The sequence below is a fragment of the Triticum urartu genome, chromosome 3A (genome assembly GCF_056163025.1).
Source record: "Triticum urartu cultivar PI428250 chromosome 3A, HENAU_Tu73, whole genome shotgun sequence".
In the NCBI taxonomy this organism is placed as follows: Eukaryota; Viridiplantae; Streptophyta; class Magnoliopsida; order Poales; family Poaceae; genus Triticum; species Triticum urartu.
The window spans coordinates 34343357-34415445 of NC_141875.1; the positions used below are offsets into that span (position 1 = coordinate 34343357).

The 72089-nt window shown below is 45.6% G+C and overlaps 1 protein-coding gene across 1 annotated transcript; it reads left to right on the plus strand.

The window, feature by feature from the left end:
* The first annotated feature begins 47769 nt into the window (after nucleotides 1-47769).
* LOC147978219 (uncharacterized) lies at nucleotides 47770-49255 on the plus strand. Its single transcript, XM_087514678.1, has 4 exons — nucleotides 47770-47844; nucleotides 47922-48089; nucleotides 48202-48204; nucleotides 48731-49255. The coding sequence occupies exons 1-4, from the start codon at nucleotides 47770-47772 to the stop codon at nucleotides 49253-49255; spliced, it is 771 nt and encodes a 256-aa protein (XP_087370804.1).
* The last annotated feature ends 22834 nt before the right edge of the window (nucleotides 49256-72089 follow it).

The window sequence follows — 72089 nt, forward strand, 5'->3', positions numbered from 1 at the left end:
TAGTATTGCTCTGTTTATTGCTCTGTTTCAATGTGTGTACTTTATTTTCCGTTCTTATATGTTCTGTTTCAATGTGTGTATATACGCGTTCCATTATGTATAGGTGGATGATAACAGTTAGATTCAAATTAGTATAAAAAACAGATAAAAATGGAATTCATAATATATATATATAAATATTAAGTGTTCATTAGTTCATTAGTTCATCATAGAATATATATATAATATCATCACATATACGTGATGATACTTAACTACTATGTACAATGCATAAAATTGAAAAAGAATAATATTAAAACTATTAATCCCTCTTGTGGCCAGTATTCCGGCAGCCCCTCGCCAGCAGCTCCCTGGTGCGCGGCGTCTTCCCAATGCGGAGGCAGTACTCCACCTCCTCCGCTTCGCAGTGCTTGACGTACCGATCTGCCTCTTGCTGGCGGAGGAGCACGAACGATCTTGCCATTTCTTTGGGCGCCCACCGGTGCTTCTCGTTGGTGGCACGCTAGAGCTTATCGGCCCACCCCCACGCATCGATGAGGTGCCCAGCGCCTTTGACCTTCCTCGCGAAGTACCCATCTTTGTACACCTCCTCCGCACGATGACGCGCCCGCCCCCAAAGCTCCGCAGCCTCCTTTTTCCAGGCGGCATCATGGGCTTCATAGGCCGCTTAATACCTGGCTTCCTCCTCCGCCATCTCCTTCTTGAACGCCACTTGCCTGACTTTCTCAGCCGGCGGCAGCGACTTCCACAGACAAAGATTATACTGGCCCCAAAACCAATCCAAAGTTGGGGGGTCCGGCGCAATCTAGTCCGGCGGCGCGTAGGGGTCCTCGCCACTGCTACTCGAGTGAGCATCCTTGGGGGGCGGCGACTCCTCGTTAGCGCGTAGGCAGACCGGCGGCGCCATGCCAGAAATTTGAGAGAGAGAGGGAGGGCAAGCGAGGGGGGGATGTAGATGAGAATGCAGGTGGGACGGCGTGAGCAAGGTAATATTTATTGGCGCCGGAATCTAGATCGATGGGAACAGTACACGCGCCGGTCGCCGGAATTTACGAGTACAGTAGTTTGAATTACACACAATTCCTGTAGCAAAATCTGTGTGTGAACATAATAGCTGACGATTTTCAATACAGAACCGTGTCTGATTATTGATCCCCGCCACTCACCTACCAAACCTCGAGCCGTGAGATAGAGTGTCAATCGTGTGGGGGCCGGTTGTCTTGCCAGATCTTTAAATTTTCTATTTTGAACACCAGATATTTACATCATCTGATGAATTTTTAACTCACACACAATTATACAAAAATATGATTTTTCAAACCGTTATGGTGACCCGTTGCATGTAGATATAGTTCGAATTTGAATTGCGGTCATTAAATGGCTAGAAAATCACTTAAATGTATTTAAAAGGTCAAATGACCCCTAGCATTTTCTAATTTTCACATTACAGTTGTAGTAGTGCACGTTAATCATAGAAAAAATTTGAAGGCCGTCGGAGGAAGCTATCTCCTATTCATGATCAAACATGCATTGTTTCCTCTCGGAACCACGAGCCTTCTAGTGAGTTGCTCCGATTTGTGAGAGGTGTGTGTCCAAACTTTCATCAAACATGCCAATTTTTTTACCACATCATTTTGGTGGTATAACATTACATCAAGCAAGGTTTCATGTTTTCTGATTATTTTTTAATTTTTCGGAATTTAAATGCCATGACACTCCATGCATACATATGCACGTGTCCATGTCATTTGACCAATATGTTTGAAAATTCCTTCTAATTTACACAACCACCCACCACCCCTGCATACCGGTGTGGGACGAAAACGACCTGGCGTGTTCACCAAAAACAGTTACAAAAACTTGCGTGATTAAGTCCAATTGTACGATATGGAAGCAATCTGCTACATTCTGAAATAGAGATTCCAAAGCCACATGGAGTAGAGTTTAAATTAAGCAACCCCTAAGGAAGACAAATTAATAAGACAACCATGAAACTAACCCCCCAAATGCGGAATCACGACCCAAGCCGCACAAATAAGTTGAACCGCGTGCAACACCCACAAACCCGGGCCCCAATCTGGGCACCTCAAGCACCAATTGGCCGACAAATGAAGCACGAGGGAAGCTCGTATCAGGGGGCAGTACCTCGTTCCCACGGCAGTGGCCACCACCAGCACAACCAAAGTCCATGGCAGCAATGAAGATGGAAGCACGATGAGAATCGACCCCCGGCAGCAGACACGGCCACCCCTCCGCCGCCACCCGAATCACTACTGTGCTCCATCTAAATGTAGGACGGAAACGACCTAGCCTGATTACCCATCATCCTCATTGCTTAAACCCTTAAAACCCTAGAAATGGGAGGGAGGAGAGATAGATCACAGACTCACAGGCGAGCCGAAACCCTTAAAACCCTTTCAATGAGGCATCGCTATTGTTGGCGATCACCGTGTGTATGCTTCAAGGTATCTCTATGGTTGTCAGCGATCACTGCCCATTGTTGTTGTGCTGCCATCAAGTGGATTTAGATTTGAGAATCACTAGATGAAGGTGGATGGTTTTCATGATATATTGAGCTCGGCCTAGAAAAACGCATATCACTTCGACAGATCCCTTTGTAATTCTGCCTGGTGCGTCTGACCATGACCAGGAAAGCACTGAGGGCCTAGCACTCCATCACATGTAGCAGTATCAAATCTGCAATGGGTGTCATCACTATGCTAATAGTACATAATTGATCTGGCATGGGACTCCAGGCAGTTATCTAATGACGAGCATTGCTTCCGCAATTTCCCGAAAGTTAGAAGCTTGCGTATTGGGGCACTGGGTTGTGCAATTTGGCACTATCCAGCGCGAGTGCAATGGATTAAAAAGGGTGAGGATTAAAGACGGCGCCTCCAGCATGAGATTCTTCCATACCAAGGCCGCTTCGCGCATATGATTTTCTTATATTCAAGAAATTGATCACGAGGGCTAGCTCTTCAGAGGACAAGAAAACAAACTGGAGCTAGTTTTGGATTTCTACCATAAACTCCTTGGCGAAATGACCTAGCAGACGTCTAGTCTCAACTTTGATGGCCTTGGATACAATAATCTATCTGACTTCCTGACTGGCCTTGAGAGGCCAATTAGCAAAGTGGAGGTTCTCGCTGCACTTAATGAGATGGATGATGATAAGGCACCAGGCTTCATGAATTTAAGGTGCTATTTTTTTGGTGCTGTTGGAACATAATCAAGCTTGAGGTTATGGTGGCAATCAAGAAGTTTGAAGCTCGAATATTTTTCTAACATCCATGCCTTAAACACTGCAACCTTAGTGCTCACCCCGAAGAGGGAAGGGGCCTCTGAACTGATGCTTTTTGACATATAAGCCTAATTCATGCCTTCGCGAAGCTGATTGCCAAGATCATGGCCAAGAGATTGCAACCCAAGATGGAGAAGCTGGTCTCGCCGTGTCAAAATGCCTTCATTAAGAAAAGATCCATCCTAGACGACTTTGCTTATGCGCAAGCATGGATGAAAACTCCCAAATCCCGCAAGTGCCCTGCAACCCTGATGTAGATGGATATTGCGAAAGCTTTCGATGACTTGTTGTTGGAATTCTTACTGCAATTGCTACGCTGGCGTGGCTTTGGCCGCCACTAGATGAACTGGGTGCCTGGCCTCCTCGGCTTAGCTACCACCAGGATCTTGGTGAATGACGACCTCTCCGACACCATCACACATTGCAGGGCCCTGAGGCATGGCGACCCTCTGTCGCCCCTCCTGCTTGGCATCGCTATGCACACTCTGGCAACCATCATTTACGGGGCTGTAGGCGAGGGGGTGTTCTTGCCCATTGGAAACCTTTGTATGCCTTTCCAGGTATCACTTTTCGCTATCGATGTCATCATCTTCATCAGCTCTAGCTTCTCTGAGCTCTACAACATAATGCTGCTTCTGAAGGTTTTTGAGAAGGTTGTGGGCTTGCACGTCACCTGGACGAAGAGTGCCACCACTCTAATTGGCTATACCGCCGAATATCTTGCTGCAAGCAACGCTGACATGACATGCCCCATTAGGCAATTTCCAGTCAGTTACCTTGGCATGCCTTTATCCGACATAGACTCTGGCGCAATGAATACCAGCATGCTTTTGACAAGCTGGAGAAGCATGTTACTACCTCTATAGTCAGGAGTAACATATGTGTGGTAACATGTAACAGTTCATTCATTAGGCTATAGACACATCTTGCCTTGATATGTGTGATGTTACTCATACTACTAGTAACTAGCTATGTTACTATTGTCCTCTTTTTCTTTATTTATTGCTTGCCACATCATCTACTTTATCTAGATATGTGTGATGTTACTATCTATGTTACTCCCATTGTGGGTAGTCTGATAGACCAAGGATATCGCCCTGCGGGGCGCATCGAATTGGTGTGGTCCGTCTTCTCAGCTATGATCTTGTTACAATTAATGGTGGTCCCTTCCCCGTCTGATTTTCCAAGAAGGTTGATAAAATTCGACAGGTGATTCCTTCGGGCAAAGAAGTCTAATGCCCCTGGCGGCAAGTGCCTTGTGCGGTGGAGAGAGCGTATCAGGTACTCCAATGGATGGAGTACTCCTGCTGCACCTTGCAGAGCACATCCGTTGGATGAAGTTTGTAGGTACATGATTAAAGTAGGATGCCTCATCCTTCCAATTTTGCAAAGAACACCCCATGTAATGATAGTATTAATTTAAAGTTTTCATCACCTAGCTTCAAAAAGATGTGCTGGCCCAGATTTGGAACAGAAAGAACACACACATCTTGTACCCCCGTACATGATTGTTTCATGCTGACGCTTTCAGCTTCATCAGTATTATATAAATTCGATATGAGCTAATATATGCTACAGGTAGCAGTATCATGGATTTTCCAAGATATAATATAGCTAGAAGAATGAACAAATATTCCCTTAGAGGTCCAGAACATGAACATTTAGTAACGTGATTTAACAAGGTAAAGCTACTTTAAAAGAAATGAAGAATAAACAAGTTCATGAACAATAATTTGAACTGGTGAATTTTGCACTAGAATTGTGAAGCCAACGTCAAGTGTAGTAGACACCTTTCTCAAATCAGAAGGGAACACATAAACCACTATCCATTGGCAATGCATTCCACCACTTTCAAATCTATCTTGGCATTTAAAAGCTAACAGTACAACAATATTATGCTCTTACACACCTTTTTATACAAAATATCATGAATGCTTTCTCAACAGCACTCATGACAATACACATAAAATCTACTATGAAGGGCATAACTAGAGTTGCAACTCAGATGTAATTTATAGCCCAAGGTAGCAGGTACACATATTGCACCAACATATTCAACTCTGTGTTTAAGTTGTAGCAGAAGTCTCCAGCATTGGATAGCACATGAACGAAAGGCATTTCTCATTCATGATTTAGCGCCAAATGTTAATATCCGCTCCCATGGGCTGGGTGTGCTGCAAAATATGAAACAAATTCTAATCAAATATTTGCAAAAACAATCAACATGCTTTATTCAAAAGGGAGCAAGATATAAAAAACCATTTAGCTGCCATGGCCAACCTGATTAATAGAACAATCTACAGATCTTGGACCTTTCTGGACACTGCTTCCTCTGCAAAGAAGGAAAAACCCTTAGCTGCAATCCCTGTTCAAGAATTCATTCGATTAACCAGTTTACTTGCCGATTAATCCCTACTCATAGGGTCACCGAGTAGCCAATAAACCGATAAATTGTCCGATTAGTTGATTAAATGGCTGATTAACTTGTCGATTAGCCTATTAATCCCCTACTTGCCAGCCAACCGAGCAGCTACCAGTTAACGATTTCCTCAACAATGGATGCAATCTACGAAAACCTAATAAAATATATATTACTTACAATCTAATTTACCTTTTCCTTTAATTTTGTTCATGACCTCCTCCAAACCCCTCTTCAATCTCTTACCACTGCCCTTTGTGTTTGCATCCTCCGGTGGATGAATTTTGATGATGCTCGGCAATGTCGTTCCAATGAAGGATTCAAACTCTTGAACTTTATTCTGCTCGTGAAGTGGCACCGTCTGCCTCAAGTGCGCAAGAGTATCAGAAATAATTTTGTGAAAGTATTACATCTTGTCCTCACAATGTTTAGCTGTATGCAATGCCGAGCTGAACATCGAGCATGTTTCTGAGTACAGTTTCTTGATGGTAGGTGAAAGAGATGTAGATGACCCCTCTAGCTCATGTCCATTAGCATCACAAGAAAGATGTCATGCAGCCATTTTAGACCACCTATGCAACACATATTGGCTAAGAATTTCATTACACCGATCATTTTTTAAAACAACAATGATGTGAGAGCACATGATGCCCAATGATTCAAACATTCGGCAAGTACATTGTGCAGCCTTCGTACTAGTGTTGTAGCAGACTACTCTTATCCTGCCGCTAAGGTTAGCAATGCTCATGGTTTGGACATCGCCAACCTGCTTAATAGTTTTTACATGACGACGATCCCTAGCAGCAACCACCTCACTTTGGAAAGAAACAAAAATGATGTGAGTGTACACATCTCTGCCATGAATGTCAATTCCCCAACAAGTTTCAAGTACTGGTAGGGTATGCATGCTAGAATTGTCCTCTTGCAGCTCTTTTTGCCGCTAGTCATTTGTTCTCATCGTAATTTCTTCTGTAATTCAGCTAGTCAGTTGTTTGGGTTCTTCACAGAGGATCAGACTAAGTTGTTCCAGGGGCAGCCTGATATAAGTAGTACTAAAAGTGAGATCCAGTTTGGGTCACTAACTTTTTTGGTGCCAAGTTTACAGAAAGTATCAAATGCTATTACCACTAGTAGAAAAAGGGCCATTTGTCCCGGTTCTAGAGGGCCTTTAGTCCCGGTTCCAAGGGTCGTTACTAAAGCCTCCCTCCTTTAGTCCCGGTTCTTACACGAACCGGGACTAATGGCCGTCCACGTGGCCGCTGTCTGGAGCTCCACCTTTAGTCCTGGTTGGTAACACCAACCGGGACTAAAGTTAAATTTACAAAAAATCTGTCATCGATTTTTTTTTTAAATTCAATTTTCAAATTTCTAAATTATTTTCCAATTTAATCTCTAATCACCCCTCATCACTGCTCAATTTAACCTCTAATCTCCCCTCATCATTCCAAATCATCTAACTTCCCAGCCGGTCACCCATCCTCTCACTACTCCAGCCTGAGCACGCTTAACTTCCAGGTTCTATTCCTCCTTGTTTCCAAGTCTGCATTTGTTGTTTTCCTAACAATTGTAAGATGTCAATCCTATTAACCCCCGGGAGTTTAGCTTGAGCATGAAGTCACACGTTCCACTGTTTGAGTTTGAAACTATTATCCAAAAATAATAATTATTTAGTAACACTAATATTTCTTAAATAAGTAGTTTGACCATTGTTTGACCATGGTTTGACCAGATTTGACCAAAATTCAAAAAATTGAAATAATTATTTAGTAACACTAATATTCTTGAATAATTATGTAGTAACACTAATATTTCTTGAATAAATAGTTTGACCAGATTTGACCAAAATTCTAAAAACTGTAATTATTATTTAGTAACACTAATATTCTTGAAAGATTATTTAGTAACACTAATACTTCTTGAACCATAGTTTGACCAGATTTAACCAAAATTAAAAAAAAACTGAAATTTGAGCATAACTTTTTTCCTTTTAGAATTTGAGGATTCTAAAAATTTGCAAATAGGCCATAGGCCGTCAAATTCGGATGCGGATTTTCGTACTCAACATTTTGATATATTATACGGTTTTCTTCAACATCGTATGCAAAAGTTATAGCTGTTTTACTTTTTATGACACTTTTTTGCAAAACATGTCCAAATTTAAGTTTTTTAGTTTTCCTAACTAGTAGATGTAGTAATATAACTACATATCGAAGGATTTTATTTTTTGAAGTTTTTATCACGAACTGGGACTAAAGGGCATTAATCTTTAGTCCTGGTTTGAGATACGAACCCGGTTCGTGTCTCAAATCGGGACTAAAGGGCTCATTTGAACCGGGACTAATGCCCTTAGCCGCGCGAACCGGGACCAATGCTCACATTAGTCCCGGTTCGTGACTGAACCGGGACTAATGGGCTTATTTGGCCCGAACGAAAGTCATGTTTTCTACTAGTGTACTAAAGGCTATGTTCATCATCCAAAACCAACATATGGCCATACAAAGGATCTTGCTTGCAGCAATAAAAAGGGAACTGTAACATGTAGCTTACCAAATGCCGAGCCAGTGTTGTTCAATAGATTTCCTGCTGTTATTCTCAGGAATACTAGTGTGAAGCTTCTGTTCCTTTAGCTGTGCTGTCAGCAATTTAGAGGAGACTAAAGAACCGGCTCCTTCAGTTGGCCCTGTGGAAAATGCAAACACTGAAGTGGCTACAGCCTACATCTCATGAAATCAACATAAAGGGGCCATGGATCAGGCAAGTATGAAAGCGAAGGTCCCCTTGATCATGGTCTTCAATCCTCAGAACCAGGCGTGGAAGCCTGTGAACAGTTTCAAGGATTTGTACAAGGATCAGTGGTACATTGCCGGGCTGCCACATCCAGGTACGTAAGATACCATGTAAACTCTTGATGCAAGGAAAGTTTTGTAGCTTTCAGCTTTTTGCATCTTGGCTGTGTAAAACTGTTTGATGAAAGGTAGTGTTTGTATGCACTTGCAATGCGAAATTATATTCACTTTTTCATTCTGAAAAAATACCAACGAAATGTAAGACACAGCCCAATATATGACTATGTGGTCGATTCTGTTGGATTAATTAGGACTAGTTGGCGCACCGTCAATAAAATAAGAACATGATAATGCTAATGTGATCAAACCTGATAAGCCAGTTAGTAAAAACTTCATTACTCTGTCTGGTGTTGTTAAAGGACTTCAGCAGTGTAAAGGAGCAGTGTAAAGGAAGGGATTGGTGCTTTATATATAAAGTGGGGCGAAAGCCTTTTTCGGTAATATGCAAACGGATGCACATGAAGTAATCGAACATTATTCTTCTATAGAAAATGATAATCATCCCTACATGATTTGTTAGTAGTATGGTGTACAAGCAAAATCTTAAAGTTGCGCAAAATATATACTGAAAATAATTTTTGAAAGTACAAAGGGCCCCGGATTCTGGTTTCGCCCCAGGCCCCTAAAATCTCAGGACCGGCCCTGCAACGAATGAACCAGGGTATTTATGTAAAACATTTATCCTTAAGATAGGGGAGAGCCCCCCACTCGCACTCCATTCTCCAGAAATTATATAATTATAGGAGGGGAGGTAAGGCAGGGGAGAGTAGCCTCACCCAAGACACAAACTCCAAGCAAAAAGTCTCAAAAACTATAAAACAAGAGGAAGAGATAGAAAAAGGTGTTAACTAATACTCCCTCCGTTCCTAAATATTTGTGTTTCTAGACATTTCAAATGACTACTACATATGGATGTATGTAGACATATTTTAGAGTGTAGATTCACTCATTTTGCTCCGTATGTAGTCGCTTGTTGAAATGCCTAGAAAGACAAGTATTTAGGAACGGAGGGAGTAGATTATAGAACTGACAGAATCAGAAATGAGATTGTGTAAACTATGTTTAATCCTGTGCCTAATGAAGGAGAAATCCTCTAGCCGCCGCCAGCCCCGCGACCGGTTCTCATGGCGTCCATGTGAGTTGTTCTCCACCTAGACGAAACAAGAGATATGCATGAACATAAGATCCGCCATGTGCATGTATCCATATGGTTTTTTCTGACAAATTTGAAACGTTCTTTTTGTGTGCGGTGTGAGGGATACAATGTGTCATCCTAGCTAGGTTCCTTCTAGGAGATTGCTCACATGTCTGAAATACAAACCACATGAAGGAAAAGGAGCTAATAGGTCAATGATGCCCAGCATGTAACCCATGAACTCACATGTAGAGATATACAACTAATGGGCATATGTTGTATGTTAGGTACCAGATGTCTCCCTCACGATCTATTGGATACAAGTTGTATTACAGGCAATCAAGCAGCAATGGAAGTACATGATTTGGGGAATCAGGAAGAACAGGAGGAAGAGGGCCAGAGGTAAGAGAAGGGAGCCGTCCGTGCCGTTTTGCCTGATCCTACGCAGATACCTCGTCCAGCGCTTGGATCCTGCTATTTGTAGTAGTTGGGGCTGTAGCTGCTCCGACGGCAAGGCAGCTGGGTCTAGCCCATAGCCGGCCAATGATAGCATGGATGCTGACATCCCCTCCTTCTTAACAACCGGCTTGCCCCCAAGCCGGTGCCGTTTCTCCGCTGATTTCATAGGAGTGTTTCCTTGTAAACACCAACCTGAGCATATGCATAGTGCAATAAGCAAGCCGAGAAATAGAGAAGGTACTTGCAAGCCTTGAACATTTGCAAAGTTCAATCCTCCTAGATCCCATTGCTCACAAGAAGAAAGTGCTGACAGAACTAACTTTACTGCACAATGTTCATTGCCTTGTACTCCCTCATATTTGAACGCCTTGGAGATGTTTTTTTTTTCGAAAAGGGGGGACTCCCCGGCCTCTGCATCAGAACGATGCATACGGCCACATTTATAAATAAATAAAGTAGTTCAACAATGTCTTGCAGTCTGCAACAAAATGAGAAGCTGGCTCACAAAGAGCAACAAAAGCAAAAAAGGCCGAAAAGCCACAACCGCTGGCATAAGATAGATAGGTAAACTAATCGCCTATCCTATTACATGACCGCCAGCCAAACCGGTTGAAGATATCCCGCGCTACCATCTCCCACGGAGAGATCCAGTAACCAAACGCTCCCTGGCTTCCGTCGGAGTGAGTAAGGACCACATACGGATTAGCGCAGTAGCCTGGAATAAAACCTGCAAAAAATGAATAGTTGTTGTTCTGTTAAAAGCCAAATCATTTCTGCAGTTCCAAATTGCCCATAACAACGCACACGCTCCTACGCGAATTTGTCTAGCTGTTTCAGACTCTATCCCAACAAGCCACGTTCCAAATAACGACCTGACCGAATTCGGAGGAGTAATGTTAAAGGCAATTTGCACCGAGCACCACAATACCCTCGCCAACGGGCAATCAAAGAAGAGGTGCTTGATAGTTTCATCCGAATCACAGAAACTACACCTAGTAGAGCCTGTCCAGTTGCGCTTAACCAAATTATCTTTCGTTAAGATGACTTGTTTATGTACAAACCACATAAACACTTTGATTTTCAGAGGAACCTTAACTTTCCAAACATGTTTGGAACTAGGAATAACACTAGAATTGATGACATCAATGTACATCGACTTGACTGTGAATTCCCCAGATCTAGTAAGCTTCCAACACAACTGATCGGGCTGATGAGTAAGCTGAACCTCCATCAGTCTACTCACCAGATGAAGCCAAGCTTCCCACCAGTCTCCAACAAGCACCCTCCTAAACTGAATATTAAGGGGAGTGGGCTGCAAACTCGTTGCAACCAGAGCATCGCGTCGCTGCACAATACGATATAGCAACGGATACTGAAGCGCCAACGGCGTTTCCCCCAGCCAAGAGTCCTCCCAGAAGCGAGTGTTATTGCCATCACCAACAATAAACTTTGTTCTATTAAAGAAAGTAGTTTTGACTCTCATTAGCCCTTTCCAGAACGGCGAATCAGTCGGTCTGACTATCACCTGCGACAAAGTCTTTGAGTGCAGATACTTGTTACGCAGAATCTGCGCCCAAGTTGCTTCAGTCTCAGCTGCTAACTTATATAGCCACTTACTGAGAAGGCATCTGTTCTTGACCTCAAGATTCTCAACACCAAGACCCCCTTGGTCTTTGGGTCAGCAGATGACATCCCATTTGGCTAAACGGTACTTCTCTTTAGTTCATCACTCTGCCAGAAGAAACGGGACCGATAGAAGTCCAGCCTTTTCCTAATTCCAACTGGTACTTCAAAAAAGGAAAAAAAGGAACATAGGCAGACTCGTGAGCACCGAATTAATGAGAATCAACCGGCCTCCATACGACATGAGTTTGCCCTTCCAGCAGCTCAGTTTCTTCTCAAACCAATCCTCGATACACTTCCATTTGCTGTTTGTCAACTTACGATGATGAATAGGGATACCTAGGTAAGTGAACGGAAGTGCTCCCAATTCGCAACCAAACAATTGCTTATATGCATCTTGTTCCTCTTTGGCTCTCCCAAAACAGAACAACTCACTTTTATGGAAGTTAATCTTCAGACCGGTCAATTGCTTGAAAAGGCACAACACTAGCTTCATATTTCTCGCATTTGCCAAGTCATGCTCCATAAAGATGATTGTATCATCAGCGTACTGCATGATGGACACCCCACCATCAACTAGATGAGGCACCAAGCCACCTACTTGGTCGGCCTCCTTTGCCCTACCTATCAAGATTGCCAACATGTCAACGACAATGTTGAACAGGATAGGAGACATTGGATCACCTTGTCTCAGGCCCTTGTGTGTCTGGAAATAATGACCTATATCGTCATTCACTTTAATTCCAACACTCCCTTTTTGCGTGAAGGATTCAACTTGTCGTCTCCAAGTGAAAGGATCGATATGGTTGACTAGAGGGGGGGGGGGTGAATAGGAAACTAACAATTTTTAGCTTTTCTTTAGCAATTTAAACTTTGCATCAAAATAGGTTGTCTAGATATGCAACTGGATGAGCAATCTATATGATGCAACACGAATAGGAACACAAGCAAGCAAGATATATGAAACAAATAAGCTACACAAGTAAAGGCACAAGATAACCAAAAGTGGAGACGGTGGAGACAAGGATGTGTTGCCGAAGTTCCTTCCCTTTGAGAGGAAGTACGTCTCCGTTGGAGCGGTGTGGAGTCACAATGCTCCTCAAGAAGCCACTAGGGCCACCGTAATCTCCTCACGCCCTCACACAATGCGAGATGCCATGATTCCACTATTGGTGCCCTTGGAGGCGGCGACCGAACCTTTACAAACGAGGTTGGCGCAATCTCCACAACTCAATTGGAGGCTCCCAACGACACCACGAAGCTTCACCACAATGGACTATGGCTTTGCGGTGACCTCAACTGTCTAGGATGCTCAAACACCCAAGAGTAACAAGATCCGCAAGGGATTAGTAGGGGGAATCAAATATATCTCGGTGGAAGTGTAGATCGGGGCCTTCTCAACCACTCCCGAGCAAATCAACAAGTTTGGTTGGCTAGGGAGTGAGATCGGGCGAAAATGGAGCTTGGAGCAATAATGGAGCTTTAATGGTGGAAGAGGTGAGTCAACGGGGAAGAAGGAGACCCTTTATATAGTGTGTGGAAAAGATCCAACCGTTACCCACCTACCAGCCCGCGGCCAGCGGTACTACCGCGCATGGCCAGCGCTACTACCGCAAGGCCGCGCGGTAGTGCGGTACTACCGTACCACCCTACGGTACTGCCGCGACCCCCAGCCAGGGAAACAGATGCAAGCTGGGGCGGTACTTCCGCACGCGCGGTACTACCGCGCCCTCAGCGCGGTACTACCGTGAGGCAAAAAGTCCCGATAGGGGGAAGGGGAACTTCCGTGCATACTTCCACAAAAGAACGGAAGTAGCAAAAACTCGACACAGTAGTACTGCCGAGGGGCGGTACTACTGCCTGACCGCCTAGCGCGGTAGTACCGCACGGCGAAAGCGGTACTACCGCGGCAGGTGCGGATGTAAAAAATTACATCCGCTCCTACTACCGCAACCGGGCGGCACTAGCCTGGTGGGCAGCGGTAGTACGGCTCCAGGGGAGCGGTACTACCGTGAGCACCAGCGGTACTACCGTGCCACTGCGCGGTACTACCGTGGATGCCCACGGTACTACCGTTGATCCTGGAGCGGTACTACCGCAACCACACAAGCAGCCAGTCAACTATGGCAGGAAAACGGAGGAAGCTCCAAGGAAGAAGGAGGGGATAAAAGGAGACGTGTACGTGATGATTCCACCCAAACCTTTCCAATGCGGACCCCCTCTTAATAGTACGGCTTTCCTACGACTCAAATCCACCAAAAGGAAACGTAGAAAAGACGCCGTCTTCGTCAGTCTTTGAGGGGCACCCAATCGTCTTGTGCCTAGCAGAGAAGAGTCTGGAAAGCTCATGGCACACGATTAGTCCGCAAAAGCGTTGTCATCAATCACCAAAACACTTAGGGATAAATATGACCTTACAATCTCCCCCTTTTTGGTGGATTGATGACAAAACGGGATTTGCAAAAGGAAAAATACTATTGAGTAAAAGCAAACCCCTCCTCTCTATAGTATAGACGGGCTCCCCCTGAATGTGTGCCACCTAGATGAGCACGAAAGCTAGGAATCGAGCTCCCCCTATATTATAGAGACAAGGCAAATTTATCACTAGACAAGATAGTACTGACATAAGATAACTAAGATAAATAGAGTGCTTAACTAAGATAGATAGAGTGCATATGTCTTACACCATATGGAGGAAAGCTCTCGGAAGCACAAACTGAACTAAAGCAAGCGAGGTCCAAACGACAAAGCAAACAAAGCAAACAAGCACACCAAACACAACGCAAATCCCTACACTCTCCCCCCCTTTGGCATCGAGACGCCAAAAAGGCAGAGAGGACACCTACAACACAAGTGGTGGCTCAAGCAGAGAAGTCGTCCCACTGCTCCTCGTGCTCCTCGTCAGACTCGGCGGCGGGGATAGTCTCCTCCATGTCATCCTCTGAACTGGTCCACTTGTAGCCCTGCTTAGTCATCCAGGCAGCCTCAGGAGTGATGACGTCCTCAGACCCGCCAGACACATCCTCTCCAAAGAGCCTCATCACCTTCTTGTCACGGCGGTGACTCTGCTTGTCAGACACGTGAGCCCTGTACTGTCCCTTCGCCTGCATGCAAAAGAGAGTCTTCATCTTGTCCTTCAGCTTCTTGGCCCATGATGGCTCAGAGGAAGAAGTGGTGGACCTGGCAGCATGGTCCTCAGCAGCACGGTCCTCAGCACGGTCCTCAGCAGCCTCCCCCTGACCAGCAGCCCTCCTAGCAGAAGATGCCTCAGCACGAGTAGTGGTGTTGGCCCAGTTGGGCTTGACGCGGAGGCAGATGGACTCATGGCGGATCCAGTCTGGAGCAAGGAACTCATCACCTGGATACGTCTTCTCCCAAGTGGTAGAGAGCAGCAGAAACAGGTACGGTCCATAGATAGGAACCTTGCGAGTGAACACCGCAAACCGAAGCTCACACCACATGATGTGAGAGACATCAAGTGGCTGAGTCTGAGAAGTACGTGCCTCTGCACACAAGAGCAACATGTCCACTAGATATGCATGAACCTTGTCCTTGTCGCCAATGCGTGGGAACAGAGTGTTGCGGAAGATGCGATGCATGATATCCAGAAAAGAGTTCAACACCCAAGTAGACTTTCCATTAGGGAGTACCTTCTCAACAAGGAAGGGCTGAAGCAGGTTCTTGTTGGCAGACTCAGAGTTGGCATGGGGGCGGACGCCAACGGGGGTGTGAAGCCCATCATCAGGAATGTGCAGCAGATCCATGAACTCCTTCCAAGTAGCAGACAGCTGACGGCCATTGGTCATCCAAGTCATCCTCCGGTCCTCCCCGGGATGAAAGTACACTGAGGCAAAGAACTGACAGATAAGCTCAGGGTCATAGTCAAGGTGAAAGGAGATCACCGGCTCAATAGCAAACTGCTCCACCAAGTCCAGAGCCTCTCCAAAATAGTCACGAAACTTGTCCTTCCGCATGTGATACATATCTATCCACTTGACATCCACGAAGGTGTTTTGCTTGCTCTTGATCACATCCAGATAGATGAGAACCTGTTGCTTGGTCCAGAACATCTCGATGCCTCTGAGGGTAGCCCGAGGATTCACATAGGGATTGATCTTCCGGCGCTCGACATACTCAGTGGTTGAAATCTCGTCCATCCCCTTAGCCGGTTCCTTTTGCTTGCTGGCAGTGGACTTCACAGTGCGCTTGGGGGCATTGGAGCCCTCTGGGGCTTCATCTTGGGGGTTGCGCAAACGCTTGGAGCCAGTGTCACGATTGGGATTGGAACGGCGAGAGCCACCACCTGAGACACAGAACGCAAAACACCCACAACATCCAAGAGAGATTAATGCAAAGATCACAACAAAGACAAGTGAAACAAGTAGAAAGCACACATGATACATGCCTAGAGAGAGATTTGAACCCTACGGTAGTACGACCAAGAGCTGCGGAGCTAAGAGAGTAGTACGGCTCGTAGACGCGGTAGTACCGTGCAGGAGCACGGTAGTACCGGGTGTAGGAGCGGTAGTACGCCCTTAGCACCGCGGCCGGCGCGGTAGTACCGCGTCCGCGGAGCGGTAGTACCGCTCGGTGCGGTAGTACCGCGAGAGCGGTAGTACCGCACATCGGGCACGGTAGTACCGCGCCGCATCAGATCTGAACTTGTTCAAATCTGAGAAAGCCCGCGAAACCACGGCGGTACTACGGTAGGACAAAGCTACCACAAGACAGCATATCAAGTATCTTTCCTACGCATCACGACTCTCCTACTTCCTACTCTTGCATAGATTTGGCCTAAAATCTCAAGAACAACAAGTTTCTCCCCAAAAACCTAGAAGCAAGAGAGCAGCCAAGAAAAAGAGGGATTTGGGGAAAAACCTTGGTCCATGGCAAGAGGAAGTGGTGGGGAACGATCCCACCGGTCGGAATCCGAGGAGAGTGGCCGGAGACGGAGATCCGGCGAGGGCCTCCGGCGCCGTTCTTGAGAGGGAGAGACATGGAGAGAGAGACAGTGAATGGGTATGGGGAGTGGTAACTCCCCTGCCCGAGTCATAACCCGCACGCGCCCTTGACGGCGCGGTAGTACCATGCCCAGACACGGTAGTACCGCATGGTGCGGTAGTACCGTTCTGTGGCGCGGTAGTACCGTGCCTCCCAAGCGGTAGTACCGCGCCCAGACGCGGTAGTACCGTGGGCTCAAGAAGATGCACGTTTCGAGCTCGAAAAAAAAACTGATCTTTGCACAAACTACTCCGAGCCAACACAACACCACAAGACCACGCAACACACAAAACCAGAAAGGCACACGACAAACGAACCAACCATGAGACACCACCTCTCCAAAAGAGAGGGCGGTGGCCGTAGCCACCTATGTTTGAGTCAATTGGTATGGCACCGCGAAGAATTATCCTTGGGTCCATGACCAAAACTTGTCTTTGAAGCACAAGTACCATCAAAAATGGCTAATGTGAAAAACTTGATTGATTTATGCATATTGGGGGGAGGGAGAGTTCATTGAGAGAACATCACTCCCCCTATGTCCATGCCTACATCTAAATAGGACAACACGTTGAGTATGGTGGGGTGTGCAAGGGTTCAAGCAACATTGCTCGAATCAATGATATTTAGCTCATGCCTTAACTCGCGAAATCTTGCTTCATTCAAGGGCTTCGTGAAGATATCTGCAAGGTTATCATGAGTGTTGACGTAGTTGAGCTCGATCTCTCCTCGCCTAATGTGATCCCGGATGAAGTGATACCGGATCTCAATATGCTTCGTCTTGAAGTGTTGCACCGGGTTGAGAGAGATCTTGATGGCATTTTCATTGTCACACCAAAGAGGAACTTTGTCACAAGTGACACCATAATCCTTTAAAGTTTGCCTCATCCATAAGAGTTGTGCACAACAACTACCGGCCGCAACATACTCCGCTTCGTTGGACGAGAGAGACACACAACTTTGCTTTTTGGAAGACCAACTTACCAAAGAGTAACCAAGGAATTGGCACCCTCCGGAAGTGGACTTCCTATCCACTTTGTCTCCCGCCCAATCGGAATCCGAGTACCCTACAAGCTTGAAGTTTGATCCTCTTGGGTACCATAAGCCAAAGTTTGGGGTATGAGCCAAATATCGAAAGATTTGTTTGACCGCCACATAGTGACTTTCCTTAGGTGCTGCTTGAAACCGTGCACAAATTCCCACACTCAACATGATGTCCGGTCTAGATGCACTAAGGTAAAGCAAGGATCCAATCATGGAACGATATACCTTTTGATCCACCACTTTACCATTGGGATCTAAGTCAAGTTGGCACTTGGTGGGCATTGGAGTGGAAGCCGGCTTGACGTCACTTAGCTTGAATCTCTTGAGCATGTCTTGAGTGTATTTGGATTGATTGATGAAGGTTCCTTCTCTTCTTTGCTTCACTTCAAACCCTAGAATGAACTTCAACTCCCCCATGGAGGACATCTCGAACTTTGAGGTCATGAGAGCGGCAAATTCCTCATTGAAAGCTTTGTTAGGAGAACCAAAGATAATATCATCAACATATAATTGGCACACAAACAACTCCCCTTTGACCTTCTTAGTAAAAAGAGTGGGGTCGATTATCCCAACTTCAAACCCACGGTCTTGTAACAACTCGGTAAGGTGGTCATACCACGCACGTGGGGCTTGTTTAAGGCCATAGAGTGCCTTATCGAGTTAATACACATGATCGGGAAAGTAGGGATCCTCGAACCCGGGGGGTTGCTTGACGTACACCAATTCATTAATGGGACCATTAAGAAACGCACTCTTCACATCCATTTGATGTAACTTAAAGTTATGATGAGAAGCATATGCAATCAACATGCGAATGGATTCAAGGCAAGCAACGGGAGCAAAGGTTTCACCGTAGTCGATGCCCTCGACTTGGGAGTAGCCTTGTGCTACCAAACGAGCCTTGTTGCGAATGATTATCCCATGGGCATCTTGCTTGTTCTTGAATATCCACTTGGTTCTAATGACATTGTGGTTCCCCGTTGGCCTTGGCACCAATCTCCACACTTTGTTGCGCTCGAAGTTGTTGAGTTCTTCGTGCATGGCATTGAGCCAATCCGGATCTTCTAGCGCCTCATAGACCTTGAGGGGTTTCACACAAGAGACAAACGCGTGATGCTCACAATAATTTTCTAATTGTCTACGAGTGCTTACCCCCTTTCTTAAGCTTCCAAGCACATTCGTCATGAGATGATCCTTGGTGGAGAGCTTGGAAGCAACCTTGGTGGCACGACGCTCTAATTCCTCCTCGGTGGTGAGTTGAGGAGCGGTTACTTGATCATCTTGAGCGCCGTCATGAACTTGTTCATGATCTTGAACTTGCTCGGGGGAGAGAACTTGACCTTGGGCATCACTTGGTGTGTCCACACCGTCTTGAGTATGATCTAGCCCTTGGTCTTGTTCATGAGGTTGAGGGCCTTCACTTTGTTCTTCGGAAGCGTGTGGGCCTTGGGTTGGTGATGGCTCCACTTGAGTGGAGCATTGTCCTTCTCCTTCGGCCACAAGGGGTTCCTCAATGGGTAGGATGAAACCAACACCCATTCTTCTTATGGCTTGGGGAGGAATTTCATCACCTACATCACAAGTGCCACTTTTCTCCACTTGGGAGCCGTTATTCTCATTAAACTCCACGTTACACGTCTCCTCAATAAGTCCCGTGGATTTATTGAGGACACGGTAAGCACGAGAGTTTGTAGCATAGCCAACAAATATGCCCTCATAAGCTCTAGCCTCAAATTTAGACAACCGAACACCTTTCTTGAGAATGAAACACTTACACCCGAATACCCGGAAGTACTTGAGGTTGGGCTTGTTACCGGTGAGTATCTCATATGGAGTCTTGTTCAAGCCCTTGCGGAGGTAGAGCCGATTGGATGCATGACACACGGTGTTGATGGCTTCGGCCCAAAAGTTGTACGGAGACTTGAACTCCGCCATCATGGTCCTTGCCGCATCCATCAACGTCCGGTTCTTCCTCTCCGCAACACCGTTTTGTTGAGGGGTGTATGGTGCGGAATATTGATGCTTGATTCCCTCATCACTAAGAAATTCATCCAAGGTGTAGTTCTTGAACTCGGTGCCGTTGTCACTTCTTATTGTCAAGATCTTTGCATTGTGTTGACGTTGTGCTTCATTTGCAAAGTCGATGACGGTTTGTTGGGTCTCGCTCTTCCTCTTGAAGAAATACACCCACGTGTACCTTGAGTAGTCATCCACAATCACCAAGCAATACTTCCTACCTCCAAGACTATAAAAGGATGGAGGCCCAAAGAGATCCATGTGAAGGAGCTCCAAAGGCCTCTTTGAATAAATGATAGTCGTGGGAGGGTGAGCCTTCTCATGTAGCTTTCCTTCGATACAGGCACTGCAAGCACGATCTTTAGCAAAACTAACATTCGATAGTCCACGGACATGGTCCCCCTTTAGGAGACTTTGCAAAGATCTCATATTGACATGGGCTAAACGGCGATGCCAAAGCCATCCCACATCAACTTTAGCCATTAGGCATGTCGCGGTCTTAGTGAGTTGCTCCGAGAAGTTAATCACATATAGACCATTCTCGACATGCCCAACAAAGGCTACTTTAAGAGTCTTGCTCCACAAGAGGGCCACGGTATCGATATCAAAGAAAGTGGCAAAGCCCATGATTGCAAGTTGACGAACGGAAAGTAAATTGTATGCAAGGGACTCAACAAGCATGACCTTCTCGATCGTGAGATCATGAGAGATGACAACCTTGCCAAGTCCCAATACCTTAGAAGATGAGGCGTCACCCCACTCGACATTGGTGGGCATAGATGGAGCCTTGTGCACGTCCACCACCAAGTCCTTGCTTCCGGTCATATGATTTGTAGCTCCGCTATCGAGCAACCATGATCCACCACCAGAAGCAAACACCTACAAGAGATCAATGCTTGGTTTTAGGTACCCATTTTGTAATGGGTCCTTTAATGTTAGTAACAAGGGTCTTAGGAACCCAAATAGACCATTCAATGTACTCATGAAGAGAACCAACAAATTTGGCATAAACATGCCCATCACTAGCATGGCACAACACATAAGAAGGATTAAAATCACCGGCTTTGTTGGGAGAGGTGACATTGTCCTTCTTGACTTTGTTCTTCTTCTTATCCTCGGGGACACTCTCTCCCGCCCTCACAAAGGTTTGCATGAGGGGAGGAGGTCGTTTGGTCTTGTCATTCTTCTTCTTGTTCTTGGAGTCGGGGACGTACCCAACCCCTTCCTTCGCCACACCTCCCTTTTGGTTGATCAATAGATCGTTGAGGTTCTTCTTGCCTTGTATGCAAGTCGCAAGACCTCTCTCAAGTTGCGCCTTCAACTTAGCATTTTCCTCAACAAGATGCATATGCTCACAACACGGGTTAGTAGCATTTGCATTATCAATTAAAACCATATGAGGAAAAGTTGCTTTCTCCTTAGTTAGCTTCACTTGGAGTTGATCATGAGACTCCTTGAGACTAGCGTGAATACCCTTCAAGGCCTTGTGGGCCTTGTCAAGTGTATCAAACTCCTCTTTGAGTCTAGCAAGATCAACCCCGAGTTTGGCCTTCTCGGAATTTAGCACACGAGAAACAACGAGGGCATGATCATAATCTTTCTCTAACTTAGCATGATCAACGTTGTGTGACTCCTCAAGAGCCAAACGAAGACCACGCTCTTCCTCAAGAGCATTGGAAAGATCCGAAATCTCATCGACATAGTCACGACTATGCCCTTCCATCTTCGAGATGGTGTCTTCGTGAGCCTCGATCATGTCATTGGCCTCACCAAGTTGTTCCAAGAGAGCAACAAAGTGCTTCTTGGATTTTCCCTTGAGTTTGCCCATAAAGGACTCAAACTCATTAGCCTCCACATTAGCTCCCTCAACTTCATTAATGCTATCCGATGGGGAAGGATGATTAATGATGGTAGTTTTGATGTTGGAGGTTACCTTGTTGGTGGCTTTAGCCATGAGGCACTTGGCGGTGATGCTCTCGTTGGGTGAGTCGAAGAGAGACACTCGTGACGTTGTTGCAATGGCAACGGAGGCCATGGCAACCAACTCATCATCTTCATCATCCTCATCATCCTCATTGTACTCTTCTTGCACAACCAAGGCCTTGGGAGGAGTCTTCTTGGTGAAGTTGTTCTTGTTGGGGAACGACTTGGCCTTGTCCTTTCGGATGAGTTTGCCACCATTGTCTTCCCTCTTCTCATACGGGCATTCCGCAACGAAATGACTCACGTTGCCGCAATTGTAGCAAGTCCTTACACGTTGCTTGCCCCTTGTGCCACTCGAGTTGTTTTTGCTAAAGTTGGGCCTCGAGTTTTTCTTGCTCCAAAATTGCCTTGAAGCAAGTGCCATATGTTCATGATATGCATACTTTGTATCTTCGGGGTTGCTCTCCTCTTCTTCCTCTTCTTCTTCTTCCACGGTGAGCTTGGCCTTCAATGCAAGGTTAGGCTTCTTTGCCCGTTGAGAACGGAGCACCGCATTGTCGGCGGTCTTGTCCAAAATGTTCATGGCCACAAACTCATCCAACACTTCGCTTGAGGTCAAAGTGTGGAAGTCCGGTCTTTGGCGAATGACGGAGGACATGGCCTTGTGGTAGGGCATGATTACCTTGAGGAAGATCCAATTGTCATCCGTGTCCTTGCTCCCGTGATCTCGTAGTGAGACCGCGAGTTTGGTGACTCTCCGATAAAGCTCACGAGGTTCTTCATCTTCCTTCATTGCAAACTCATTGGCCTCATCTTGTACCACTTCATAGTTGGAGCGTTGAATGCTTGTGCTTCCCCGGTAGAGAGACACGACACAATGCCATGCATCTTTGGCCAAGGCGAAGGGACGAAGATGAGGTAGGTCTTCGGGTGGAATTGCATCTTGAATGATGAAGAGAGAATTCTCATTGAATTGATTGTCCGCGGCTTCTCGAGGAGTGAAGTTGCTTGGATCATGTGGATAGAAACCTTCTTCAATGATTCTCCAAAGGTTAGTGTTCACATGATTTAAATGAAATTTAAAGCGGTAAATCCAAGAATCAAAATCCTCATTTTTCACAATCTTAGGAGGAGGACCAGCATGATTCAAATGAGTAGAAGGAACCGGTCCACCATAAACAAGTGGTGGTTCCACATGGGCAAAGATGCCGGTGCCATTCTTGCCACTCGAAGGAGCCTTTTCACTACTAGCTTCCCCCTTGTCGGGGATAGCATCCGACACCTTGTTGGCGGGATCCCCCACTTTCAACGGTGCGGTGGATAGTTTAAGCCCCTCAAGAAATTTAGTAAACATGCTTTCAACTTCGGTCGTCATGGAGGTTTTCAATGTCTCCAAGGCTACATTGAACTCCTCACGAGAGACCGAAGTTCCCCCATCGCCCGTAGACGAGATAGGATTCACACTGGAGTGTTCCTCCGCTCCGTCTATGGTATCAACCATACTCTTCGGACGGTAAAGTCCTTAATAAAGAGACGAGGCTCTGATACCAATTGAAAGGATCGATATGGTTGACTAGAGGGGGGGGGTGAATAGGCAACTAACAATTTTTAGCTTTTCTTTAGCAATTTAAACTTTGCATCAAAATAGGTTGTCTAGATATGCAACTGGATGAGCAATCTATATGATGCAACACGAATAGGAACACAAGCAAGCAAGATATATGAAACAAATAAGCTACACAAGTAAAGGCACGAGATAACCAAAAGTGGAGATGGTGGATACGAGGATGTGTTGCCGAAGTTCCTTCCCTTTGAGAGGAAGTACGTCTCCGTTGGAGCGGTGTGGAGGCACAATGCTCCCCAAGAAGCCACTAGGGCCACCGTAATCTCCTCACGCCCTCACACAATGCGAGATGCCGTGATTCCACTATTGGTGCCCTTGGAGGCGGCGACCGAACCTTTACAAACGAGGTTGGGGCAATCTCCACAACTCAATTGGAGGCTCCCAACGACACCACGAAGCTTCACCACAATGGACTATGGCTTTGCGGTGACCTCAACCGTCTAGGATGCTCAAACACCCAAGAGTAACAAGATCCGCAAGGGATTAGTAGGGGGAATCAAATATCTCTCGGTGGAAGTGTAGATCGGGGCCTTCTCAACCACTCCCGAGCAAATCAACAAGTTTGGTTGGCTAGGGAGTGAGATCGGGCGAAAATGGAGCTTGGAGCAATAATGGAGCTTTAATGGTGGAAGAGGTGAGTCAACGGGGAAGAAGGAGACCCTTTATATAGTGTGTGGAAAAGATCCAACCGTTACCCACCTACCAGCCCGCGGCCAGCGGTACTACCGCAAGGCCGCGCGGTAGTACTGCTTGCAACCAAGCGTTACTACCGCCGCACGGTAGTGCGGTACTACCGTACCACCCTACGGTACTGCCGCGACCCCCAGCCAGGGCAACAGACGCAAGCTGGGGCGGTACTTCCGCACGCGCGGTACTACCGCGCCCTCAGCGCGGTACTACCGTGAGGCAAAAAGTCCCGATAGGGGGAAGGGGAACTTCCGTGCATACTTCCGCAAAAGAACAGAAGTAGCAAAAACTCGACACAGTAGTACTGCCGAGGGGCGGTACTACTGCCTGACCGCCTAGCGCGGTACTACCGCACGGCGAAAGCGGTACTACCGCGGCAGGTGCGGATGTAAAAAATTACATCCCCTCCTACTACCGCAACCGAGCGGCACTAGCCTGGTGGGCAGCGGTAGTACGGCTCTAGGGGAGCGGTACTACCGTGAGCACCAGCGGTACTACCGTGCCACTGCGCGGTACTACCATGGATGCCCATGGTACTACCGTTGATCCTGGAGCGGTACTACCGCAACCACACAAGTAGCCAGTCAACTATGGCAGGAAAACGGAGGAAGCTCCAAGGAAGAAGGAGGGGATAAAAGGAGACGTGTACGTGACGATTATACCCAAACCTTTCCAACGCGGACCCCCTCTTAATAGTACGGCTTTCCTACGACTCAAATCCACCAAAAGGAAACGTAGAAAAGACGCCGTCTTCGTCAGTCTTCGAGGGGCACCCAATCGTCTTGTGCCTAGCAGAGAAGAGTCTGGAAAGCTCATGGCACACGATTAGTCCGCAAAAGCGTTGTCATCAATCACCAATACACTTAGGGATAAATATGACCTTACACCAAGCTTCATTAAAACCATTCATGCATAGTGCCTTTTGAAGGAAAGGCCATTTGACTTTGTCGTACACTTTCTCGGAATCCACCTTGAAAACAACGTCATCAAGTTTTTTCGTGTAAATCTCATGGAGCGTTTCATGCAGGACCACAACCCCTTCGAGGATGTTCCTGTCCGGCATGAAAGCAGATTGAGTAGGCTGCACCACAGTATGCGCAATCTGTGTGAGCCTATTCGTCCCGACCTTGGTAAAATTTTTGAAACTAACATTGAGAAGACAGATAGGCTGGAATTGCTCAATCCGCACTGCCTCTGTCTTCTTGGGAAGTAAGGTTATCGTTCCAAAATTCAGCTGAAAAAGGTGAAGCTGGCCAGAGAATAAATCATTGAACAACGGCAAGAGATCGCCTTTAATAATATGCCAACACTTCTTGTAGAACTCTTCCGGGAAACCATCCGGGCCAGGAGCCTTATTATTCTTCATCTGGGAAATGGCCTCAAACACCTCTTTCTCAGATAAAGGAGCAACTAAAATATCATTCTCAACAGCCGTAAGTTGAGGCACATCCTCAATCCTAGACTCATCCAGCGACACACAGTTGTCCTCTGGAGGCCCAAACAGCTGCTTGTAATACTCAGTAATATAGTGCTTTAAGTTTTCCTGACCAAGAATCGTTCCCTCGTCTTGTTCAAGCTGAAAGATCCTCTTCTTTCTATGCTTACCATTGGCGATCAAGTGAAAAAATTGTGTGTTCGCGTCCCCCTGGACGACTGTACTGACCTTAGCCCGAAGCGCCCACTTTAGTTCTTCCTCATGAAGGAGCTCTTTCAGCCTCATTTCCGCATCAAGCTTGGCATTAAGCTCCGAGGCTGGCAGAATCATGGTTTCGGCCTTTACATCAAGGGACTGAATAAGCATAAGGAGCTGTTACTTTTCAACCTTATAAATCCCACTGAGATGCTTAGCCCACCCACGTAGGAAACTTCTCAAATGCCTAATTTTATTCTGCCAGCGCTCGAGCGCAGACCGACCTCCTGCATCCTTAGCCCATTCTCTGGCTACGAGATCCAAGAAACCTTCTCTCTCAAACCAAGCAAGCTCGAAAGAAAAACATTTTTATTTCCCAAGTGGGTGGCCTCCACAGAGTCAAGGAATAATGGCGTGTGATCAGAAATACCACGACTAAGCGCCTGGACTGTAACATATGGGAATTTCTGCTCCCATTCGACGCTAGCCAGGACTTGATCCAGCTTTTCAAACGTCGGATTTGGCAAGGCGTTAGCCCAGGTAAACTTTCGGCCCAAAAGCTCTATCTCACGCAGATCCAGGCTTTCAATGATTGTGTTAAACATGAACGACCATCAGCCGTCAAAATTATCATTATTCTTCTCATCATGCGCTTCTGATGATATTAAAATCACCCCCACCAGGATAGGAAGTTGTTCAGAACCACAAATCCTAACCAGATCAGCCAAGAAATTCGGTTTGAGCTTGGGCTGTGCGGCACCATATACCGCCACCAAAGCCCAGTTAAACCCATCTGTCTTCGACCGCACCCTAAACTTAACAACGAAATCTCCCATGACCACGCTTCGGACTTCTAACGAATCACATCTAACTTCGAGTAAAATCCCACCCGATCTTCCTCGCGGAGGTAGACAATGCCAATCGAAATCAATACCCCCCGAAAGAGTATTTAGAAATTGTGGCGAGAAGTTGGCTCTACCCGTTTCCGACAAAGCGATAAATTCCAACTTATGCTTAATAGAAGCCTCAGCAAGAAACCTTCTTTCAGCCAAGTCTTTCAGACCTCTGCTATTCCAAAAGATTCCTTTCATATCTTGTCATGGAATTTTTTAGCTGTTCGTATCCGAGCGCTCCGACGCACTGCGGAAACTGGGTAGATTTTCCGCTTCCATTTGCATTTAGGAGCATTGAAACTCTCCAGCTGGTCCTCACAACCAGTCGCAGAGGTGCGCATTTCCACACTGTCCACTCGCTCATCCTCCTCCTCAGGCTCAGGAGACGGTTGAGCCAGATCCGCACAAAGATTATCGAGCGCCCTGACCCCTAAAGCATCGATATCGGAATCATTCATGGGTTTGACCGCAGCTAAGTTACGAATCATCTCAAGCGCCCGGTCGGCCTCTAAATCCAGCATATCATTAACCGTGGTTGAGATTTCACTATCATTACTACCTAGTGAAATTCCTGGCTGATTTGCATTATTGATAATCTCATCATTGGAAAAATGCAAAATAGAACTAGAGGTATTGACCGACATACCAGTAGTGACCTCCACGTCACGAAGCTTGGCCGCCCTCATAGCGCACCGCTGCTGAATGTCGTCCACTTCCGGATGGTCCTAGAGACGGCTACTCAACCGTCGCCCCTCAGAGACCGGATCCGGAATACCACCGAACGCAATCACCTCCTCACAAGTAGCTGCACTCGAGAACACCAAGCCGGGGGAAGGTGGAACCAGGGCCTCCTGCCCGAGCTCCCCATCCACCCCGGCCCAACGGCCAGCCAGCGTCATCGGCGCCGAAGGCAAGCAGGCCTCCCTAGGCGCCCCTGAAGAAGAGAACCCCGAGGCCACCTGCCCCGAGCCCTCTCCGGAAAGCGACGCCGGCGCCAGCGAAACCGGCCCGACAAAAGGGGAGGAAGGAGCCGTGGCTAGCAGCCTCGGCCCCCCTCCCGAAGAGTCAAGCTGCACCGTCTGGAACTCGACCTCCGCAAGCCCCGATGAGAGCACCGAGGCCACCTGCCCCACGCCCCCATCAACAGAAGGCACCGCCTACTGTACCTGAGGTACCACGACCGAAGTGGAGGAATCCGAAATCACCATCTCCGGACCCCCGCCAGCGAGAACGGCCTCCTCCGCCTCAGCCCTGACCGAGTTCGGCGACGCCCCAAGAAGAGGAACCACAGACTCCACAGACTCCAGAACCGGTAGCGTGTGCTCGAACACCTCATCAGATTCCACCCGATCACTCCAAAGCCTCGGAGGTGCAGATGCCGACTCGAAAGACCCGAATCTGAGAGCAGTCGTAGGCACCGTAGAAGGTGGTGCCGTACCATCGGCAGACATCTGAGAGTCAGCACCCGGCGCAGTGGACAACTCTCGCCCACTGTCAGCTGCTGGTGCCTCCTTTAGAGCCGAACCATCATCACCCTCGTGCATATCTGTATCCGTCCCGTTGGCCGCCTCGGCGAACAGACTCTCATCCTCGAACTCAATGACTAGGTTATAGATGTGGCCTCGATATGTCCACTTTACCACCCCAGGCACATACTCGATGTTTAGCACACTGACCAGTAGACGGGCAATCCCGTGGGTTCTGGTGAAGTCCATATCCACTCGCTCTGGTCTGCCCACCATGATACCCAAACTGGCCACGACCCGGGCATCCTGCATCGGCTTGGAGGGAGCCCAGAGAACCGCAACCAAACCTGAGTCAGAGGCTTGCCCATAGGCTCAATCCTCTTCCACTCGTGAAACTCAAGCACACCATCAGTACCCGGCACCTTGCACATCCCGAAGCTCAGAAGTCTCTGAAGATCCTCAACTGATGGGAACTCAACCCGAAACAGTTTGTCCTCGATACTAACAAGTTCCCACTGGAAATCCCCAGGAGCTAACTCCTTGAGCCTCTGAACAATCTGTGCCTCCGAGACGTCTCCTCTGGAAACTTTGACTAACCCAGTCGTCAAACTCAAAGTCTCGTCAGGAACCTCCATCTCCGTTGGAGATTCAAATAAGGTAAGCTCAGCACAGTACACTCCATACATCATGAGTGCTGGTGCCTGATCTCTCAAAAACGGGCAGTCCCCCGAATCGTGTGCTGGTTTGCCACAAGTGCCACACAGCTCAGTAACACACTCAGCAATAAAGTGTCCCTTTCCACCACATCTATAGCACAACATTTTTTCTTTCTTACACGCCCACTTGGCCGCCCTCTCAGAGTCAGACCTGTCAATCACCTCTACTATCTCAGTCGACCTGGGCTCAGATCCGGGAATCTCAGCAGTGGCAAGTGCCGAGACCACCTCCATAGCTTGTCCTGACATAACCTTCTCGTCAACGGTCCCGTCAACCACCATCTGGTCAACCACAACATGCGGTGGCAGTCGTGGACAGTATCGGCCACCTCGACCCCCACGGCGACCACGATGACCGCGGAATCCACCCCGTTGTCGGTAGCCCGGGCCAGACGCCCCCTCAACAAAACCTCCTGGGGGCCCCAGAAGGGACGCTCCCCCGAGCCATCGCTCTGCCAAGCGTAGCCCCGACCACCGCCCGTCGTCGAGGACCCACGGTGCAGACCAGCTCCGTACGCATCGAACCCATCATCACCCCACTGTCCCTTGGGCGCGGCAGAAGCCGGAGGCGGCGGCGGTTGCTGCAACTGCACCGGCCTGACTCTGTTCTGCCGGGGCTTCGCGACGACGTGAGGCGGAGGGGCCGGCCTTGGATGCTGCACGTTCAAGAGCCCAGGCGCAGTCGGCCGTGGCATCGCGCCACCACGACCCGCCACGTTCATCCCGGTCGCTGCCGGCGCCGGAGGCCGAATCCTCGTAGAAGCACGGATAGAAACAAGTACGGCTGGACCAAAAGCGCATAGCTCATGAGCTTAATGAGCGCTCGATAGTTCGGCTCATTAAGCTCGTCGCTCGCTTCTTAATGAACAGAGCCAATCATCAATTTCAGCTCGTTAAGCTTAACGAATAAGCTATCAAGTTTCACGAGTAGCTCGTTAAGCTCGTTAGTAACACAACACATATTTTCATTTTACATGACAAAGTTTTCATAGCATCTCAACCCATCTATTCAATATAATCTACATAGGAGGCAACAAACTAGTGCATTTCCTTTTGCAGTCACCGTCTTAATTCTTTAAAACCACATCTACGCACTCATCATGTAGGCCTTAACACATTAGAATCTGTTAACGAGCGCTCACAAGCTTAACAAGCTTCAAACGAGCAGAGCCGAGCAAAGTTTTCTGCTCATTAATCTTAACAAGCTTAATGAGCCGAGCCTTAACGAGCCTGAGCTTAACGAGCCGAGCAGCTCATTAATCCACCACTAGATACAAGTCATCAAGTGTGAGTAGTCCATAACTGATTTTTCGCCTCACGATAAGGGCTTGAGGACCATCTTCAGGACTATAGTTCATTGCATGCCAGCCATAGGTAGCAGAACTTCTAAAATTTCATGGCATCATAAGCCGCATAAAAATATCACCTCAGACGGCTGCAGTCCCAAGCTACCAAGATCCCAGACTTTGTTCAGTTTTATGATGCTAATCCCATACCTCAACGAATCTGGGAGAAGTAAGCTGAGGAAGCACCAACTATGTACAACAAACTGGACCAACACAAGAATCATATCACCTAGATCCCCTGATATCAACACTATTTGCTGAACAACTAGGTACATCCAAAAGCTCTCGGTAGTTTTAGAACGAGGAATTTTTTGCAGTATTCGTAGAGCATCGATCAGAACTGGTAGGTCACCCAGGTCCCAGGCAATACGCCAAACAAAGTGTAGCACCATCAAACGAACAACATGTGTCATTGCCGGCATCCCATGGCAGCAACAGCAGTATACAGAAGGTGGCTCTGCTTGTCGCAAGGTGATGTTGACACCAGATTTTGGCACGGCGAAGAACTTAATTAAGATGGTCTCAAATGGAGAAGTGCCCAAAGTGAGAAAGTTCCGTATCGTCAAAAGAAAAAACTTTGATATTTGGGCCATAGTCATCCGGTCTCATCTCTAAGGCCGAAGTTGTGTTCCAAGTACTCAGATTTTGTATTCAGAACACTATTCGGCTGATTACGCCCCCAAGATGGCCTCACATGGGAAAAGTTTCTACAAGGATTGTCTTCGCCTCGTCGAAACGATTGATTTTGATATAAAGAACGTCTAAATCGGAGTTCGTATGCAAAAGCTAGAGCCAAAAATATGTGCTGCATAAGTCTTCCCCGGAAGTTCCGGACAAAACTTCCGGGGAGGTTCCGGGCTAAACGGAAACTTTACACGCGGTGCACCCCGAGGACTGGAATTTTAACATTATTTTTAGATTTGCGGGGCCGATTTCGACATCAAGATGATCTCGGATGAAAAAGTGATCAACTAAGGAATTTTTCTCCATTGGAAGATCTACAACTTTGCTTTTGGAACCATCGCGATCCGAAGCCATATGCGACCCGCAGGAGCTGTGCAACAGGGCTACTTGGTGTAATTTAAGCCCGGAAGTTCCGGGCTGACCGGAAGTTCCGGCCCTCGTGGTCCGAGTTAGGTTATCTTCTGATGTTTTGGATGGGATTTGAGGCATTTTCTTGTACGGAAAGTCCAGCCGCCTCATATATATGTAAGAGGTGACGTCCGATTGAATAACAACACACAATCGACATATCAATCTATCATCTTTTATCTTTACTTTTATTTCTCTCCCTTATTCTTCTTCCTCGTCCTTCGTATGTTCTTCTAGTTGCAGGGCGGCGATCCACGAGGCCCTAGGGGTGATCAGGTCGACCTAGGGCAGCCCATAGCCGTCGTGCGCCCTGACGGGGTCCCTCCCGGGCGTGTGAGGTTTCGGGTATACAAAAGCGCCTGCCGGATTGTCTTGCGTACCGCATTTTCGGCGGGTCTCCTTCGACGTGAGCTGCGGTGCATCACCCCCGGCGTCGAGGGTACACGATGACGTGTTCGTGTGCGAACACACTTTTTGGCGACTCCGCTGGGGACGAAGTGTTGAACGGTCTCCGGCCCGTTCTTGCTACGAAGATATTGTCATCTAGGGTTTGACATCTACAAAGGTAATATGAATACCCACTTCACTTATGTAGATGCAAATAATGCATATGTTGTTGCTAGATCGTCTAATGAGCATAATGTATCGGCTAGCCCTAGTTTTATCAATAATGTATCTAATTATGTGCAACAGCCGATTCAGAATAATCTTCATGCTTCAACTTCATATAATTTTAGCAACATGCAACATATGTATCCCAACTCCCATGCATCGGCAACCCCACAAATCTATATGCCGATGAACAACATGATGAGTTCGGTTAATCAAGTTGAGATACCCCATGTAGGAACTTCCAATAGGATGCAACAAAGTGTTTCAACTTTTTATTCATTGGCAAATAACTTGCAGTTTGTTAATCTAAACATGCCGGTGGATAGGGGAATTGGCCATGCCACTTGTCGTGGAATTGTCACGGCAGATGTCCTAGTGAGAGGACTTAGTCGTGAGGCTAGCGCATCTATGTGGTAGCTTGAGAGGGGTTGAGTGGGACGAGAGACGCGAGGTTTTACCCAGGTTCGGCCCCTCACGGTGGAGGTAAAAGCCTACATCCTGCTTCATTGATATTGATGATGATGATCACGATTACAGGGGTGCTCTATTTCGAGAGCTATTGACTTGTCTGTCTAAACCTAACTTGTCAAATCTGTCCCTCTTGGGGTACCCTGCCCCTCCTTATATATGTTGAAGGGGAGGTTTACATGACTAGTCCTATTAGGATTAGGATTACTCTATTACAAGTGGAGTCCTAGTCTTGCTTCCTGAATATTCCGTATGCTTTCCTCTTAAGCCGGCCCACCATAATACGAGCCGGCCTTCAATGAACCGTCTGCTTGGGCCACCGGGTCTTGTTACTCCTCTGCTCCACTGGCCGGGTCACTAATGAGTAACCTGGTTCGGCCGGGTCATCAGTGAGTGGAGAGATCCGGGTGGGTCACTTAGTGAGTCGCCAAGTCAGGGTGGGTCACCGGTGAATCGCCAAGTCCGACCGGGTCATACTTCCGGCCGGGTCATACCGCGGGTATATCCCCAACATTAGCCCCCAGTTTAATTTGGATTTATCCATGTTAAACTGATCCTGCAAAATAAACACAAGAACAAATTTGACAGGTTGTGATCCGGGTTAAAATTTCTTGTAAGCCGGCACCTGATCATCTTTAAGTCCTTGTCATTTCCTTCTTGATACATGCCCATGAACTCATAGCAAATCTTCTTTAGTAGATATGTTCAAACTTTGTGAATGCAAAAAATCGAGATACTTCTTTTGAGAAATCTGGGTCAATAGGCCAGCTTCAGAGTCAATTTGCTGACATTGGTCTCTTGTAGAGAAATATTGTAAGAAATAATCCACTTGAATCAGCTAAAGCGCCGGTTTAAAAAATACTAGTCTTGAAATACTCATCTGACTTTCAGCCGACTTGAAGATGTAAAACTTGCCGGTTTATCATTATCAAATTTGCCGGTTTACAAATATTGATGGCACCGTGTCATAATTGTTGCCGATGCCGGGTTATAATTATTGATGACGCCGGGCTATGATTGTTGCAGACACCGGGTCATAATGATTGGGGACGCGGGTCAATCTGATTTGCTCAAAACTGAGAATTCGAAAGTATTTCTCCTTATATCCGTGTTACCTGTAGCCCCCAAGTGCCGGGTTGTCTTGCTTGCATCAACCTGGGACTTGTAATTGTCTTATGCTCACAAAAACTTCAACCAGTGTAGCCTCCAAGGGTCGGGTCATTATGTAATAATGAGCGGGGACTTTGTAGATGTAGACTTGAGCAGCAACATGTAGCCCCCAAGGGCCGGCTCAGTAAGATAGTATTGAGATGGGACTTTATATATATTTCCTTGAAAAGAATACCATATGTTGTAATCCTCTCCATGGGGCTCGAACCCACGTCCATAAGGTTAAGAGCTTTGTACTCTTCCAACTGAGTAGTGGACCTTTCAATATCATGGATTAAACTTGTGTACCTTGAATTGTTGACAGGAGCAATTGGTAGCCCCCAAGGGCCGGCTCATTACTGTGTGATGAGTTGGATCTTCAATAAGGCCAGTAAAAATGACTTTGCATTAGCCCCCAAGTGCCATGGTGCATGCTGGCAGTGACATGGGACTTGCATATTTGATGTAATCTCAACTTGAATAATGTAGCCCCCAAGTGTCGGGTCGTAACCCTGCAGCGACTCGGGACTATTCCTTCCATTGTAGAATAAATTATATCCATTGATAAAATAATATCCATTGCGCTGAAGCGACTTTGAAAACCTCAATCGTAATATTGGCTATTGATAACCATAATAAAAATCCAGCCATGTTGGCTATTAAAGATTTGAATAATATAACCCGGTTTGAAAAACCGATTCCTGTGATATTGAATCGTACTGCCGGTTTAGGATACCTGTGCAGTAAGGGTGATAACCCAATCTTTAGAAGCCAAAAACTTCCAAATGTTTATGATTGTCATATGTGGCGACTTATCATCCAAAGTCAAGCCGGGTTAATCGAAACCACATTATATGCTTCAGATATGAACAAAAAGTCTCAAGACAAACCCAAAAGACTGTTTTCAAAAAAATTAAGAAAAATAGGAAGAAGAATTTGAGGCTCCTGATTCGAATACGATCAGTAAACCGGACCAAAGGGGTTAATCTAGAATTCGAATACGATCATGTAGCCCCCAGTGGCTTTGGCGTTGCGCCGATCAAGAGGGTACCGACAGCTATGTTCTCTTTGGTTCGAATACGACCTATGTTTGAACAGGAAGACCCCAAATGACCTTGAGAGGTTTTAACGACCCTGATTCGAATACGATCCAAGTCGGACCCAAAAGGAGTTAAGCTATGATTCGAATACGATCAAGAAGCCCCCTAGTGAGTTTGGCATTACGCCGATCAACAGGGTACCGACAGCTATGTTCTCTTTGGTTCGAATACGACCTATGTTTGAACAGGAAGCCCCCAAATGACCTGTAAATATGGCTATGAGCCGGATCAAAGGGTAATCATAGCTTAGCTCAATAAGACGGAAGCCCCCATGTGATATATTTCTGAGCTGTGCTCGCCGGGTGCCTATGTTTGAGTTGTGTTGTGCAACAAACTCTCTTTGGTCCCTGTAACTTTTTCTGAAAACTCGAACTTGCGAGAGATGAATTCTTTTTAAACCGGAATTTCAAACCGGATATTTAGAGGTTCAAAGCTTTGTGGGAGACATGTTTACCTTGAGCCGGATTGGAAACCAAAGCATCATCGTGAGCCGGAAATTTTCTTACGGCCTTTAAATTTTTACCAGCCTCCGGGACCGGGTTATCTTCCCTCCAATGACCCGGAGTTCTGGATTATTGATACTGGCCAATTTTGCCGAGTCATGCCATTGTAGCCCCCGAGTCTTAAGACAACTCGAGGAGTTGGCTTGAGATTCTTCATATTTAACCGTGATATAAACCGGTATGAGTTATTCAACAGCTCAGTGATATAATAGTCCCTTTTGTAGTAAACATCTTGTCCTGCATTAAAAACTTGCAAGCCAGAGTAATTTCTCTTTTTAAAGAACGCAATATGTAATAAAAATATATTGGATGGATTTCACCTGATATGTTAGACCAGAAATTATTCACCGCGGAGTTGATGATCACCACGGTGAAGCTGAAATTAACCATGGCCGAGTCGGCCACAGTGTTGTAAGCCGGTGCGGATGGGGAGAGTCGGCAGCGGCGTTGTAAGCCAGTGTGGACGAGAGAGTCGGCCGAGGCGTTGGAAATGACACAGACGCGGGCAAGTCGGCAGCGGCGTTGTAAGCCGGTGCAGACGAGAGAGTCGGCCGAGGCGTTGGAAATGACACAGACGCGGGCAAGTCGGCAGCGGCGTTGTAAGCCGGTGCAGACGAGAGAGTTGGCCACGGCGTTTTGAAACGGCACGGACGCGGGCAAGTCAATCGCAGGCGTAATTCTAGTGAGTTGATGTAGATTAAGCTACACGGGCGGCGGCTCACGCACACCCGTATAACAACAAGTGGGTGCGGATGCTAGCGCATGATGATGCTAACACATACTCCATAGGCATAGCCTGGCACCATCTTTATCATGAATCATCGTCCTGCACAAAATACATTACGGACCAAAGTAATTGTTCTTTGATAAAAACAATGTGTCGAGAAAATATACTTAGATGAATATCACCTGATTTATCCACACGACCGATGATCCATAAGTAGTGTCAGGAGATAACCTTTGAGAATTTTGATCATTGTACTTTGATAACTGAATCTCTGAAGGTGCAGTTGAAAGTCTTGAAACCTCTTCTCTGTTCTCATACTTGGAGTCAAAGGAGAATTTGAGAAGGTTGACCATACACAAGCTGCACTCCTTTTCTGATCATCTCACACAACCTACGATAACTCGACGGATTTCCGTACTGCTTGCAAAAACTGAAAGGCCTTGCACGTAGTCATGTCATACGGTGCTTTAAACACCTCCAACAATTGTAGAGGCTTGTCAACGGCTGTACCGCTGTAGTGTCGAAAAAATCAGTAGGCCGGCTCAACGTGCCCCCGCGGATACAGCAAAGACGGTTCAAAGCATGGCAATAGGGGCGGCGGCTCTGTAGTTGTAGGCCGGCTGGTTACTGTCTCGCCGGTTTAGGCCGAAGCAGAAAGACGAGAGCCAGCAGCGGCCTTCAGACCACGGCGGCTGATGGAACGAGGCAGACCACGATAGCGGAGCGGGTCCGATCAGCGCTTGACTGGAAACGGCTCGGAGTCTTCGTGCACCCATGACCAAATCCTCCTCCGAGTTGTCGTTGGTTTTGACTTTTCTCTTTGTGCTGATGGATCATTATTGTACTACCATCTCCTCGTGCTGATGGATCAACAGATGCATCACTTCCGCCTTCACATCTGGAAGTAGTAATACTAATCCTTCAAATTAGTAATTCCTTAAAAAACCGTGCAGACGAGGCCGCGGCAATGGTGAGTCAGAGCGCCCCACGACGTTTTAACAAGGCGGCGCGACAAGCGGCTTCAGGCAGGCGCGAGGGCACAAAGCTGAGTGAGGGGCAGCCTGGGACGGCGGCGGCTCGCGGCGACAGGGCCGGTTCAATCCGGCGGGTCGACGAGGTGCGTCCGCGGCAGCGGCGAGTTGGAGAGGTGCGGCCATGGCCGGTTCAGCGCGAGCACGCAGAGCAAGAGGAAGTGAGGGCGCTTTAAGGCGGAAGCGGAGCTTACGGTCGGCGACGAAGGCGGCCGCTGGCTCGCGGTCGGCCAAGGCGACTCATAAGCAGGGGCACGGCGCCTTGCAGCGAGAGCGACTCGGGACAGAGGGGCGCCTGACGGCTCAGTGGCGCTGGGCGTGAGTAAATTGCAGGACCATCAGGTTGCTTGATCGTGAATAAACTGCAGGACCATCAGGTTGGAGCTGTTCTGTGGCGGACAGGGTGTCAACCACAGCAGACCAGAAATACGTTGGATGACGGCTGTAGCGATGATCAGATCATATGAACTACGGACGCTACGTCTGGATGCACTGGAGTAGCGCTTTACGGTGAGCTTGTAAATTCCTTAGCCTTCACGTGGGAGTCAAAATAGCATCAATCAAGTTTTGGAAACCGTGCCTGGAGCTTTGCACATAGCAGCAGTATTGATGGTAGTAGTTGTAACACCAGTAATTTCGTTGGGGCAATCTGACCGCATCAATCTCTCTCCCAACTCTGACCGCATCAATATTGTAAACTCCCCGGACAGAAACGGAGACCGCTACAGCGGTTCTTCCACAGTGGAGGCGATCCGAGGCTTGGGCGCAGTGTGGTAACCGCGGGTCGGAGCAGGCGCTGATGCAAACTACGGCGGAGGCAGCGCTCGTTGATCCAGCGCTTAGTGCTTGGAAGAAGCGATACAGAAACGAGACTGAAGGGCGCCGCGGGCGAACCGGCAACGGTAGCTGAGGCAAGCAGATACCGCCGTAGGAAGGGGAAAAAAGTTCCGTGCGTACGGGCTGTAAATCTCCCCCCGTGCACACCCTCCGTGAGATGACGCCACATGGCGGACGGTCGCCTCCAAGGACGACAAAGATTTCTACCAGGAATTTAGTGCTACTGAACATACTGCGCGCAGAAAGATTGAGTAGCCTCCCTGTTGCAAAGGTTTTCATGAGCTATATGTTTTTCCCTGCAAAAATCATCAACTATAAAGTTGTAGCTATTCAAAGGCAAAACTGTTGTAAAGTATCAAATTTTTGGGATTGCTGATTCATTTGCAATATAAGTATTTTCCAAATTGCCTGTGCTAAAAAATTTCTCAGATTTCATAGTAAAAGATTAGCCTGACTTCCAGTGGCGGATCCAGGACCCAGGCCGGGGGGGCCTGGGCCCTGGACGTGAAGAAACAAAATTGCACTAAGTACATCATCATGGATACTGTAGAAGCACTATAGACGTACTGTAGCTAGCCTAGGGCCGGGGGCTTAGCCAAATCATGTGTCCGCCCCTGCTGACTTCATATGAAGTTTAGGCCTACACAAAAAAGGGTAGCATCTCTGCTTTTTTTTTGGAAAAGGGGTGATTCCCCGGCCTCTGCATCAGAAAGATGCATACGGCCCTCTTATTAACCAAAATAAAGTAGTGTCAACATGGTTCCAAAGGTCTCCAAATAATAAAAAACACAGACAGCTCACACAGAGCCAAAAAGGGGCTAGAAACACCAACTAGCCGAGAAAAGACGCCACAACCGGCTGGCTAGACTCACACAGATTGCGCATTCTGTGGTGCAGCAGTCTCAAACTGTTTTCATGCCGGACAGAAATATCCTTGAAGGGGTGGTCATCCTGCATGAAACACTCCATGAAATCCATTCCAAAAAATTAGATGGAGTAATTTTTAAGGTGGATTTCGAGAAAGCGTATGATAAGGTCAAATGGCCATTCCTCCAACAGTCATTGCGTATGAAAGGTTTTGATGAAGCCTGGCGCCGACAGGTTGAATCATTTACGCAAAAAGGTAGTGTGGGAATTAAAGTTAATGATGACATAGGTCATTACTTCCAGACACATAAAGGCCTAAGATAAGGAGATCCGATGTCCCCTATCTTGTTTAACATTGTGGTGGACATGTTAGCAATTTTGATAGGAAGGGCTAAGGAAAATGGTCAAGTAGGTGGATTGGTACCTCATCTAATTGATGGAGGTGTATCCATCCTTCAGTACGCTGATGATACAATCATCTTTATGGAGCATGACTTGGCCAAGGCGAGAAATATGAAGCTGGTGTTATGCCTATTTGAACAATTGACCGGGTTAAAGATTAACTTTCATAAGAGCGAGCTGTTCTGCTTTGGTAGGGCCAAAGATGAACAGGAGGCTTATAGGCAATTGTTTGGGTGTGAGTTGGGCGAGTTACCCTTCTCTTACCTGGGGATTCCAATCCACCATCGTAGGCTGACTAACAGAGAGTGGAAGTGCATCGAGGATCGGTTTGAGAAAAAAAATGAGTTGTTGGAAGGGTAAGCTCATGTCATACGGAGGCCGATTAATCCTGATTAACTCGGTGCTTACGAGTATGCCAATGTTTCTCCTATCGTTCTTTGAGGTCCCAGTTGGGGTTAGAAAGAGACTGGACTTCTATCGATCGCGTTTCTTTTGGCAGGGTGATGAGCTTAAAAGAAAATATCGGCTTGCTAAATGGGACATCATCTGTAGACCGAAAGACCAAGGGGGTCTAGGTATTGAGAATCTTGAAGTTAAGAATAAATGCCTTCTTAGCAAGTGGCTGTGGAAGCTCTCATTGGAGAATGATGCTATGTGGGTTCAAATCCTTCGCAGCAAGTACCCCCAAACAAAAACTTTGTCCCAGGTTACTGTCAGGCCGACCGATTCGCCTTTCTGGAAAGGCTTGATGAAAGTCAAACAGTCGTTGTTTAATAGGACGAAGTTTGTTATTGGAAACGGCACGAGTACACGTCTCTGGAAGGATACTTGGCTTGGCGAGACACCCTTGGCCATCCAATATCCGTCTTTATACCGTATTGCGCAACGACGTGAGGTGTTCGTTGCATCGGTCTTTCAATCGACCCCCCTTAATATTCAGTTCCGACGAACGCTAGCGGGCAATCGTTGGGAACAATGGCTCCATCTAGTTAGGAGACTGATGGAAGTCCAGCTTTCACAACAACCCGATGAATTACGCTGGAAACTGACTAAATCTGGAGTATTTACGATTAAATCAATGTATATTGATGTTATTAACTCAAACTCCATTCCTACGTCCAAGCATGTTTGGGATGTCAAAGTTCCTTTGAAAATATAAGTGTTTATCTGGTTTGTCCATAAACAAGTTATTTTAACTAAGGACAACCCCATGAAGCGTAATTGGACAGGACCTACTAGGTGTAGTTTCTGTGATCGGGATGAGACTATCAAACATCTCTTTTTTGATTGCCCGTTAGCCAAGGTACTTTGGCAGACGGTCCACATTGCTTTTAGTATCAATCTACCGAATTCTGTTTATGCGTTATTTGGGACATGACTTAATGGGATTGAACCTAACTTAGCGAGACATATTCGGGTTGGAGTTTGTGCTTTGTTGTGGACTATCTGGACTTGCAGAAATGATTTGGTTTTTAACAGAATATCATGTATACATTTTTTGCAGGTCATATTCCGAACTACGGCACTGATCCGTTCGTGGTCGCTACTCACCCAGACGGAGGCCAGGGAGCATTTGGTTACTGGGTCTTTCCGCTGGGAGATGGTAGCTCGGGATATTTTCAACCGGTTTGAATAACGGTCATGTAATAGGATAGGCACTTAGATTTCCTATCTATTTTTTAGCCAGCCGGTTGTGGGTAGCATCTCTGCTACGGTTGAATAGCAAATCAGAGAAGCTAGAGAAACAATAAAAAAAGTTAATTATAGATTTATGGCGAAATCAGATAACACATGCAGATTTTTGGCAAGAAGTCAGATAGATATTTGAAATTCTATTGTTTACATGAATTGGTCCTCACAATATCAGGAGACTCATTATACAAGCAGGAAGCTGCATCATGTTTGGTTCATTTTGCCAAAACATGAGCTCCTTCAGTACAAGACATATTTACATGACGACAGCTACAGAACAAATTTCACGGTTTTACATATGAATATATGATATCATCATTTTTGATGCTAGCTAGTATGGGATCGGTCTTGCTCTGCGCTCTTCATCCTGTTGATCAGCGACAAGCAATCTGATGCTATTTCCATTTGCCCTTCTGGCTGCTTGTATAGATCCCAAGTGATCTTAGATTATCAAAGCACTCCCTCTACCAGTGTCGGATGAGGGCGGGCGGGGGACGAAGCAGATGACGGTGGAAGCGAATGATCAGCTGGTGGCGAACGACGGAGACAACTGCGGCGGCGGCGGCGGCGGCAAGGGATGCAGCAGCGGCGGCGGCGACTTAGCCAAGAGATGCTTGGTCGCCTGAATCTGACTCTAGTCCAGATGGGGCAGTCCAGCCGAGCCGAAGTTTGAGAGGTTGCGGGCTTGTTTCCTGGAGCCGAGAAGGGGCGCTCGAGCTGAGGAAGCCTGCGCATGGGAGCGGATCAGAGGGGATCGTCAGATGGCAAGGTGGACCACGTGGCGTCATCTCACACAGGGTACGCAGGGAGAGAAGTTTACAGTCGGTACGCACAGAATTTTTTTCCGTAGGAAGGAGATGCGTGGACGACTCGGGAATTTTGGATAGAAAACGTGCCCACGTCCACGTCCCTCTCCGGGTCGTGGTTCCTTTTTTTTTCTTTCGGATTAAACAAATTACAACCGCCCGCCGGACTGATATGCCTCGAGACTTGATGCACGTGTATACGGCCATACGTATGAACACCCGGATGATTACGCGTCCACGTCTGTGCCATCGGTGACCCGACGATTTGATGGATTGGTGCAGCAGTGAACATCGATTTGCTCTTTGTCTCGATGTATTGCAAACTACGGCGGCGGGTGCGCAATCGCAACCCTAATTTCTTTGATCTCAATCTTGTTTACGCCGGCACCAAAAAGAACAAATTTGTCGGCTCTTTCTCATCTGATGAAATCGCGAGCTTCTCAAACCCTAGGAGAGATCCCTCTAAGAACTCATCACCATCGTGCGCAGGTCCCACGGTGGGCGCCAACTGTCGTGGAATTGTCACGGCAGATATCCTAGTGAGTGGACTTAGTCGTGAGGCCAGCACATCTATGTGGTAGCTTGAGAGGGGTTGAGTGGGACGAGAGACGCGAGGTTTTATCCAGGTTCGGCCCCTCACGGTGGAGGTAAAAGCCTACATCCTGCTTCATTGATATTGATGATGATGATCACGATTAAAGGGGTGCTCTATTTCGAGAGCTATTGACTTGTCTGTCTAAACCTAACTTGTCAAATCTGTCCCTTTTGGGGTACCCTGCCCCTCCTTATATATGTTGAAGGGGCGGTTTACATGACTAGTCCTATTAGGATTAGGATTACTCTATTACAAGTGGAGTCCTAGTCTTGCTTCCTAAATATTCCGTATGCTTTCCTCTTAAGCCGGCCCACCATAATACGAGCCGGCCTTCAATGAACCGTCTGCTTGGGCCACCGGGTCTTGTTACTCCTCTGCTCCACCGGCCGGGTCACCAATGAGTCACCTGGTTCGGCCGGGTCATCAGTGAGTGGAGAGATCCGGGTGGGTCACTTAATGAGTCGCCAAATCAGGGTGGGTCACCGGTGAATCGCCAAGTCTGACCGGGTCATACTTCCGGCCGGGTCATACCGCGGGGTATATCCCCAACACTACTACTAGTTATTCGGCCAATTACCCTCAAACATCATATGCTACACCTCATGCTACTAATTTTCTGACACCATACGCAACTGTTGATGTCCATAATTCGGCTCCCCACCTTCATGGTCATGGCCGAATTAGTGAAACTTCTACAGGAGCACAAATGCCTTCACCTACTACCGTGGCATATCATGTCCCCCCAACACAATTACAGAATTTCGGTGACATATCGTTACCGAAAGAGTCTAAAAGTGTCGAGGGGCAATTCTATCCAGATTGGGTCATTAAGAAAAATCTTACGTCTTTTTGGGATGAATGCAATGTTGTTCTACATGAATTAATAAAAGAGGGAAATCCTATTAATTCTACTGCAGTCCAAGGTAGATTATGCCAAAAAGAGAAAGCATTGGGTGTGGATAGAATTATCAAAAAAGATGGTGATTCGGATAATAAAGTTAATTCGGCTATTGAAAGACCGAATCAAATATTACATATGCCGAATCTATTCTAGAAAAATAGGATGACAAGGTATTGGGGAGCTATTCGAAAGAGGAACAACCTATCGTTCAAGTAACGCAACCATCATGCTCTCCCAACGTGTTTGAAAAGGTATGTCTAGCAAGTGATTTACCTATCTTCCGATTTGGTCGCAGCTTTATTCTTGATGCTTCTATAAGAGAAGTTCTCATAAGTAATTTTGAAAGATCAATGACGAAGGGAAATTTACTTGTTAGTAATAAAACTGTTATAGAACATATCGGTCAGTCTATTGTGCCATTTATAAAGACCGATAGTGACCTATTATTGCAGCCAAAGTTTTTCCCATTGCTTTATCAAAATTTCATTTCTAATTGGGTAGCTTTGCTTGTTTCTTACTTGGCTTGCACTTGGTCTCAATTGAGACATGTGTATTCTAACTATTTTCGTTTCAGAAATTTAAAGCCAAGGTCAAATTCTTTTGAAAAATCCGATGCTAATATAATATCTTATCCAAATACATCGGAGATAGGGTGTAAAACACAATGCATAGCCGAATGGGGGAGATTCTAAATCTGAACCATTCGTTTGCTCAACTCCAAAGCCGTTTGCACACCAAGATCGGCTAGAAAATAAGAAGTATACCTTCAATTCAAGCATGTGTGATCAAATATTTGATTTGTTGCTGAAAAATAATTACATTAGAGTTCTTGATCACCATGTGAAGCCATCAATCCAAGGACGAATGTATTGCAAGTTGCATGATTCGCCCAAGCATAATTTTGAGGATTGCAACATGTTTCGTCAAATAGTTAAATCAGCCATTGATAAAGGACGATTAAAATTTGTTGAAACACCAAGGGATGACCAGTCTATTCTGATTGGTCCTAATGGAAAAAGGTTTTTGAATCGTCTGCTTCAAGACGATTCTTTTAAAGACGAGAAGGTAAAAACTACAGGTGATGGGATCAAGCTTTCAAGTAAAAAAGTTGTTCAAGAGCACAATGAAAATATTCTTGAAGGCATGAGTTCTATCGAAGATACAATGAAGACGCCAGGGACTGGGGGGCAACAAGAAAATCCAAAGATCGATGCAAGTCAAGACAAAGGAGATAAAGGCCGCAATAAGCACAAGTGCAAGAAATCCAAGGTCACTTTTGCACAATTATTAGATAAATATCAAAAGAAGAGTGAAGAGAAAAGTGCTTATCGGCCAACTAATGGAAAAGCATCAAGATCACCCCCTAGGCGCAAACCCGAGGATTGATATTGGCAAAATGAGAATTCTAATGCAGTATATTCATATCCATATTTTGTGCCGCCAATGCCAATGCCAATGCCATGGATACCTTCCTATGATCATGTAAATCCATATCCATCATGGGACAAGTATGATACAAGGGCGCATTCTTCATCTTATTTTAGACCATCTCACAAACATTATGCAGCTCCAAAAATATCAACATTTGAACAATCACATGTCAAAGACCATTTCAATCATAAGGAATCGGTCCGGAGCTCAAGGAACAAGAAAGATGTGGTCAAATAAATTTATCGTGTTAAAAAAGACGGCTGTAAGAGTGCTACATCAGATTTGATCTCAAATGAGAAGGAGCCAATTCAAGTATTGACATTGGCTACTAATGGCGATGAGGCAAGTCAATCAAGTACCAAATCTGAAAAGAAGAAGTTGAGAGTGCACATGGTAAAACAAGAATTGCCATTGCTTCAAACAAAATCACAGCCAGGGTGCCCACTCGGCTTATCATATTGGCAAAAGAAGAAATTACAATAACTTGGTGCACAAGAACTTGAAGAAAGGAATATGGCATGGGTTCCCAAAGGAAGTATTCAAAACAAGAATTATGTGCAAGCTTCCTTTACAAGGAGTGCAACAAATATGAAGAAGGAAAAGAGTGAAAACTATGAAGGACCAAGCCGAAGGTTTCAACATCTTCGGCCCACACATTATCCATTTTCTTCAACAATGTCGTTGATGCCTATGCCATGGAATTTCTCATCAGGTATGATTGGTTACCCTCAATGGGCTTATTTTAAACCATGGATGCAATATAATTTCTTACATCATGAAAGGGTATTACCAAATCGTCATATGTTTGATTAGCTTTACTTTTGTTGCTAATCCAAATGGCAGATATATACTTATCATCCTAAGCACATAAAATGACCGATGGAGTGTTGACATCGTCCTTAGGAAAAACATCGTGCAAGTTATTTTTCGGTAGACAAGTTTGCCGAAAAACATGGGGTATGTGTTGACACCAGATTTTGGCACGGCCAAGAACTTAATTAAGATGGACTCAAATGGAGAAGTGCTCAAAGTGAGAAAGTTCTGTATCGTCAAAAGGAAAAACTTTGATATTTGGGCCATAGTCATCCGGTCTCATCTCTAAGGCGGAAGTTGTGTTCGAAGTACTCAGATTTTGTATTCAGAACACTATTCGGCTGATTACGCCCCCAATACGGCCTCATATGGGAAACGTTTGTACACAGATTGTCTTCGCCTTGTCGAAACGATCGCTTTGATATAAAGAACGTCTAAATCGGAGTTCGTATGCAAAAATTAGAGCCAAAACTATGTGCTGCATAAGTTTGCCCCAGAAGTTCCGGACAAAACTTCCGGGGAGGTTCCGGGCGCCTCGAAGACTTTGCATGCGGTGCGCCTCGGAGACTGGAATTTTAACATTATTTGCAGATTTGCGGGAACGATTTCGACATCAAGATGACCTCGGATGAAAAAGTGATCAACTAAGGACTTTTTCCCCATTGCAAGATCTACAACTTTGCTTTTGGAACCATCACGATCCGAAGCCATATGCGACCTGCAGGAGCTGTGCAACAGGGCTACTTGGTATAATTTTAGCCCGGAAGTTCCGGGCTGACCGGAAGTTCCGGCCCTCGTGGTCTGAGTTAGGTTATCTTTTAATGTTTTGGACGGGATTTGAGCCCTTTCTTGTACGGAAAGTCCAGCCGCCTCATATATATGTAAGAGGTGACGGCCGATTGAATAAGAACACACAATCGACATATCAATCTATCATCTTTTATCTTTACCTTTATTTCTCTCCCTTGTTCTTCTTCCTCGTCCTTCGTCTGTTCTTCTAGTTGCAGGGCGCGATCCACGAGACCCTAGGGCGATCAGGTCGACCTAGGGCAGCCCATAGCCGCCGCGCGCCCTGACGGGGTCCCTCCTGGGCGTGTGAGGTTTTGGGTATACAAAAGCGCCCGCCGGATTGTCTTGCGTACAGTGCTTTCGGCGGGTCTCCTTCGACGTGAGCTGTGATGCATCACCCCCGGCGTCGAGGGTACATGGTGACGTGTTCGTGTATGAATAGGTGACTCATACCAACAAATTGTAGATTGTTACCAGGATCCCAAGGAAACAAGAGCAGATGACGTGTAACTATATGTGTATCCTAAGAACTACCAAGAACAGTAATATTCCATATTGTCGGTGACGGTAAGAATGTTCGCTGCAACTTGCAAGCCCTGCTAAAGTGCCCAAACTTGAGAAACCCAACTCGAGGGAATGGCAGCCACGCAATTTGCCAGTCAAATTGCTCAAAAATTAGCAATACCGAGCTAGAGCGATATTGAAACTGGGCCATTGAGCGAGTGCTCGCCATATAATCAGATACGCATTCGGCATGTGCCAGCTTACCACTTGGAGATTGCCTGAGCTGCACTGTCGAGTCCCCTGGCAGAAACACCATGTTGGTAGTTGGGAATGCCACTTTGGATAAGAGGCTTCCAATGTCACCCAACTGGTGCACGAATAAACTGACACATGTTGACTGAGGTTGAAGACTTGATATAGGGAAATGAGAATTGAGAGGTCATGCAATGGTCCACTGAGGATTCATAACGAGTGTAAAAGAATTATTCCATGGGCATAAGATCTTGAGTTGATGACCATGTAAGTCTAAACGGCCATCCATCTGGACGTACTACAAAGGAAGGCCATGGCTTCAGGTCACATGATGTCTGAATTTCTGTAACTTCCCAAGTTGAAGAGAATAAGGAGATTGTTATGGAACCAACTGCTCTGCATATGAGACACATCCATAGGAAACAACAAACTTAGAATCATGCTCCTAAGCTCTGCTTCATCAGGTGGACGCCACTGCTGTATATGTCCATTTTGCCAACAACTCCAAGATTTCCCAGTAGGACAGAACGCGAACCAGAAGTTTGCCAAAGCAGCTCGTAAATAGGCTGATTCCAAATGACACTCGAACGACGGACACAACATTGGGCGTAGCACCTGACCCTTTAACCGTAGCTCCAGAGTTGTAACAACTGCACTCGTGGAGAAATATCCAATATGAGTGATAATATAGGGAGTGAATTGCAGAAAACCACCACATTTCAGCTTAGGTTTGCAGAAAACACTTTTCTACGTTTTTGCTGCAGAAAACACCGATTTTTTTCTAATCTTTTGCAGAAAGCACCAAACCTCCTGTTAGGGCAGTTTAAGCACTATTATGAGAGGTGGGACCCTGTCTTGTCGACGTGGCGTCACGGTCGCGAGCTGACGCCGTGTAACGGCGCTACAGTGCCCAACGACGCCCCCATTAGGTCAATAGAAACCGGCTCGACCCAGCTCTCTCCTCTGCCTCGCCCATTCCTCTCGTCACTCTGTTCTCCTCTCCTCACTCAGTTCTTCTCCCCCGACGCCGCCACACCGCCGACCGCTGTTCTGCTGCTCCCTCGTGGCCATGGTGTCGTGGAGCGACGAGACTAGTGAGGATTCAGTCATGAGCATCTCCTCCTCCTGTGATGGCATCATCAAGGTCAGTTTGCTACATCTAGGGTTAGGGTTAGGTTTAGTGAATTGGGGATTTTGTGAATGAGCTCGAGCTGAACCTAGGTTTATCTTTGCTTGCTCCCGCACCTTCCAGCTACGATGCACGATCCGAATTTCAATGGCACTGACACAGATGTGAATGTTTTGTGCGAACACGGCGAGCCGGCCGAGCGCTTTGTTGCATTTGAAGGGATGCACACCGACAGAAGGTTTCTAGGATGTGCTAAGAAGGTATGATCATTTATAAAGGAAGTTGTTCATTGCTTAATGTTTGTTTACGTAGTTGTTAAGCTTTGTTTAGTTTGGTCTTTGTTTATCTAAATCTGACATGCCTTGTCATCAGATGGTACACATTGTTTATTGTGGTTAGTGATTACTGCCTTGTTTTTCAAGTTGTTAAGCTAGGTTAAGTGCTTAGTCTTTGTTTAACTTGTTTTATCCAGTGAGTGGATTGTAGCCATTGTTTATTATGGTCAGTGCTTAATTACTTGTTTAACAGTGCTCATTGTTTATTTGTTTGCTGTGTGATATGTTTGCTGCACATATTAGAACCCTGAACATGTTTGCTTATGGAGTATGGCACTTAATTAACAGTGGTCTTCATCCTACTCACTTAGATGATTCTTTATTGTTTTATTGCTTAGGAAGGCATAAACTATGGAGTAGTCCAATGGATTGATTTTGAATGGTCAGACTCAATGGAGAAGGCATTGGCCAAGTTATGGGATATGTATGAGGAGATTAAGTCAGCTAGGACCAATGACAATCTGGAGAGTTCATTTGCAATTCACAACCTGATAGAAGAGAAGAAGAAACTATAGGAGAATTATGACAGTTTGTATGCTAATGTCAATGCTCTCTTGGATGCCCAGCAACAGAGGGGTCTGGAGTTGAACAATAAAAAGCAGCAAAAGCAATGTCTTGATGAGAAGATTGCAGAGTTAGAAACTGTAGTGGGCAACTTGAAGGAAGAGCTGGCAAAGAAAGAGGATGAGAAGAAGAAAGTACAGGAGGACTATGACAGTTTGTATGCTGATGTGAATGCTCTCTTGGATGTCCAGCAGCAGAAGGGTGTGGAGTTAAACAATCAGAAGGAGCAAAAGGAATATGTTGATGTGAAGATTGCTGAGCTAGAAACTGTAGTGGGCAACTTGAAGGCAGAGCTGTCAAAGAAAGAGGAGGAGAAGAAGAAGCTGATGCAAAAGTATGATACTCTAGTGAACCTGACAGGTGCACAAGCCAATGTGATTAGGAACTTGAAGTTCAATCATTTGAAGGAGAAGGAAAGGCTGACAGAAGAGAGGCCTAAATTGCAGCATCACATTTCTGAGCTTCAAAAGTCTGAGGAGAAGATAAAGCAGAAGCTTCAGGGGGTGCAGGCCATCTTAGATGAGTAGGGGTGTCTTCTAGTATGTTAATCATCTATCTATATGTAGATGATAGTCTTCTATGCAAAACTTTAGTATGAACTTGGTCCTCAACTACTCTAACTATGTATTTTGTGATCCATGGTGTTGGATCGAGCAGTGTTGTAATGTAGATGATAATAATCTATTTAGTACTTTAGTTTGAATTTGTGAACCCAGTAATTTAAGTATGTATTGAAGGAAATATGCCCTAGAGGCAATAATAAAGTTATTATTTATTTCCTTATTTCATGATAAATGTTTATTATTCATGCTAAAATTGTATTAACCGGAAACATAATACATGTGTGAATACATAGACAAACAAAGTGTCACTAGTATGCCTCTACTTGACTAGCTCGTTAATCAAAGATGGTTATGTTTCCTAACCATAGACGTGTGTTGTCATTTGATTAACGGGATCACATCATTAGGAGAATGATGTGATTGACATGACCCATTCCATTAGCTTAGCACCCGATCGTTTAGTATGTTGCTATTGCTTTCTTCATGACTTATACATGTTCCTATGACTATGAGATTATGCAACTCCCGTTTGCCGAAGGAACACTTTGTGTGCTACCAAACGTCACAACGTAACTGGGTGATTATAAAGGAGCTCTACAGGTGTCTCCAAAGGTAAATGTTGGGTTGGCGTATTTCGAGATTAGGAATGTCACTCCGATTGTCGGAGAGGTATCTCTGGGCCCTCTCGGTAATGCACATCACATAAGCCTTGCAAGCATTGCAACTAATGAGTTAGTTGCGCGATGATGTATTACGAAACGATTAAAGAGACTTGCCGGTAACGAGATTGAACTAGGTATTGAGATACCGACGATCGAATCTCAGGCAAGTAACATATCGATGACAAAGGGAACAAAGTATGTTGTTATGCGGTCTGACCGATAAAGATCTTCGTAGAATATGTAGGAGCCAATATGAGCATCCAGGTTCCGCTATTGGTTATTGACCGGAGACGTGTCTCGGTCATGTCTACGTTGTTCTCGAACCCGTAGGGTCCGCACGCTTAAGGTTTCGATGACAGTTATATTATGAGTTTATGCTTTTTGATGTACCGAAGTTTGTTCGGAGTCCCGGATGTGATCATGGACATGACGAGGAGTCTCGAAATGGCCGAGACATAAAGATTGATATATTGGAAGCTTATATTTGGATATCGGAAGTGTTCCGGGTGAAATCGGGATTTTACCGGAGTACCGGGAGGTTACCGGAACCCCCGGGAGGTATATGGGCCTTAGTGGGCTTTAGTGGAAGAGAGGAGAGGTGGCCAGGGCTGGGCCGCGCGCCCCTCCCCCCTAGTCCGAATAGGACAACGAGAGGGGGGCGGCGCCCCCCTTCCTTCTCTCTCTCCTCTTTCCCCCTTCCCGAATCCTATTCCAACTAGGAAAGGGGGGGAATCCTACTCCCGGTGGGAGTAGGACGCCTCCTGGCGCGCCCTCCTCATGGCCGGCCGCACCCCCCTTTGATCCTTTATATACGGAGGTAGGGGGCACCCCTAGACACACAAGTTGATCCACGTGATCATATTCTTAGCCGTGTGCGGTGCCCCCTTCCACCATAATCCTCGATAATATTGTAGCGGTGCTTAGGCGAAGCCCTGCGACGGTAGTACATCAAGATCGTCACCACGCCGTCGTGCTGACGGAACTATTCCCCGACACTTTGCTGGATCGGAGTCCGGGGATCGTCATCGAGCTGAACGTGTGCTAAAACTCGGAGGTGCCGTAGTTTCGGTGCTTGATCGGTCGGGCCGTGAAGACGTACGACTACATCAACCGCGTTGTGCTAACGCTTCCGCTGTCGGTCTACAAGGGTACGTAGATCACACTCTCCCCTCTCGTTGCTATGCATCACCATGATCTTGCGTGTGCGTAGGAATTTTTTTGAAATTACTATGTTCCCCAACAGTGGCATCCGAGCCTAGGTTTTATGTGTTGATGTTATATGCACGAGTAGAACACAAGTGAGTTGTGGGCGATATAAGTCATACTGCTTACCAGCATGTCATACTTTGGTTCGGCGGTATTGTTGGACGAAGAGGCCCGGACCGACATTACGCGTACGCTTACACAAGACCGGTTCTCCCGACGTGCTTTGCACATAGGTGGCTTGCGGGTGACAGTTTCTCCAACTTTAGTTGAACCGAGTGTGGCTACGCCCGGTCCTTGCGAAGGTTAAAACAGCACCAACTTGACAAACTATCGTTGCGGTTTTGATGCGTAGGTAAGATTGGTTCTTGCTTAAGCCCGTAGCAGCCACGTAAAACTTGCAACAACAAAGTAGAGGACGTCTAACTTGTTTTTGCAGGGCATGTTGTGATGTGATATGGTCAAGACATGATGCTAAATTTTATTGTATGAGATGATCATGTTTTGTAACCGAGTTATCGGCAACTGGCAGGAGCCATATGGTTGTCGCTTTATTGTATGCGATGCAATCGCGCTGTAATGCTTTACTTTATCACTAAGCGGTAGCGATAGTCGTGGAAGCATAAGATTGGCGAGACGACAACGATGCTACGATGGAGATCAAGGTGTCGCGCCGGTGACGATGGTGATCACGACGGTGCTTCGAAGATGGAGATCACAAGCACAAGATGATGATGGCCATATCATATCACTCATATTGATTGCATGTGATGTTTATCTTTTATGCATCTTATCTTGCTTTGATTGACGGTAGCATTTTAAGATGATCTCTCAGTAATTATCAATAAGTGTTCCCCCTGAGTACGCACCGTTGCGAAAGTTCTTCGTGCTGAGACACCACGTGATGATCGGGTGTGATAGGCTCTACGTTCAAATACAACGGGTGCAAAACAGTTGCACACGCGGAATACTCAGGTTATACTTGACGAGCCAAGCATATACAGATATGGCTTCGGAACACGGAGACCGAAAGGTCGAGCATGAATCATATAGTAGATATGATCAACATAGTGATGTTCACCAATGAAACTGCTCCATCTCACGTGATGATCGAACATGGTTTAGTTGATTTGGATCACGTGATCACTTAGAGGATTAGAGGGATGTCTATCTAAGTGGGAGTTCTTAAGTAATATGATTAATTGAACTTAAATTTATCATGAACTTAGTCCTGGTAGTATTTTGCAAATTATGTTGTAGATCAATAGCTCGCGTTGTTGCTTCCTTGTGTTTATTTTGATATGTTCCTAGAGAAAATTATGTTGAAAGATGTTAGTAGCAATGATGCGGATTGGATCCGTGATCTGAGGTTTATCCTCATTGCTGCACAGAAGAATTATGTCCTTGATGCACCGCTAGGTGACAGACCTATTGCAGGAGCAGATGCAGACGTTATGAACGTTTGGCTAGCTCAATATGATGACTACTTGATAGTTTAGTGCACCATGCTTAATGGCTTAGAATCGGGACTTCAAAGACGTTTTGAACGTCATGGACCATATGAGATGTTCCAGGAGTTGAAGTTAATATTTCAAGCAAATACCCGAGTTGAGAGATATGAAGTCTCCAACAAGTTCTATAGCTAAAAGATGGAGGAGAATCGCTCAACTAGTGAGCATGTGCTCAGGTTGTCTGGGTACTACAATCGCTTGAATCAAGTGGGAGTTAATCTTCCAGATAAGATAGTGATTGACAGAATTCTCTAGTCACCATCACCAAGTTAGTAGAACTTCGTGATGAACTATAATATGCAAGGGATAACGGAAACAACTCCCAAGCTCTTCGTGATGCTGAAATCAACGAAGGTAGAAATCAAGAAAAACAACAAGTGTTGATGGTTGACAAGACCACTAGTTTCAAGAAAAAGGGCAAAGGGAAGAATGGGAACTTCAAGAAGAACGGCAAGCAAGTTGCTGCTCAAGTGAAGAAGCCCAAGTCTGATCCTAAGCCTGAGACTAAGTGCTTCTACTGCAAAGGGACTGGTCACTAGAAGTGGAACTGCCCCAAGGATTTGGCGGATAAGAAGGATGGCAAGGTAAACAAAGGTATATTGGATATACGTGTTATTGATGTGTACTTTACGAGTGTTTATAGCAACCCCTCGGCATTTGATACTGGTTCAGTTGCTAAGAGTAGTAACTCAAAACGGGAGTTGCAGAATAAACAGAAACTAGTAAAGGGTGAGGTGACGATGTGTGTTGGAAGTAGTTCCAAGATTGATATGATCATCATCGCACACTCCCTATACTTTCGGGATTAGTGTTGAAACTAAATAAGTGTTATTTGGTGTTTGCGTTGAGCATGAATATGATTTGATCATGTTTATAGCAATACGGTTATTCATTAAAGTCAGAGAATAATTGTTGTTCTGTTTACATGAATAATACCTTCGATGGTCATACACCCAATGAAAATAGTTCGTTGGATCTCGATCGTAGTGTTACACATATTCATAACATTGAAACCAAAAGATGCAAAATTAATAATGATAGTGCAACTTATTTGTGGCACTGCCGTTTAGGTCATATCGGTGTAAAGCGCATGAAGAAACTCCATCCTGATGGACTTTTGGAACCACTTGATTATGAATCACTTGGTACTTGCGAACCATGCCTCATGGGCAAGATGACTAAGACTCCGTTCTCCGGAACAATGGAGTGAGCAACAAACTTGATTGGAAATAATACATACTGATGTATGCAGTCCAATGAGTGTTGAGGCTTGCGGCTGGTATCGTTATTTTCTGACCTTCACAGATGATTTGAGCAGATATGAGTATATCTACTTGATGAAACATAAGTTTGAAACATTTGAAAAGTTCAAATAATTTCAGGGTGAAGTGGAAAATCATTGTGACAAGAAAATAAGGTTTCTACGATCTGATCGCGGAGACAAATATTTGAGTTACGAGTTTGGTCTTTAATTAGAACAATCTGAAATAGTTTCACTACTCACGCCACCTGGAACACCACAATGTAATGGTGTGTCCGAACGTCATAACCGCACTTTATTAGATATGGTGCGATCTATGATGTCTCTTACCGATCTACCACTATCGTTTTGGGGTTATGCATTAGGGACAGCTGCATTCACGTTAAATAGGGCACCATCTAAATCCGTTGAGATGACACCGTATGAACTATGGTTTGGCAAGAAACCTAAGCTGTCGTTTCTTAAAGTTTGAGGTTGCAATGCTTATGTGAAAAAGTTTCAACCTGATAAGCTCAAACCCAAATCGGAGAAGTGCGTCTTCATAGGATACCCAAAAGAAAATGTTGGGTACACCTTCTATCACAGATCCAAAGGCAAGACATTCGTTGCTAAGAATGGATCCTTTCTAAAGAAGGAGTTTCTCTCGAAAGAAGTGAGTGGGAGGAAAGTAGAACTTGATGAGGTAACTGTACCTGCTCCCTTATTGGAAAGTAGTTCATCACAGAAATCTGTTCTTGTGACTACTACACCAATTAGTGAGGAAGCTAATGATGATGATCATGTAACTTCATATCAAGTTACTACCGAATCTCGTAGGTAAACCAGAGTGAGATCCGAACCAGAGTGGTACGGTAATCCTGTTCTGGAAGTCATGTTACTAGACCATGACAAACTTGCGAACTATGAGGAAGCGATGATGAGCCCAGATTCCGCGAAATGGTTTGAAGCCATGAAATCTGAGATATGATCCATGTATGAGAACAAAGTATGGACTTTGATGGATTTGCCCGATGATCAGCAAGCCATAGAAAATAAATGGATCTTCAAGAGGAAGACAAATGCTGATAGTAGTGTTACTATCTACAAAGCTAGACTTGTCAAAAAAGGTTTTTTTTGACAAAGTTCAAGGTGTTGACTACGATGAAATTTTCTCACTTGTAGCGATGCTTAAGTCTGTCCAAATCATGTTAGCAATTGCCGCATTTTTATGAAATCTGGCAAATGGATAAAAAAACTACATTCCTTAATGGATTTAAAGAAGAGTTGTATATGATGCAACCAGAAGGTTTTGTCAATCCTAAAGGTGCTAACAATATATACAAGCTCCAGCGATCCATCTATGAACTGGTGCAAGCATCTCGGAGTTGGAATATGCGCTTTGATGAGATGATCAAAGTATATAGTTTTATACAGACTTGTGGTGAAGCCTGTATTTACAAGAAAGTGAGTGGGAGCACTACAGCATTTCTGACAAGTATATGTGAATGACATATTATTGATCAGAAATAATGTAGAATTATTCTGCAAAGCATAAAGGAGTGTTTGAAAGAAGTTTTTCAAAGAAAGACCTCGGCGAAGCTGCTTACATATTAAGCATCAAGATCTATAGAGATAGATCAAGACGCTTGATAAGTTTTCTAAATGAGTACATACCTTAACAAGATTTTGAAGTAGTTCAAAATAGAACAGTCAAAGAAAGAGTTCTTGCCTATGTTACAAGGTGTGAAATTGAGTAAGACTCAAAGCCCGACCACGACACAAGATAGAAAGATAATGAAAGTCATTCCCTATGCCTCAGCCATAGGTTCTATAAAGTATGTCATGCTGTGTACCAGATCTATTGTATACCCTACACTGATGTTGGCAAGGGGGTACAATAGTGATCTAGGAGTAGATCACTGGATAGCGGTCAAAATTATCCTTACTGGAATAAGGATATGTTTCTCGATTATGGAGGTGACAAAAGGTTCGTCGTAAAGGTTTACGTCGATACAAACTTTGACACTGATCCAGATGATTCTAAGTCTCAATCTGGATGCATATTGAAAGTGGGAGCAATTAGCTAGAGTAGCTCCATGCAGAGCATTGTTGACATAGAAATTTGCAAAATACATACGGATCTGAATATGGTAGACCCGTTGACTAAACCTCTCTCATAGGCAAAACATGATCACACCTTAGTACTCTTTGGGTGTTAATCACATAGCAATGTGAACTAGATTATTGACTCTAGTAAACCCTTTGGGTGTTGGTCACATGACGATGTGAACTATGGGTGTTAATCACATGCTGATGTGAATTATTGATGTTAAATCACATGTCGATGTGAACTAGATTATTGACTCTAGTGCAAGTGGGAGACTAAAGGAAATATGCCCTAGAGGCAATAATAAAGTTATTATTTATTTCCTTATTTCATGATAAATGTTTATTATTCATGCTAAAATTGTATTAACCGGAAACATAATACATGTGTGAATACATAGACAAACAAAGTGTCACTAGTATGCCTCTACTTGACTAGCTCGTTAATCAAAGATGGTTATGTTTCCTAACCATAGACATGTGTTGTCATTTGATTAACGGGATCACATCATTAGGAGAATGATGTGATTGACATGACCCATTCCATTAGCTTAGCACCCGATCGTTTAGTATGTTGCTATTGCTTTCTTCATGACTTATACATGTTCCTATGACTATGAGATTATGCAACTCCCATTTGCCGGAGGAACAGTTTGTGTGCTACCAAACGTCACAACGTAACTGGGTGATTATAAAGGAGCTCTACAGGTGTCTCCAAAGGTAAATGTTGGGTTGGCGTATTTCGAGATTAGGATTTGTCACTCCGATTGTCGGAGAGGTATCTTTGGGCCCTCTCGGTAATGCACATCACATAAGCCTTGCAAGCATTGCAACTAATGAGTTAGTTGCGCGATGATGTATTACGAAACGAGTAAAGAGACTTGCCGATAACGAGATTGAACTAGGTATTGAGATACCGATGATCGAATCTCGGGCAAGTAACATACCGATGACAAAGGGAACAAAGTATGTTGTTATGCGGTCTGACCGATAAAGATCTGCGTAGAATATGTAGGAGCCAATATGAGCATCCAGGTTCTGCTATTGGTTATTGACCGGAGATGTGTCTCGGTCATGTCTACATTGTTCTCGAACCCGTAGGGTCCGCACGCTTAAGGTTTCGATGACAGTTATATTATGAGTTTATGCTTTTTGATGTACCGAAGTTTGTTCGGAGTCCCGGATGTGATCATGGACATGACGAGGAGTCTTGAAATGGCCGAGACATAAAGATTGATATATTGGAAGCTTATATTTGGATATCGGAAGTGTTCCGGGTGAAATCGGGATTTTACCGGAGTACTGGGAGGTTACCGGAACCCCTCGGGAGGTATATGGGCCTTAGTGGGCTTTAGTGGAAGAGAGGAGAGGTGGCTAGGGCTGGGCCGCGCGCCCCTCCCCCTAGTCCGAATAGGACAAGGAGAGGGGGGCGGCGCCCCCCCTTCCTTCTCTCTCTCCTCTTTCCCCCTTCCCGAATCCTATTCCAACTAGGAAAGGGGGGAATCCTACTCCCGGTGGGAGTAGGACTCCTCCTGGCGCGCCCTCCTCATGGCCGGCCGCACCCCCCTTTGATCCTTTATATACGGAGGTAGGGGGCACCCCTAGACACACAAGTTGATCCACGTGATCATATTCTTAGCCGTGTGCGGTGCTCCCTTCCACCATAATCCTCGATAATATTGTAGCGGTGCTTAGGTGAAGCCCTGCGACGGTAGTACATCAAGATCGTCACCACGCCGTCATGCTGATGGAACTCTTCCCCGACACTTTGCTGGATCGGAGTCCGAGGATCGTCATCGAGCTGAACGTGTGCTAAAACTCGGAGGTGCCGTAGTTTCGGTGCTTGATCGGTTGGGCCGTGAAGACGTACGACTACATCAACCGCGTTGTGCTAACGCTTCCGCTGTCGGTCTACAAGGGTACGTAGATCACACTCTCCCCTCTCGTTGCTATGCATCACCATGATCTTGCGTGTGCGTAGGAATTTTTTTGAAATTACTACGTTCCCCAACATGTATGTTGTGATACATTGTGTTGGATCCAACCTTGATGAACCTTTATGAATGTGAGTCTAATTTGATGTTATATGGTTTATGTGCTTAGTACAATTTGGTTTTATATGGTGTAGATGATTATCATCTATTCAGCATTTGAGTATGAATCTATGAACCAAGTAATTTATCTTAATATTTTGTTATCAATGGTGTTGGATCCAATTTGACCCTCATTTCATCGATGAATCGACAAAATGGCCCTAGGGGTACCTTCACCCTCATTTCATCGATGAATCGACAAAATGGGCCTAGGGGTACCTTCACCCTCATTTCATTGATTCATCGACAAAATGGGCCTAGGGGTACCTTCACCCTCATTTCATCAATTCATCGACAAAATGGCCTAGGGGTACCTTCACCCTCATTTCATCGATTCATCGACAAAATGGGCCTAGGGGTACCTTCACCCTCATTTCATCCATTCATCAACAAAATGGGCCTAGGGGTACCTTCACCTTCATTTCATCGATTCATCGATAAAATGGCCCTAGGGGTACCTTGACCACCATTTCATCGATTCATCAACAAAATGGCCCTAGGGGTACCTTCACCCTCATTTCATTGATTCATCGACAGAATGGCCCTAGGGGTAACTTCACCCTCATTTCATCGATTCATCGATAGAATGGCCCTAGGGGTACCTTGACCCTCATTTCATCGATTCATCGCAGAATGGCCCTAGGGGTACTTTGACCACCATTTCATCGATTCATCGACAAAATGGCCCTAGGGGTACCTTCACCCTCATTTCATCGATTCATCAACATAATGGCCCTAGGGGTACCTTCACCCTCATTTCATCGATTCATTGACAGAACGGCCCTAGGGGTACCTTCACCCTCATTTCATCGATTCATCGACAGAATGGCCCTAGGGGAACCTTCACCCTCATTTCATCGATTCATCGACAGAATGGCCCTAGGGGTACTTTGACCACCATTTCATCGATTCATCGACAAAATGGCCCTAGGGGTACCTTGACCCTCATTTCATCGATTCATCGACAAAATGGCCCTAGGGGTATCTTGACCCTCATCAACAAGTGTATAAATATCAAAACAGCAAGACCATCATCAACAAGTGTTTAATTTTCCTTACGTCAAGACCATCATATGGATCAATTTGAACATGGTAGCAGCAAGACCATCATATGGATCATCAAATTGAACATGATAACAGCAAAAACAACATCATAGTGCATAATTCTCATAAGAGCAAGACCATCTATAGTAGTTATTACAGTACCATAACATCAAACCAGCATGAGTTGTTCCCAAAATAGATCACATCATTAACAGTTTTTTTCCAAAGCACATTAGTTCCCTGAAGCATAAAAGTAATACTTCAGCCTTGATGGTTTCTTCCTATGTCTTGATGGCAAGAAGGATGTCCTTGTTGCTGCAGCTGAGCTGCTTGGCCTGCTTGCTAGAGCTGCTGAGCTGCTTGGCCTGCTTGCTGGAGATGTTGAGCTGCTTCGCCTCCTAGTTGGAGCTGCTGAGCTGCTTGGCCTGCTTGCTGTAGCTGCTGAGCTGCTTGCCACTAGTGGTGCCCTGCTTGCTGGAGCTGCAACAGATGAAGCTGCAGTAGTAGATGTGGTACCCTCCTCTGTCCTGTTTGACTGCATTTGAAAATGGTAGCAAGTTAATACATTCAAGTGGTGCAAAACAGAAATAGATGGCAGCAAGTGTAGCAAGTTAATACATTCAAGCATGTTCTTTCTCATTGCTAGACCTGGCTTTAGGGTTTTGTGGCAAGATGTGTATATGTGACCCACAAGATTGCAATTGCTGCATGTAATTGATGCCATCCTAGATGCATCTTTAGGTGCTGGTTGCTCAAACTGGCTCCTTCTCCTTTTGGTTTGCTTCTTCCATGGTTTATCCTTGAAAACTGGGGGTTCTATGTCTCTAGTTTTGGTCTTAGGCCAAAGGTCAGGTCCAGGTACAGGAAATATGATGGGACTGTATGCTGCCAGATACATAGGCTTTTTGAAGAAGTCATGCACATAATTTACATGCCTTAATTTGGCTTTGGTGATAGCAGAGACTGCATGATTGCACGGCACTGCAGTCATATCCCATTTTCTGCACCCACATGTCCTGTGCTGCAAGTTAACTGCATATGTATTCTCATTGCTTGTCACTTGGTAAATATTTGGCCAAATAATCAATGCTTGACAGTTCCTAGAGTGTTTCTTTGCTTCTTCAAGTAACTCAACATATGTTGGGCATATTTCCCACTTGGCTAACTGTGTCTTGCTCCTATTTGTATTGAACCTGACCATCAACTTAGTCATGATTCCATCTACCATGGTCTTTATTGGTTTACCCCTCACATCTAAGATCATCTTGTTGAACACCTCACTAATATTGTTGAAAACTAGGTTAGTTTTGCAATTGAAGTCCATGTCATATCTAGCCCAAGCATGTCTAGGAATTTTATTTAACCAACTCCAGGCAGCCTTACACTCTACTTGAAGAGCATCCATTGCAGCAAGATGGCCATGTTCAGTATAGGAGTAACTTGCCTTATCCATGTACTTTAATTCTGACCCCTAAAACCAGCAGTCTGGAAGTTTTGGTAGATGTGTCTAAGAGAGAATCTTTGGGGGCAATTGGGGTAGACTTGGCTCACAGCTTTCAGAAGACCCTATATGGAGAAATTACCAAACTTACTAATAAGCAATGAATATTAACTACTTCTAGCAATTACTATGAACTACTTATATCAACTAGTATTGAGCAATGAATATTAACTAATACTAATCAAAATCTATGAACTACTAGTAAGCAATTAATATGCACTACTAATACTAAGCAAATGCTATGAGCAAATTCTATAATACCTTCTGTCTGTCAGAGATTATGGTGTAAAAACCAAATCTCCCAGATTCTCGACCAATAGCTGCCTTCAGTTCTGTGAGAAACCAAGTCCAACTCTTTGTGTCTTCTTTGTCCACAACTACAAAGTCAATGGGATATATAGATGTTATTATTCCCATCCCTTCCTGTGGCAGCAAGGATTTGTTGGCCAGTGGAGAGCTTGATGAAACATCCATCCACACCTGCAATGGCACACAAGATATGTTATAAACAAAGTATGGTGCACCACATTTATGTCATATATAACACAGTTTTTGTAGTCACCTATGAATGGTCTGCATCCATTCAAAAATCCTTCCTTGCAAACATTCAAACATATGAACAAACCATGGAACCTTGGATTGATGCTTGGATGGTCTTTTAGGAACTTAGTAGTGACAATGCACCTACTACCTGGATTGGTGTCTAGCACAGCCTGCAAGTAATCCCTGATCCTGATGTATTGCCCCCTTTGATCTCCTTGCACCACCTTAATAGCATTGTTCTTAGCCCCGTAGGCCATATGAGTGCTAATCTCAACTCCATACTTGCTCTTCAAATTTTGCATTATTGTACTTATTGGTGTGTTCAGGTCTGTTCTTATTGCTTCTAAAACTTGATGTGTAACCCACTATGTAATCACCTTGGTGCTCTCTGCTACAGCTGGACATGTGTGCAGCAAATTTGTTTTCCTAATGCAGAAAGTTTTCTCTTTTCCCACCACAGAAGCTGCAATGAAGAAAGGGAAGTCTTCATGTGTGCACACAGCTATAATTATGTCATTGCAGTTCCTATGAAATTGATAGTTTATGTTCTGTGCTACGTGGAAAGTGAGAAGTGCCCTTCTAAATTGGTACACATTATCAAAGCATAACTTCTTAGCAAACTCCAGCTCTGGGCTCTCTCTATCCTCATGATACCATACCCATAGTTTGGGTTTTTTAGTCCTAGACTTACTGCCTAGCACAAATGGTAGGGGTATAGCCCCATCATCTTGCTCTTCCTTCAAATCACCAGGATCTGGATCCTCATTAGATGATGGTGCCCAAACATCCTCAAACTGTTGCTCCAAACTAGCATGTGATCTTGTGGTTGGCCCCTTTCTTACTTTCAACTTCTTTCTCTTTTGCCCCTATGGTAGCACCTCCTTTTCAAGTTCCTCATGATCTCCATGCTCCTCTTTCTCTGCATTTCACTCATGCACTTCCTCTTGTATCTCATAAGGTTCATCTACATTTGTGTCACCTTCAAAGGGTAAGAGTGGGTCCTCTCTCTCCGCCTCCTTAGCTCAGCCATCCTAGCCATGAAATCCTCATGTTCCTCCAAGTCTGAGTCATCTTCAGTTAGTAGCACGGGAAGTTTTCTTTTCACTAGCTGCACCCTCTTAACATTCTTCTGATGCTGCTTAAATCTCCGAATTTTTGATCTCCTTCTAAGCTCCATACTTCTTTCTAACTCCTGTTGCTCCATGTCAACATCATCTCCATTTCCTTGATCAATATCAACATCTGCTTCATTGCCTTGCTCCATATCAACATTTCTTTGCTCCATATCAACATTGTGGCTCTGCTATGTGGAGAAAAATTGGATTGGTTCAGGATCCTCAACTACTGCATCTCTTTTTGATACTTTGGATGGTGACTTGTACACCACCCCAACATCATTCACCTCATATACAATGCTCTCTCCAACATTGGCTATAGGAACTTGCTGATACGTCCATTTTGCATCATGCTTTTATATCAATATTTATTGCATTATGAGTTGTTATTTCACATTATGTCGCAATACTTATGGCCATTCTCTCTTATTTTACAAGGTTTACATAAGGAGTGAGAATGACAGCAGCTGGAATTCTGGGTTGTAAAAGGAGCAAATATTAGAGACCTGTTCTGCACAACTCCAAAAGTAATGAAACTCCATGGAATACCTTATAATAAATAATGAAAAATCCTCGCCAAAGATGAAGACCAGGGGGCCCACACCCTTCCCACAAGGGTGGGGGAGCCTCCCCCCCTAGGGCGCACCCCCTACCTCTTGGGCCCCCTGGTGGCTCTCCGATGACCATCTTCTCCTATCACTAGTGCAGAACCGGGCAATAGCACCGGTTCGTAAGGCCCTTTAGTGCCGGTTCAGGAACCGGCACTAAAGGTTCGGCACTAAAGGCCCCCCCTTTAGTACCGGTTCAGCACGAACCGGTGCTAAAGGGGAACCACGTGGCACAAGCCAGCTCCGGGGGCCGGGAGCCCTTTAGTACCGGTTGGTAACACCAACCGGTACTAAGTGGTTGTGGGTTTTTTGGTTTTATGATTTCTTTTTCATTTAATTTTGTGTTTTCCATTTTAATTCTTTTTCGTTTGCTGGTATTTTACGGTACTACACATTGTACACGTTATGCATATATATATATAAATAGAATTTCTAGTAGAACCAATCATATATATATCATCAATGTCTCACAAACCATATTAATTTACACATACACACATGTATAGCTATATACAATTTCTCCTACATATGCATGTTGCCTTCGGAGCCAGTGGCATTAGCCTAATTGGTGCCTTTGAAGCACGATGACAATTGGAAGTGGTTCATGGGGGCGGTAGCAGGTAATAGTATTCTCCCTTCGGATTTATGACCTGGTCGAGCAAAAATCCCGCTATTTCCTCTTGAAGTGCTTCTACGCGCTCCGTTGGTAGGAGCTTGTCCCGCACCTCTTTGAACTGTTAAGAAGGAGATCAATATGCATGTGTATTAGTTGTGTGACTAGATATCGATAATGGTGTAAAAATTGTGAATAGTGTTCTGACAAGCGTACCCATTCCTGTCTTTGAGATCTGCTCCTTTCGGACGCCATCATGCGAATGTTCTCGCAAACGCAGAATGCACATAGATCAGTCCCCTGCGCCTGCTTCAGGGCCTTTATTACGAGAATGGAATTTAATTTGATCAGATAATAATTAATCAAGCATGATAATTAAAGAGATGGCAGCTAGCTAGCTAGCTAGTACTACTTAATTACTTACCTTGGATCGAAACCATTTCAGCTTTGGTTTCCATTCGCCTTCCGTGACGCTGATGAACCTTGCCCAAGCCCTGCCCGCCGACAAAGAAAATGAATAAAGGGGTTATTAAATAGTTCATATCATGAAATGACGAATTACTAAATAGGCCGAGATATATAGTTAATAATGATTGAAATTACCTGTTGACTATCCCAAACAAGATGTTATAGTCACTTTGTTTTTTAAGTAGCGAGTCCAGTATTTCAACTGTTCCGGCGTCAACTTTAATGATACACAAGATCCAGTGAAATCTGCATGCACACACGTTTGCATGTCTTAATTAAGCGGGCATATGTAAGCAAAAACATGTAGCTAGCTAGCTAGTAGGCAAAAACAGAGAATTTGTAGTACAAGAAAGTGTGACTCACTGGAAGTTGTAAGGAAGTAGTATATCTTCATGGTATTTGAGGCGCTTCAAGAACTCTAGCATGCTGTCCCCTACCTCTTTTTCTTGATGCTTGTTCATTTTCCATGTGTATTCATTAACGGTGTTTGGGTCAATGAACCCAATGCCATAGCGTCCACCTTTTCTCATTTCATACATCTTCATCCTGCATAATACCACAGAAAAGAATATAGTGAGGATAATTACAGGTAATGATTGATCAAAAGGATCACTACAGCTAGCTTGAGACTTAAATTACAGAAAGAAATCACTTACAGACAATAGCAACTGACGATAGATTTATCGAGTGCGTCTTGATTGTATAACTGAAACAGTTCAGGATACTCAACGGCCACAGCTTTCTCATGGTAGTAATCATCCTTCTTGACATTCACCATGAGGGACTCTCGATTGGATCTCTTGGTAATGTCCATGTACATTGATGCAATTCATACATTCTCGTTGGGAGCTTGTTGACATCTTCTGGCTCGACCAAAGGTTGGCCCCGGATATATTTCCGTTTTATTTCCTCCTCTGTAATCCCAGGCATGTCCTCGATCTCGAGGAGTTGTCCAACAGTGATCTTGAGTTCTTCAGCCTGCATTATATGCTCCTGGGTTATTACCACATCGCCCACCTCGGGAACGTAAACTGTTTGGCCACGATAAATATTGGGCGCGCGTACTGTCATGTGTTGTTGGCGGCACAACAAGCGGGGGGATCGATTGCGCCGCCTGTTTTCCCAGCTGGGCAACGGTTTTCCCGCATTTTTTGACAGCTGCTTGTTGTTTGCTCGAGCTCGGGCTCGCCTCCTTCTGTAGACGTCGTCGATGTAACTTCCTGATGTGGCGCTCATAGTCTGTGTCAACAGGCTTAGGAGCTGGTGGTTCAGCCATACGAATGAAGTGCTCAACTACTTCCACAGGCACTTTCTCCCTTGGCGGCGGTGGCAGTTTTGGTCCAAAATGGGCGTCGAGTTCTGCCTGCACTATGGCATTGGTTTGCTCCTCGGTCCTGTCGTAAGCCCTCACAGGAAGAGGAGTAGTGAGGTTTGGAACATATTTATATCGTTTGCCTCCGCCTGTACTTCCTGTACTATGACCTCGACTCGTACCGCTACGCACCATAGCTGCGGGGTGTCTCTTCTGCGATTGCTGAGGCGGCGGAGACGGCTGACGGGGCTGAGTTGGACGAGGAGGAGGGGCCTGAAGCTGTGCCGGACTTGAAGTGGCCTGAGGTTGTGCCGGACTTGGAGGAGGAGTGGACGTCTGACGCTGCGTCGGACTTGGAGGAGGAGTGGCCTGACACTTTGCCGGACTTGGAGGAGGAGGAGTGGCCTCACGCGTTGGTGGACTTGGAGGAGCGGGAGTCTGCTGACTCGGTGGCGGACTTCGACGAGGAGTCGGGTGACGCGGTGTCGGTGGCCTTCGAAAGATGATGCAATCCTTTCTCCATAGGATGACACGATGTATGGCCTCTCCCAATGTGTGCTCGTCATCACCTCCAGGAATGTCAAGCTGTAGCTCCGAATATGGGTCCACCACCTCATCAACCAAGACACGAGCATAGCCCGCTGGAATCGGGTTGCAATGGAAGGTTGCCTCGGGGGAATTTGAAAAAGCAACGGCGTCCGCCACCTTCATGGATATGTTCTTCATTTTGAAGTGTAGCTAGCAGTTAGTGTTCTCCGTGATGTCATCCACGGGGTATCTATCCAGCACTACTGCGTCGCCCGGGGTGGAACCCACGCTGCTTCTCGGCATGGATGGGGCGGTGGTATCCAATGCTGGATCATCCGCTAGCTGCTGCAGCTGCTGAGACCCCCTTTGCTGGCTAAGTGAGTCGATCTGCTCCTGCTGCCGCTGGAATTTAGCTGCCAATTCCGCTTGACTTGCTTCTAGGCCTTGAAGGCGTTCATAGTCCCGCTTCCTCTGCTCCTCCTCCATCTTCCTCTTCTTCTCCTCCGCAATCTTCTTTCTCGCACGGGTTCTGTAGTCGGTGTTCCAGTCCGAAAACCCCTCATACCACGGAAGAGCGCCCTTGCCTCGTGTTCTTCCCGGGTGTTCAGGATTTCCCAAGGCACGCGTAAGCTCGTCGTTCTCTCTGTTGGGCTGGAACACCCCCGATCGAGCCTCTTCTATTGCAACAAGTAGCGCATCGTCGGCTCTGTTCAGACATGCCTTCGTCGAAACATTGCTTGTCTTCGGGTCCAACTCCCCCCCATGCGCATAGAACCAAGTCCTGCACCTGGGGGCCCGCTCTTGGTAACCGGAGTGACACTTGCATCCTCCATCTCTTTCTCAGACTTATCCCACTTAGGCATTGCCACCGCGTAGCCACCTGGCCCCAGCTTATTGAACTTATCCTTTTTTTCGGCATTCTTCTTGTTTATTCTCGACCGTTCCTTAGCTAATTCGGAATCCTTGAATTTCACGAAATCGTCCTAATGAGCACTTTGATTCTCTAGTATCCCCTCGAATACTGGAGTCTTCCTTCCTCCCTTGACGTACTTATCCCACGTCATTCTCTTGTGGTTCTTGAATGCAACCGCCATCTTCCTAAAAGCAGCGTCCTTGACTTTCCGCACATCTGCTTCTGTGATATTATCTGGTAGGGTGAAATGTTCCATGAGAGTATCCCAAAGCAGTTTTTTTTGATTCTCGTCGACAAAAGTAACATCTGGACGTGGCTTTGCTGGCTTTCTCCATTCTTGAAGGGAGATCGGGAGTTGGTCCTTCACAAGAACTCCGCACTGACGAACGAACTTGTCCGCAATCTTCTTAGGCGCTAATGGTTCGCCATTAGGTTTGAATGCCTCGATATTGTACTTTACGCCCTCCTTCAACTCTTTGTTCGGGCCTCGTTTCGTCCTTGTGCCTGAAGATTTGCTCGATCCGGATGGCTGAAAGAAGAAAGATCGATTCGTTAATATATCTTCAACTCATTTAAAGCATGCGATGATCACCAGATTCCTGCTTATATAAATATATATACCTCGCCGGTGTTTGTTGTTTCAGGATCAACATGTTCTTCGTCGTAGTTCATGACTTCATCTTCTCGGTCGTCGCGATCGAATATCATATCACCCTCTCCGGTGTTGTTTAGAAATTCGGAGCCGTCAAAATCTTCTTCATTCTGATCATCATCTGGCCCGCGTATGATATCGAACATGGTCTGTTCTCTCTCTCTGTCGGTATTGTCCGCCATAGCTTTTATTTAACTATGCCAAAAGAAATATAAAACAATTTAGTATAATCTCGAATAATAGATATAATCTCGAATACAACGTCTCGAATAATAGATATAATCTCGAATACATCATCTCGAATAATAGATATAATCTCGAATACATCGTCTCGAATAATAGATTTAATCTCGAATACGTCGTCTCGAATAATAGATATAATCTCGAATACATCGTCTCAAATAATATATATAATCTCGAATAAATCATATCGAATATTATATATCGAATACATCACTAGCTAGCTAGCTAGCAAATAAAGATCGAATACTAGAGAGTAATCTAAGCGGTGGACAAGCAAAGTGAAGGAACCATCACTGGATCATAGCTCGGGTGATCTCCCCAAAGAACCTGCCAGGTATTGGAGAACCTGACGTCCATAGCAGCCATGTAGCGATGGACGTGCTCGTCCTCCTCCCTGACACGGCGACGTACCACCTCCGGCGGGGCCGGCTCCCTCCGCACTGAAAGTGGCCCACGCGAATGCCACCAAAGGAGATGAGGGTCGACGACGGGACCCGGGGCCGGGTTCCTCACCAAGCGTCGCGCCCCTGAAGGTAGCACCTCCCAGTGCCAGCCCGGCGGAGCCCAGTCCCGGACATGGGTCCTCTGAAGCAGGACGTCGTCGCGAACGGGTCGACGGCGAGGATGCGGGCCGGGCATCGTCGACAACAAATACTATATGCAAATGTAACACTAATTATGCTATCATCATTGCATATGTCAAAATTCTATATGCTATTTCATACTAATTAAGCATCTAACACTAAAAACAGAAAAAACAACTTCTATACATCCATTAAAAACAGAAAAACAACATTATATAAAAAAATTCCATACTAATTAAACACTAATTATATCCATCTAACATGCATTCATACATATATACTAGTGAAAAAATAATAATCTGAAAAATCTAAACTAATTAAACATACAAATTAAAATATGTATATACTAATTAACTTAAGGAAATGTGCGTGTGTGTGTGTTCATGTGTTCATCATGCATGCTTGTGTGTGTGTATATGGGGTCGGGGGGGGGGGGCGCCCATGGTGGCCACCGGGGGCGAGGGAGAGGGGTTAGAGGGGGAGAGCTCACAGCGGGGCGACGGCGACGGCGAGGCGACGGCCCGGGGCGGCGACGGGCCGGGGCGGTGACGCGGGGACGGCGCGACGGGGACGGGCCCGGGGCGGCGACGGCGACGGGGGCGGCGACGGGGACAGGGGCGGCGACGGGGATGAGGGCGGCGACGAGGATGGGGGCGGCGACGGCAACGGCGCACGACGGGGGCGGCGTAGGAAGGGGGCGGCGACGGAGTCGATCGATCGATCGGGAAGAAACAGAGGGGGGAGAATGAAATTTTTTGAAGTGCTGTATATATAGAAGGCACCTTTAGTACCGGTTGGAGCCACCAACCGGTACTAAAGGCCTGTTTTGGCCAGGCCAAGCAGCGGGAAGGGCAGGCCTTTAGTACTGGGTGGTGGCTCCAACCGGTACTAAGGACCCCCCCTTTAGTACCGGTTGTTGCCACGACCGGTACTAAAGGGGGTGCGCTGACAGGCGAGGGGCGCAGAAGTTTAGTCCCACCTCGCTAGCTGAAGGGCGCTCACACCTGCTTATAAGCCCTGCCGCCGCTGCTGTCTCGAGCTCCTCTCTAAAGCAGGCCTTCTGGGCCTACCTCTGCTACTCTGCCCTGTGGGGCCTATTGGGCTTGCGGGCCTGCATCCTGGCCCAACAACAGGTTGGGTTTCTAGTCGTATGCAGGCCGCTGTGGCCCAGTAGGTGGGCTTTTTTCATTTAGTTTTTTCTTTTCTGCTTTATTTATTTTGTTTTATTTATTTTTAGTTGTTTTTTTTGCTGTATTTAGAGTTTCTTTGTGAATATTTTTGATAGTTTTTAGAAACTTTCAGTTAGTGCCGGTAGTTTTTAAAAGTTGAATAGTTTAAATTTTGAATTATTTGAAATTTGTGTGAATCACTAGTTTGTTAATAACTTAACTTTAAAAATACATTTTTCAGTGATTCTTTTTTCTTATGTTTAATATTAGTGTGTTTTATCATTATATTCAATTTGGTAATGCTTAAGTTATTTAAAAAAATGAAATGCCTTTGTAACGGATGAGTTTTCGTCCGAAACCCTGATACTTCGAAACAGATTGTCCATTTTGTACACGAAGTGCATCCAGTTTTCGCGGTAACCCTCTCTACTTTTTTGCACATGCTATGTGGGTGAAATTATGATGCCATGCCAACTTTCATCCTTTTCTGAGTTCATTTGAAATGCTTTTCAATTTCAGGGTCATTTAGCTGAAAAAATCAGTAAATGCATGAAAGAATTTGCTTGCAAATAAAATTTCTTCGCGTTTCAAATGCCAAAACACATAACTAGCTACCCTAACTATTACAGAGATTCCCTCCTGGGTGTGAAACATAGAAGAAAGTGATGATAGTTAAGCCGATCACATCCCAGATCTTTGGGTGTGAAACTTTTTCTTCGCGTGTGTCCCTTTGCGTCGTAGCCATGGAAAATCTTCATCATTTAACGGGATGCTCAGGTCAATATTCACTATGAATGGAGCAATTTCATCAAACTTTTCATAATCTTCTGACTTGTCTGTCTTGTCATCCACTCCCACGATGTTTCTCTTCCCAGAAAGAACTATGTGCCGCTTTGGCTCATCGTACGATGCATTCGCTTCCTTATCTTTTCTTTTTTTGGCTTGGTAGACATGTCCTTCACATAGAAAACCTGTGCCACATCATTATCTAGGACGAATGGTTCGTCTGCATACGCAAGATTGTTGAGATCCACTGTTGTCATTCCGTACTGCGGGTCTTCCGTTACCCCTCCTTGTGTCATATTGACCCATTTGCACCGAAACAAAGGGACCTTCAAACCACGTCGATAGTCAAGTTCCCGTATGTCCTGTATATAACCATAATATGTTTCCTTTCCCGTCTTGGTTTCTGCATCAAAGCGGATACCACTATTTTGGTTGGTGCTCTTCTTATCTTGGGCGATCGTGTAAAATGTATTACCATTTATCTCGTACCCTTTGAAAGTCATTATATTCGAAGATGGTAACTAGGACAGCAAGTACAGGTCATCTTCAATAGAGGTGTCATGCATGGTACGTACTTGCAACCAGCTGGCAAAACTCCTGGTTTGTTCACGTGTAATCCAGTCATCAGACCGCTCTGGGTGTTTGGAGCGTAGCAAATTCTTGTGTTCATCCATATACGAAGCCACCAAGGCGGAATTCTGTAGAACTGTGTAGTGTGCTTCAGTGAGAGAATGTCCGTCCATACATATTATTTGTTCCCCTCCTAGTGTGCCTTTTCCATCCAGTCTGCCCTTATGCCGCAATTCAGGAACACCAATCGGCTTAAGGTCAGGAATAAAGTCAATACAAAACTCAATGACCTCCTCATTTTGACGGCCCTTGGAGATGCTTCCTTCTGTCCTATCACGGTTATGAACATATTTCTTTAAGACTCCCATGAACCTCTCAAAGGGGAACATATTGTGTAGAAATACAGGACCCAAAACGTTAATCTCTTCGCATAGGTGAACTAGGACGTGCGTCATGATGTTGAAGAAGGATGGTGGGAACACCAACTCGAAACTGACAAGACATTGCACCAAATCATTCTGTAACCTTGGTATGATTTCTGGATCGATTACCTTCTGAGAGATTGCATTGAGAAATGCACATAGCTTCACAATGGCTAATCGAACGTTTTCCGGTAGAAGCCCCCTCAATGCAACCGGAAGCAGTTGCGTCATAATCACATGGCAGTCATGAGACTTTAGGTTCTGGAACTTTTTCTCTACCATGTTTATTATTCCCTTTATATTCGACGAGAAGCCAGACGGTACCTTAATACTGAGCAGGCATTCAAAGAAGATTTCCTTCTCTTCTTTGGTAGGAGCATAGCTTGCATGACCCTGATGTATGCCGTCTTTTCCGTGCATACGTTGCTGGTCCTCCCGTGCCTCAGGTGTATCTTTTGTCTTCCCATACACGCCCAAGAAGCCAAGCAGGGTCACACAAAGATTCTTCGTCACGTGCATCACGTCAATTGCGGAGCGGACCTCGAGGTCTTTCCAATAGGGCAGGTCCCAAAATATAGATTTCTTCTTCCACATGGGTGCGCGTCCGTCAGCGTCATTCGGAACAGGTTGTCCACCAGGACCCTTTCCAAAGACCACCTTCAAATCCATGACCATATCATGTACATCAGCACCAGTACGGTGGCGAGGCTTCGTCCGGTGATCCGCCTCACCTTTGAAATGCTTGCCTTTCTTTCTTACGGGATGCCTGGTCGGAAGAAATCAACGATGTCCCAGGTACACATTCTTATTAGCCAAATATATACTGTCGGTATCGTCCAAACAGTGCGTGCATGCGCGGTATCCCTTGTTTGTCTGTCCTGAAAGGTTACTGAGAGCAGGCCAATCATTGAT

What these genes read in the sequence shown, in the direction of transcription:
- LOC147978219 (XM_087514678.1), top strand. Translation starts at nt 47,770, where the DNA reads ATGGTGTCGTGGAGCGACGAGACTAGTGAGGATTCAGTCATGAGCATC. An exon ending in CCTGTGATGGCATCATCAAG is followed by an intron (nt 47,845 to 47,921) that starts GTCAGTTTGCTA and finishes AGCTGAACCTAG; the next exon opens with GTTTATCTTTGCTTGCTCCC.